At 50.2% G+C, this 67,168-nt stretch overlaps 1 protein-coding gene across 1 annotated transcript; it reads right to left on the bottom strand.

Annotated features, from left to right (window-relative positions):
- Window positions 1-7,048: 7,048 nt before the first annotated feature.
- On the bottom strand, window positions 7,049-51,331 carry ANGPT4 (angiopoietin 4). The gene is made up of 9 exons (XM_068987491.1): window positions 51,023-51,331; window positions 26,097-26,252; window positions 24,456-24,577; window positions 21,141-21,373; window positions 17,007-17,122; window positions 15,353-15,454; window positions 13,710-13,876; window positions 8,299-8,429; window positions 7,049-7,349 (listed from the first exon to the last, which is right to left on the bottom strand). The coding sequence occupies exons 1-9, from the start codon at window positions 51,329-51,331 to the stop codon at window positions 7,189-7,191; spliced, it is 1,497 nt and encodes a 498-aa protein (XP_068843592.1). The 3' UTR covers window positions 7,049-7,188.
- Window positions 51,332-67,168: the final 15,837 nt, after the last annotated feature.

Genomic DNA, 67,168 nt, shown 5'->3' with positions numbered 1-67,168 from the left:
GTACTGTGATCCCTCTTTCACGGGGAGTGAAAACCCAAGCTCTGAGTGGGGAAGTAACTTGGTCAAGGTTCCTTGCTCACACTGAAGGATGGGAGAGGCTGGAGGCTCTGGGCTTCCTTTGATTTAGACCGCATCTTCCTGTCTTCTCTGTCTGGCACCCACGGCTCTACCTACCTCTGCCTCTGTCAGAGTTCCAGCCTCTTCCTTCCCTTCCTGAATATTCTGAAGCTTTCCCCTGAACCAGCCCCTGGGCCTTTGCATGTGCTGCCCCCTCTCCCTGGAACCCTCTTTCTCCTCTTTCACCTAACTTCTCCTTGTCCTCAAGGATGCCTTCCCTAAGTTGCCTCGCTTGCCCCGTGAGCACCGTGCAGCTCACCTGTCACGGTCACTGAGCTGCTTTTGCTGTTTGGCTATTGTGTTTCTGTCTCCTCCCGCCCACCCTAGACTGTAGACACTTTAGAGCAGGGGTGTCTGGTACTTGTTCGTGGCTGTGTCGGCATTGCCTAGTTGTTGGCACACGGCTGGTATTCCAGTAACCATTTGTTGAGGGAAGGAACCATCTTACTTGAGTCTCACAACTCCGTGAATCTAGCAGGGCTGGGCTGTTCACTCTCATTCTTATGGATGAGCAGAGTGAAGCCCAGCGAGGGAAAGGGTCCAGACCTGTGACCAGCCAGGCCTGGGTGACCGTGGTCCTGACACCTCTCCCAGAAAGAGAGGAAGGCTTCAGCCAGCCAGGGGGCTTCCCAGCCTCTCATGGCCCTCCCCTGCTCTCCAGATTAGAATGGGCAAGTGTGACCTGTCTCTGCCTCCCCCCTGCCCAGGACGTGGTGGGCAGGGGGAAGTCGGGGAGGGGGCGAGGGGATGGGGAGAAGGCCAAGGAAATTGCCAAGGAAAAAAGCTAAGTCCTACTCACAGAAGAGCTGGGGGTGGCAGGGCTGTGGTCGTGTGTTCTGAAGCCAGGGCAGGGGAGTCAGGAAGTCAGAAGCAGGAAGGAAGCTCACATCCCTGCCCCAGGGGGATCCAGCGGAGACAGTGGGCCTTTGTCTTCCTGTGTGTTTCAAGCACTGGCCAGCTTGAACTCAGCAATTGCTTATGTATATATTTATTTTCCTTTAACCTTGGTCATAGGGTGAACATGCTCTGGAGCAGGTCATCTGGGTCCAAAACTGTCTCCTCACTGTGTGACTTTGGCCAAATGTCTTGGCTTCTCTGGGCCTCAGTTCCCCCATCTGTAAAAGGGGAAGATGATAATAGTACCTATCTTCCATGGTCATTACAGGGCTTCCTCAGATATTCTAAGGAAAATTCTCCATGGTGTGCCTGGCATAGAGAAATAATTGGAGACAGCATCACAGAGAGCTTACTATGTACAGGCCCAGTTATAGGGGTCTGCAATTTACTAAGACTTAATGGGGATTTTGGAGGCTCCAGCATGATAACTTGAAAGCGGCAGAAGTGGGATGGGGACCCAGCTCTCTGCAGATATCAGAGGGTTGAACCAGTGAACCGTGTTACTTAGAGAGAGCAGCCGCTACATGTTGGGCCCTGCCTTCCATGCAATAGGGACATAAAGATCAAGTGGAAATGGACAATTTTTCCAGGATACCTGGTGGCCATCTGGGACCCTTTCTTCAGCAGGAATGCTTCCTCCCGGAAACCTCTGAACTCCAGTGTTAAGAACCCCTGGAGCAGGGGTGGAGCTGGGGAAGGGCTGAGCTGAGTGATGAAGTCCTGCTTATAGGCTGAGCTCAGGGTACTTGGGAGCCACTGAAGGTTCTAGACAGGGGGAGTGACATGACTGTAGGCCAGGAGGGAGCACCCCCGGAGATGGGGCCCTATGAGGAGGCTGCTGGGATCTTCCAGGCAAAACATGAGGCTGGGGTGAGAGGGCAGGTGCCGGAGGGGAAGTGGTGCCGGATGTCCTGCCTCCCTTCCTGCCAGCTGAGAAGTGTCACCTTTGAGTACAGCTGCCCCGGTCCCAGAGAAGGCAGCTGTGGTCGAGGATGGCAGAGCCACCCGCTAGACACAGACTACTCAACTCCAGACTCGCACAAAAGAGAAATATTTAACTCACTGAGTTTTAGAGTCTTTCTGCTACAGCCACTTAGCCCGAGCCAGAACTCACTGTGTGACCTCAAGCAAGGAACTTTACTCCTCTGAGCCTCAATTTCCACATTTGTAAATTGGGGGCAACAAGAGAACCTGCTAAGATTCAGAAATGACATGTGTAGAGCTAACAAGGAAGAGACACGTGGTTAAAGTCCCTCCTTCCCACACAAGCCCCCCTGGCTGACCCCCTAACTCCCATGTAGCCCAAGGGCAAGCCTTTTATTTTCTCTGCCTCCTTCTGATTCCCTTGGTGGCTCAGGGCAGTGGACACCGGGCCCTCCAGGGCCCTTGACCCAGGATCTGAAAGACTTTGAGACAGAGGTGATCCCTCTCCTGCATTTTACAGATCGGGAAACTGAGGTCCAGAGAGGGGCAGGGATTTGCCTCAGCTCCACAGGTCCATTCAGAGAGATGCTGAATCCAGTTTTTGGTGGGCACTGGGCAAGGAGTTGATCTCTGATAAAGGTGCTGGGGGAACCTTCTCGACCCTCTCCCCAGCTCACTGGGGAGTGGCAGCACTGGCTCAGTGGCATCACTCCTCCGCACTAACTTCTTTACAGCTCCTCAGGACCACCCCAGGGCCTTGGCACGTGCTGTTCCCTCTAGTGGGAGAGCCCACAGCTCCTCACCTGGCAGCCTGTTTCTCACGTTTCATCCTTAAGTGACTTTCTTCAGAGTCTTTCCCTGATCATCCTGCCCAGTTGGACCATCTGAAATCTTTTACCTGTAACTCCTATTTATTTTCTTCACTTATAATATATTAACTAATCAGTTAACTTCAAAGAATTTTGATTTTGGTGAGTCTTTCCCTTTAGTCTCTTAAGCACCATGATGTCTGGACTGTGGCTGTCTGTCTGTCTGTCTTGTTTGCTGCTCTCTCCCCCTCACTGAGGCAGGCTCTGGCCCAGGCAGGTCCTCAGTACATCCTTGCTATATGAATGAATGGATACGTGCATGAATGAATAAATACTCAAGTGAACGTGCCAAGCCTGGACATTCACCACTGCCCTGAACCTGCACGACTTCCCTGTGACTAGATCGCAGTCTCCACATTGTACAGATGAAGAAAGTGAGGCTCAGAGAGGTCTTACAGGGGAGGGTAGGAAAGTGTGGGATGCTAAAGGCCATTGGACTTCCCTGCCCTCTGGACACATCCAACGGCAGCTCATAGGATACGTTACACATTAATCTAACACGAGAAGTAACACATTTATGCTGGTTTTGGCCTGAATCAGACTCCATTCTCAGAAGGGGCTGCTCCATCAAAGGATGCTGATGCTGCTTTTGCCGAGGCAACACTGTTAGCTTTCCAAAGCATCTTTCATGAGAGAGGTGAAGGCCCACATGGACACTGTGGTGGGGGGACAGTCCAGAAAAAGGGGACAAATACCCTTTTCTACTGAGACAAACCATCCTGATGCTGGCTGCTCCCCTGCCCCCTGCAAAGGGCCACCTTGTACCCCACCCATGGTTGCTGTCTCTGGGCTGTGCACAGTGAACTCTCTTCCCCAGTGTGGAAACTGCCTTTGCTGGAAACATGCAGAGATCTCAGGAACAATGTATTCTCCCTGCCTGGTTCCACCAGGATTTACCAGATGCCAGTGGGAAAGACAGAATAGTCTTGGAAAACTTTCCAGAAGGTTCGTTCAGCCCTTGATATAGGTGGAGAGGACACCACTCCAGCCTTTTTGTGGTTGATGCCAAGATGCCTCCAGAGAGCTCTGGACCAGGGAGGCAACTGAAAGATGCAAGTGCACTGGAGGTGGTGTTGGCTGAGCTACTTGGATGAAACTCTTTCCCCTCTCTGAGCTCTAATTTCTTCATTGCTAAGATGGGGAGAATGCTGGTCTGATGCAGAGAGACGTGACAAGGCTTCTATGTAGGCACCTGCAGATGTAGGTATCCTTGCAGTTTCTGCAAGCAGTGGCTTCAGGAGACCCAGCCAAGGCCAAGGCCTTGCCAGCTAGGCCCTAGGACCCTGTGCACCCAGAGTCCTTTAGCTGTTCATGTCTGCAGCCGTGGTGAGTCAGTGTTGCTGTCTTTTAGGCATCCGCAGGTGCTCTGTCCTTATAGCACAGATGGGAACTATAAACGCTCAGAGAAGGCCAGCAGTGCTGCTCCAGGGCAGAGCCAGGACTGTGAACTAAGGTCTGACACCTCTGGGCAGGACACAGCAGTGTCCTTGATAGTCTGGGGCAAACCGGGGATTAGCTGGAGCCCGAGGGACAGGCCTTGGGGGCACGGAGGCTAGGAGAAGGGGTAGGTATAGAGATGAGAGCCGGGAATCTGCAAGAGGGAAGGAGAAAAAGTGAACCCCTGTTCTCGACTGCCCAGCATCCCTGCTTCCTGAAGCGGCTCCTCATTTTCTCCAAGGCCAATCCAACGCCTTGGAGGGGACCGACCTCAGTCCCTGGTTCCAGGCATGATCGTGTGACCCAGGTCCGGTCAACCAGAATCACAGTGGTAATTGCAAGGATGAACACAGGACGAGTCCTGGCTAGAAAGAATCCTGCTCTTGTTGGAATCACTGGGACAGGGGAGCTTTCTGGCTGAGGGACGTGAAGCAGGCAGAACACGAGCCTGCGGTTGCTGGAGCCACTGTCAGGAGAGAACCTGATGGAGAATGAGGTCAGTGTGATGGATGGCAGGCCTGAGAGGTGAGGAGCGACATCGTTTGAGTACCCAGATCTAACCACACCCGAATCTAACCACTTCCTGTGAGTCAATCCACTCCTCAGGATAAGTTTTCTGTCCCTTGCACTTGAGAGTCCTGGCACAGAGAAAGAAGGAAAGTTAAAAAGGAAGGATGAACATTAAAAAAAAACAGATATGTGAGGGTTACCCCAATTGGGTTCTTGGCGTTTTTAGACAACTGGGATGCAGGTAGGGATTGGAGCCTTCACCCCACCCAGAGAAGCTCTGTTCCTGGGGCTCCCAGCAGTGCCTATACACTTGCAGTGAAAAAAAAAAAGAAAATGCTGTAGCTACAAAAATAAAGCACTTACCTTCCCTAGGTCCAGGAGAAGGGATGGCATATACTACTAGGGCTGATTTCTCCACCCCATTCACTTCTTTGGGAACTAACATAATTAGGCACCTGCTTCCTGCTGGGCTCTGCTAAGAGGCTGAAAGACACGGTCTCATTTCCTCCTGCCCCGGCACAGACCATCTCCATCTCACAGACCAGACGATCGAGACCTTGAGAGGCCGGACCACTGGTTTCAAGTTCAGAGCTGCAGGTCTGTCTGACTCCAAAGTCCTGCCCACGGCACCACGCTGCATACAATAGATGCTAAATAAAGGCTCGCCTAGCAAATGCTGGATAAGGTGGTGTCAGCCTTCTGGGCAGCAACCTGCCCCTACGTACTTTTCCCTCCTGCCTGAAATGTCACCATTAGCAACCACACCCTTTGGTTTCCCAGAAGGAGATCAGCACTAATCTGTGCTGGACTGACTCAGGGGATTGGCAGAGGTGGGACTCAGGAGGTGGGGCAGAGCCAGGCGGGACAAAGGTGCCCTGTTTCCATCGCACAGCCTCATGCAGGAGAAAACCTTCTGAAGATAGAGGGGTGTCCAAGCGGGAGGGCAGGTCGGTCCTGAATGGGCCCAGGTGTTGGCTGAGGACAACAGGGCTTCAGTGGCCTCATCAGGATTGACGCCGGTGGCACAGTAATGGGAGTGGGTGGCAGAGTGGCCGTGGCCCCTCTCTGCTCCTGTCCCCTGAAAGAAGCTCATGAGCCCCTGGTTGCCCAGACTCAGCAAAGCCATCTCCATGGATAACTGCAGCATCGCTCTTGGATGAGGGAGGGAGAGACTAGGAGTTCTGGTTTGGAGGCAGGAAGGATCTGGACCCAGCGATTGGTGTCCTGCTCAAGACAGAGTGGACAGTCCCCAAGAGTCCCTAAACTTGAGAGCTGGTGTGAGTTGGGGACACAAGAAGGGTGGAGGGCAGCCCCAGCCAGAAAACTGGCTTCCTAGGGTCGGAGAAGTGTTGGAGTGCTTAGTTCTAAGACCAAAGACTTAGTTCTAGACACTTCTTCAGTGACAGCATGTCTGTTTCAACCCAAAGCCTCCTTCCAGTTGTTTTTAGAAGCTGTCTGAAAATGTCATGGTGGCCCTCATTGCTGAAAATGGTGAAAACAGCTGGGGGTGGGGATGGGGCCTGGGGTTTAAATCATGACTCAGGAGAACCAGTTTTCTCCAAGAGCATCCACAGCCCCGGGAGATGCTCTGAGATAATCAGGCCCCATTTTCAAGTAAGTGAATTTGGGGAAAGTGGCCCACTCTAGCCCTTTCATGGGCAGTCACAAAGCACACGACCACACTGATGGCTCTGACAAGGCCTGCAGCTAAAATGCCTGTCTACATTGATTTAACCTGGTGTTTCCCTCCCTCATTAGACCACAGGTACCTTTATTCTCTCTGGAACATATTCTAGAACATTCTAGGGGTAAAGGAGTACCTCTTAGATCTCCTGGAGCCCCTGAGAAACCATGTCTGAGCTTTAGATGCTGGGGCCTAGGAGTGATGGACAGTGTGGGTGCAAATGGCGATTCCCATTATAGGGGGACACAGCTCCTTCAGTCTTGAACAGAAAGTTCAAGGATGTTCAAGGACGTGAGAAAGCTTAGAACAAGAGATGGCCTTTCCAACAACCTGGGGACAGCATCTGGGCCTCCACCTGGGTGGTTTCCTCCTGTAAATACCTTCCCACTTGCCTGAAATTCCACCACTAGCTGCATATTCCTTTGCAGAGCCCAGTTAAATCTGCTCTCCACTCATTCAGGATACTGCAGCCCTCAGGTGGGCAGGAGGGCCCTGCAGGAGGCAGGAGGGGAGAGGGAAAAGGGACACCGAAGAGGCAGGAACCCCCAAACGTCCACCATTTCACAACTTGAGGGGAAAAGGGCCGGAGGCGACTCTTCTGGACTCCTGGGGCAAGGAGGGCTGGCTCAGGGGACCCCCAGGGTGTCCGGGACAAGGTCCTGGCATTGTGTCCTGTGTTAGAGTCCAGCTTGTCCAGGGGATACCACGGCCAAGTCCTCCCATGGGACCAGCCTCCAGGCATGCTGTCCCTTAGATGCCCGAGGGGCGCATCATCATGCGAGTGGCGCGTAGCGAGTAGCTGGGGCCTTGGAAGTAGTGCCAGCGGATGCCGTTGAGCTTGCGCACGTGGTGACGGGCCGGGTAGTAGATGCCGTTGAGGTTTGAGAGGCCACAGGCATCAAACCACCACCCTGGTGGAGGCGAGAGGAAGAGGCTTTAGGGAGGTGGGGATGCAGTCAATAGGGTGAGGGCAGCCCCCTACCCCAAAGGTGAATCAGGGCTGTTGGCTCCTGAGAGAAGCCAGCCTGCTGAGGATGGGGTTCGGTGGGAATGGGCGGGAGATACCCAGACCCTCTCCTCAGCCTGGGGCCTCCAGAGGCTGGGAGCTTGGGTGTGTCTCTCTGATGTCTCTGTCTCTCTTTGCTCCCTGTGACCCTGCCTTTCTGGGTCTCTCTGCCTCTCACCCAGTTTCCATCCGTCTTTTGTGGATGAAACGTGATCTGTGTTTTTCTCTCCACGTTTCCCTCTGTACCTGCCCCTGTCCCCATGCAGCTCTGTGTCCACCTCTCTGTCTGTTCATCCTGGTGTCTCTCTCATTTCCATCTGTCCCTGTCTCTGTGTCTCCGGAGGTCCCCTCCAATCTCTGTCCCTCTCATTCCATCTCTCACATACCATCTCCCACTCTCTGACGTCGCCCTCTGCAGAAAACACTGCCTGAGTCAGAGTTGGTGGGCAGCTGCCCCTCTGCCCCCGACCCAGGTCTCCCTCCTCCTGATCCTGCTTGGCCTGGAGGAGGGGTGGGGGTGAGTCTCAGATCTGGTGTTGGAGCAGATTAGGCATTTTACCCGCCTAGGGTGCACCCTGGTCCCTACCATCAGTGCTGCTCTGAGGTCTCAGGGGAGAACTGGAGGTGCCAGCTTTAGGGGGCAGTGAGACCCTGGAAGGGACCTTAAGGACTCAGTGGAAGCAGGGGAATTTGGATGAGGTACAGCCAGGCCAGCTCGCAAGTGAGTGAGACCCTGACCTGTACCCATTTCTTGATGGCACCTGGCTGCACAAAGACCCAAGTGGGGAGGCAATGAGGGTGTTCAGCCAGGTGAGCCTGTGCAGAGGCATGGGTTCACCCCATCTTGCACCCACCTCCGGACAGCATCTGGGCGCACTTGCAGAGGCAGTTGTCATTGTCTGCGTCACGTGTGCTGAAGTTGGTGCCCTGGAGGACCAGGCTGCTCTGGCGCCCTGCTGAGCCACTGTACCCACTCAGAGAAAGCCTGGAGGCCACCCGGAGGTGGTGATGGGAGAGAGGCACAGAGTCAGGATGGGGCTGGTTGAGGAAAGGGCTCCCCTCTGGTTGTCCTGGGAAGGGAGCCCCATCCTGGGATGCTGGGCCATGTTCCCTCCTGGACTTCCCTCCCTGCTTGCTGCCTCCAGGGACAGAGTCCCCACGTGTGCCAGGCCCCTCTCAGCTGGACCTGAGTCTTGGACAGTTGTGACAGTGATCATGATAATAATAATAATATTAATGAGGACCATGACTAGCACTTTTTGAACATGGACTATGTGCCAGGCATTGTTTAAAGCACTTTACATGAGTTGACTCATTCTTCTTTAATCCTCACCATACCCTAAAACTCCTGTTTTACAGAAGAGGAAACAGAGCTCCTTAGAGCCAAAGGAGCCTGCCCCAAGTGGCCTGACTTGAGAGCTGTGTGCCTTCCCTCGCCAGCTGACCATCCTGCAACCCCAGCCCTGTCACACCTCCTCACACTCATCTCCCCGCCCCCACTTCCAGGAAGACTTCCTTGACCACACCAGCCCACATGGCACCCCAACACCTGTGACTTCTACCCTTGCAGCCAGCTGGGGAGGGTTTCTATTTATCAGGCTACAAGACCCTGGCAGACACCCTGAGGCCTGTGTGGTGATTACAACCACGATCTTTGGGGACAAAATGCCTGGATTCAAATCCCAGCTCTGCTGCTCGCCAGCTGCGTGCCCTTGGGCAGATTCCTTCATCTCTCAGCTTCACTTTTTTCATTTTTGAAAAACGGTAATGATAGCATATTAACCGTCATTGTGAGGGGGTGACCTCAGCATGTGACGAGTGTGGAGCAGTGCTGGCACGCGCTAAGTGCCCAGCACGTTCAGGGCCTGTTGTTATCTGTCCTGTCCTGCCCATGTGTTCCCAGCCCAGGGTGCGCGGCTGGCACAGGCTTCCACTGAGCCTGGCTGAAGAGAGTGCTGGGGGCTCGTAGCGGGGGAGGGGCTCCACTGACAGCTGCAGCGGGAGCCACTTTGGGAGTAATCGAGGTCTTCCGGGTGGAGGCAAGTGGACACCAGGTGCAGCCAGGGCGGTTCAGGGGACCTCTGGTTCCCCAGGGCAGGGCCTGTGAGATGCCCCCAGAGGGATCCAGAGGGAAGGTGGTGCCTGGGCATGTGGCCTAGCTCAGTCCCGGTACCTCCCATCCATGGACTCTGCCTGCAGAGAGGGCAGGGCCAGCTCAGGGCAGACAGCCATGAAGCCTCAACTATGCCCTTATATATATCACCCTGGGCTCGCATGACTGGTGCTGCAAACTCCCTTCCAAGAGGCCCACCTAGCCAGGGCCTCCCTGGGGTGGGAATAGGCTGGCCGGCCCACTTGCTCATATGGTCCCAGCTTCTTGTGGCTGTTGAGGGCTCCCCTTAAGGGCTCAGACATGTCACTTCAAGCCCAGGCTTGGGGCTCAGGCTGAGGTTGGGGGTCATGTTTAGTCTGGGGCCGCATGAAGTCACTGTCGGACAAAGCCAAATGATCTCATGAGGTCATTCAGCAGCATCAGCCCCTTATTGGGCCCAAGTCCTCAGCCTCCCTTCCCTGCTCCTCTGGGAGCCAGAATGGGGATCTGCGATCTCTAGGGGACCCTCAAGTCATGGGCCAGGAAACCCCACTTGACCCATTTTTCAGATACGCTTTGAACATATTCATGGCCGAGGCCTGGGGAACCCAAACAAACACATGAGTCCTTGCACGTCCCCAAGTGAGATACAGAAAGGGAGTGAGTCTGTGTGTCTGAGGTCGTGAGCATTTGGATACGCGTCTTTGTGCCTGCTTGTGTGTGTGCGTGTGTTTTGAGTTTGTGCAGCATCATCTATGGTGGGTCTGGTGTGTGCTCTGCAGTCTGCCTTTGTGGCTGGGATTGTGCACGTGTTTATCTGCAAGGGCTTCTCTGAGGCATGTTTGCACACGTGGCTGTTTGTGTGCCTGTGCTTGTTTGGGTAGCTATGGCACTTGTATGAGTCTCTGTGCTCTGAAGGTCCACGTATGTCCCCCAGGGGTGTGGTGAGCCCCTCCGTACGAACGTGTGTGTCTGTGCGTGTCCCCATGTGCCTCTGCGTGTGTCTTGCGCTTGTGCTGTCTGGGAGGGTGGGCACCTCGGGGAGGCCTGTGCCTGCTGCCAGTGCGCGCTGTGCCTCGTCTGTGCCTCCCTCGCCCCGCTCCATGGCTACTTGTCTGCAGGCTTCTGCATGCACCCCAGCTGGGCCCGGAGGGTCCCCATCATTGTATCTGACATATAAGGGTGCCCCTCCTGCCCGTGCCCCAGCTGCTGACTGCCAGGCTTCCCCGCCTCTGGGCTTCCCTGAGAGGATCCTCCTCATCTTATCAGGCAGCTGACTCTGGACAGTGGGGGCCCAGGGACCAGCGTCTGTTTCTGCCACTTTCCCCTAGCCCTTCTCTGGCAGTTTCCAAGCCCCTCTGTGTTTTCCAGGATCTTCCAAGCTGTTCCTGAATGAGCAGGGCCTAATCTTTAGGATCCCAGCAGCCTTTGAAAGAGTGTTGCTTAAGTTTAGGGTTTCTGTGGCCAGCTAGATGGCAACTCTTCTGTCTGCCCCCTGCCGCCGCCCCTCCCACCCCCCCCTCCCCGCCCCGCAGAATATCCCTGCTACCTGGGGTGTCCTCTCTATCCTCTCTTTGTCTGGAGAATGCCTACTCTTCATAGGCACCATCTCCTCCAGGGAGCCCTCCTTGATAGCACAAGTGTCTTTGTGCCCCTGTGCTGTCCCCAGCTCCTGTACTCCTGGGGGTGTGGGATGACACACTGGACTGTGAACAACTTTGAGGGGTAGAGCGCAGGTCTGATTCTTCTCCAAATGACCAAGGCCAGCTCACACTTAGCACAGGGCAAATATTCAATATATTGTTATTATTATTTTGGGGTCGCTAAGGGTCAAATAGCTGTGGGCCCTTTGAGACCTGAGAGTAATGGGCAGGGAGCTTCTCCAGGTCTCAGATAAAAAGTCAGAGGCAGCACATCAAATTTACATAGGAGAGCACAGCAAGTGGTTCCAAATTTAACATAAATGCATATGTTTGTATAAATGGACATAAATAACTGAGATATACATAGATGTAGAGATATTGAATTTCTGTCTTTGGATATACTGTTTATATATCTCTAACATTTACTTAACACTTACCATATGCTAGGCATTTTCCCACAGGTTGTCTCAATTATGACATAGATAGTGTGTTTTACTGAGGCACAGAGAGGTAAGTAACTTGTTTAAGGTCATGAATCCAACAAGTGAAAGAGTCAGGCTTCATACCCTGGGCAATCTGGCTCTAGGGCCATGTTCTTTAGCACAATGAGATATAATACTTTCCTGATATTTCTTCCCTAAGAAAAATGGCAGATCATGGACTTGGGGCCACAGAAGCTGCTGCCCCAGGACTGGGTCATGGAGATGGAATGAAGTTTAACTGTTACATGTGTAGGAAAGGGAGGCACCCCCCGCTTCCTGTTATGCACTGCTATGTCCCAGGCACTGGGGATGGGGACAGCAGTGAACTCGCACAGAGCAGGCCAGCCAAGTGTGTGAAGGGATGGCTTGGGAACAGGAATTGTAATATAATAGTATAATATTATTTGTTGGAAATTTACTAAGTGCCAGTGTTAATGCTCTATGTGTAGTATCTCATTCAAGCTTCACAGCACTTTGAGGTGGGTACACTTTGGGCACCCATTTCACAGATAAGACAGTGCAGGGAGCGACTTGCTCAGGGTCCCTCAAGGAGGATAAAGCCAGGATTTAAGCCTTGGGTTTGGTGGTCAGTGGCTTAAAGAGAGGTCAGCCAGGTGTTGTGGCTACTCACCGGTCAGCTCAAGGAGTCAGGGGGCATTCAGATCAGCCAGCCTAGCCCAGACCTGGGGATGTTTCATTTAGCTCTAGACCTCACACTTTACGAAAGAGCATTATCAGATTGGGTTGAGTCCCATAAAGAGGGATGTCAGAAGCAGCCAACTGGAGGAACCAGGAACATTCCACCGAGAGAGGAGTTGGGGGCACATCACCGAGAGGCCGTCAGAGGGGGCACTAGGCATACAGTGCAAGGAGTCGGAGAGTCACCAGCGATTCTTTGGAAGGAAGTGGCTTCCCATTAATGGAAGCATTCCAGCATGGTTGGATGATGGCTATGGCTGTGGAGAAGGTTCTAGCATCATGTGAAAAACCAGATGACATGTGAGGTCCCTTGTGACTCTTTAGCATGAATCTATGAATTCAATTCTGTCCTGGTTCCAAGATAGCTTATCCTCATATCCTCGAGTTTCTCAGAGACATAACATGATGGAGGAGAAACACAACGAGTTTTGGGAGCAAAAATGAGTTCAAAACCATGCCTCCCCTACCTTGTAACTCTGGGCAGTTCCTACATCACTAAAGCAGGTATAGCAACACTTACCTCAGAAGGTTATGTGTGTGTGTGTGTGTGCTTAGTCACTCAGTCGTGTCCGGCTCTTTGTGACCCCATGGACTGTAGCCTGCCAGGCTCCTCTGCCCACGGGGAGTCTCTAGGCAAGAATACTAGAGTGGGTTGCCATGCCCTCCTCCAGGGACCTTCCTGACCCCAGGGATTGAACCCATGTCTCCTGTATTACAGGCAGATTCTTTACTGTCTGAGTCACGAGGGAAGCCCTCAAAACATTATGGGGAGGATTAAATGGAGCTATGCGCCTGGAACATAGTAGGTGCTCAAGAAATGCTCATTTCTTTTTCTGAATGGGACCAAGAACCGAGACTGAGGGGGATGGTGGGAGACTTTGATGATTTTATAAGTTGCTCATATTTAAGCCCATCCTGTGGTACAGAGGTACAGAGAAGCTGACTTGACTCGCCTGAGTTCACACAGCAAGCTGGAGAGAGTGAGAATGAGCCTAGATCTCTCACTTCCCAGCCCGGAGAACTTTCCATTTCCCCTCATAGCATAGGACAGGCTGGGAACATCACCTCCCCGATTCCAGGCCTCTGCAAAATGATCGACTCAGGGTGACTGACCTTGGAAGGCCCCTTCCCGCTCCCAGCACGGCAGCGTCAGTGGCATTCTTTCCACCCCACCCAGTGGCCGGGCTGTGCTGAGTGCTAACCAGCCGCCTCCAGAGCCCATGACGCGCGCCCAGATGGGGGACAGATGGCAGCAACAGGAGACGCCCAGGGACTGACCCCTGGTGCAGACTCTGTAGCCACTAGCCCAGGGTCCCCCGTCCACCCACCAGCCTGGGCCCCAAGCCCACCTGTACAGCTGCCCCTCGCTGCCCAGCTGGAAGTGCTCATACTGGGCATAGGCCTCGTTGCCTTCCCAATCTTGCAGCTCCACTCGCAGAGAGTAGGTTGCCCTGCTGGTGAGCTGGTGCACCACTTCATTGCCTAACCAGTGCTCTCCAGCTGGGTTGCCAAAGCCCTGGGAAGAGGAGAATGGGGGTGGGTTGCATGTGGAGGACAGAGGCTATGCCTCTGGTTAAGGATCTGGGCTGGGCTGGGCTCTGGGGACATTCACCCAAAGCCACTTTGCTAAATGACCAAGTTCATAAAGAATAGTGTGGGCAGGTCTAAGGGTGGAGCTCCCCAACTTCTAGAGTAAAATGACTAAGACTTTTGTAAATGTAAAAACCTGTTAAAAGCAATTGAAATCACATTTCTATGAAGTTCAAGAACAGGTCAAAAAGAGTCTGTGGTGGTAGAAGTCAGAATAACCACTACTTTGGGGGTGTCTTGACTTGGAGGAGACACAAGGAGGTTTTCTGGGGTGCTGGGAATGTTGCATATCTATCTTTGAATGGTGGTCACATGGATGAATACATATTCACTGAAAAGTCACTGAGTCTTACTTACACTTAGGATTTGTGCACAGAAATAAATGCATGAATATTAAATCTCAATTGAAAACTAACTAAAAACTTAAATCAGCTTCATACATGGTAGAGCAAACTTTGTTCAGTGACATGGCAGCCACTGCAAAATTTCAGTAACAGAAATGTAAAATGAAGAGCATTGAGGTGGAAAGTGTCCCAGGGTGACAAGTAGCCAACACCCTTAGCCAGGACAGTAATTCAGCACTAAGGACAGGGCACACCTAAGCCCCACTCCCCATTTTAGCACCACCGATCAGCCTAATGGTTTATAGCCAGCACTCTTTTGTGTATTTCTGCTTTTGAGCACCCTCTTTCTTTTTGCCATTTGAATGATTCTTTAAAACCCAATTGGTTTAAGAACAGTCATAGCTTAATTTGGTATTTATTTTCAAATATTTATCAAGTGGACAGCAAGCAGCCACACAAAAAATAGTATTGTTATATTTCCGTTTGAGTATCTTTCCTATTTCTTTTGCTCTTAAAAACTTTAAGAGCTTTTAAGTCAGCTTGCCAAAAATCCTTTACTCAAAATTTAATTAAAAAATTGGAAGACAATCAGGCATTATCCCTCATCTTGTAAAATGCATGGGGTCTTTGAGCCAGCAATTCTGCATTAAAAAATCTCTCCTTCAGATGTAGTCATGTATGTGTGTTAAGACAAAGACATTCATTTAAACAGTGGATCCAGGGGTGGGCAGCAGAGGTTACTTTTTTCTGTTTCATTTTTTGGTATTTAAATTTTTCCAGCAATGTGTATCTTTTCCAAAAAATAAAATAAAATGAAAACTAAACTTTCGTTTTTAGGATATACGTCAGGACTTGCAAAAAGAAGGTTCAATTTTGGGTGTTGGAGTCCTTGACAGTGAATGTGTGCTGGCCAAACCTGTTTGAAGGGAGTTGGTTTAGGCAGGCTGATTTTTTTTTTTTCTGAGAAGGGTTGAGGGCAAACCAGATGCCTGCCCACACCCCACATCCTGCCCCAGGTTTCAGGACTGACAAGATCCTCCCCAGGGCAGCAATGTTACCTGTTTGTAATCCTTCCAGTTCCGTTGGAAATTCACACTGCCATTCTCACGGCGCTGAATGAGGGTCCACCCACCTCCGCTGGCCTCCATGTCACAGAACACCTGGAGAGAATGGAGAAGGTGGGGAGTCGGAAGCCCCTGGAGGCAGCCAGAAGCCAGGTCTAGGCCAGCCTGAGGGTCATCTGACTGACAGAACAGCACAAAACAACCAGGGAGCTTGGTGGTCAAGGGCATCACACAGATCCAGGCCCAAACCCTTCCTTTCTTCATTTGTCAAACGAGGATGCTGATACCTTCATCTTTTTGTGCCTTAGGTTCTCATCTGCGCACTGGAATGGTCGTGAGAATTAGATGAGTCATCCAGCTAAAGAACAGAACTCAGTAAACGGAGGCTTTTCATTCACTGTTATTGCAGGGTTCCTTTAAGAATGAAATGCCAAGAGGTGTAAAGTGCTTGATATATGGCATAGACTCAGAAAATGTTATTACAGGGGCTCCCTGGTGGCCTAGCAGTTAGGATTCAGTGCTTTTATTATGGAGGCCCGGGTTAAATCCCTGGTTGGGGAACCATTCTGCATGCCACACGGTTGGGACAAGATACCAAAAAAAAAAAAAAAGTTATTACACTTGGTGAACAAATGTTTTCTGACCACTTAGTAGGTAGCAGGCTCCATTCAAGGCATGGAGAATGCCAATATGGATGAGACAAAGAGTTCATTCTTTTGAAGATCTTACCATCCATTGCAATCACATCTTTCAGTTTAACTTTTGTTTACATATTAATTTTTCAGCCAGTTCAGAAGATTTCAATGTTTGATGAGGAAATACTTGGCGTCTAGTCCCATACTATTAATAGACAAATCAGAGACAAATGATAGATAAATCAACCCCCAGGGCTGGTTTGATCTAGGAAGCTAGCAGATTGATACGGCTAGCAGGTCTGATACAGCTGGAAGACTACTGAATGTGAACATCTGGGCAGCTTCAAGATGAGTTCCCAAGAAAGAGTCAGGGGCAGCCCTGGAAGGCTTCCAGGGTATGTGTTGTGAGGGTAGCAGAGGTTGGAGGAAGGGAAACTGAGGTCCAGAAAGGGGAAAGTATTTGCTCAAGGTGAATGAGTCAAAGTAACGCTGAAGTTTGAGCCCAGATCTCTTACCTCCCAGGCCAGCTCTTCCCTCTCTATCAGTGTTCCCAAATTTTAGCTATTCACACTTCCCAAATCCCACCATAGCTGAATTCACTTAATTTCGTATAAAATATTTACTTTAAAAGTGGTGTCTTTTTTCACTTAATACTCAGACTGAATGCATCTTAAAAAGGATATCTCAAACTCTTCCACTTTTGGGTCTGGCCCCCAAACCCTCCCTCCTGACATCCACATTTTGCCTCGACTGCCCTCCCTTCACACATTTGATAACTGGTCCTCAAAGTTCAGGGTCTCCATCAGCCCCAGTCCCTAATATCCCACATGGAGCAAGCTAGAAAATATCTGCTTTAACCGCATGATCTGACCCCTAATTGGGTCACCCCTACCTTCTCTGGATCTCAGATGTTGGACAAGGCCTGAAGTGAATGTGGGGAGCAGGTCAGGGTGAGCAGGGGTCCTTTGGCTCAGCACCCTCTGATAGCCTCAGTCCCCAAGGAGCCCCCTAACCTTTCTAGGCTCCGTCACATTGGCCACATGGATGGTGTAGATGCCACTGGCATTGGCCCCAAAGCGCTGGATCTCTGCACAGTCCTGGAACACCTGTTCAGCTGCCCTCATGGAGGCTGCAATGGGACAAGGTGAAAACAATTAGCAGAGAGCAAAACACTTCCTAGGTGGCTCAGTAGTAAAGAATCTACCTGCCAATGCAGGGACACAGGAGATTCAGTTTCGACCCCTGGGTTGGGAAGATTCCCTGGAGGATGGCAACCCGCTCCAGTATTCTTGCCTGGAAAACCCCATGGGCAGAGGAGCCTACAGACTAGTCCATGATGTCACGAAGAGTCAGACACGACTGAGCATGAATGTACATTGATGAAGGTGGGTGTGCCTTAGTGATAAATAATTCACCTGCCAATGCAGGAGATGCGGGTTCGATCCTTGGGTCAGAAAGATCCCTTTAGAAAACTTATGAAATTTTGCCTAGCTAAAAATTTATGACAAATTTTGATTCTACTTGACTTAGTATGAATAGAACAGCATATTTCTAATTTAAAAGAAAATAGACAAACAACAAGCAACGAAGGTTTACTGTATAGCACAGGGAACTATAAATAATATCTTAATAATCTATAATGGAAAATAATCTGAAAAATTATATATGTGTATATGTATAACTGAATCATCTTGCTGTATACCTAAAACACTGTAAGTCAACTATATGTCAATAAAATATATATGTTAAAATTAAAAAAAAAAATAGTAACCCACTCCAGTATTCTTGCCTGGAAAATCCCATACAGAAGAGCCTGGCGGGCTACAGTCCATGGGGTTGCAAAGAGTCAGACGTGACTGATCAACTAAATAACAAGGTGAGAGGGAAAGGGCCAGGTGGGCCCTCCTGCCTGCTCTGTGCCAGGTTCTGGGCTGGCAGATGTTGGGGACACAGAATGTATCAGGCCCGGGAAGGTTTCCTAGAGGAGCTGACAGTTAGTTGGGACCTGGACGAGGAGCAGGGATGGCCCAGGTGTAGAAGAGAGGATTGTCTCAGGCTGAGGGAGCAGCACAGACACAGGCTCCGACGTGGGGACAGGACTGCTGTGTGCTGGGGTTGGGGTGTGGTGAGGGGCATTTGGGGCTTCCCAGGTGGTGCTAGTGGTAAAGAACCTGCCCGCCAATGCAGGAGATCCCCGCCAATGCAGGAGACGTACGAGAAGTGAGCTCAATCTCTGAGTGGGAAGATCTCCAGTATTCTTGCCTGGAGAATCCCATGGACAGAGAAGCCTGGCAGGCTACAGTCCATGGGGTTACAAAGAGTTGGACAGGACTGAACTGACTTTGCACGCATGCACGTGCGTGCGCACACACACAAGGGAAATTTGCCTGAGGCCACGGAGAGGAGATGACTCACACCCTGATCTCAGCCCTGAGGTCAGAGGGAGCTCTAGCTGTTTGATGAACTAGAAAGTGTCATCAAGGAAGGAGAGACGGGTCTTGAGATTTCAGTCTTGAACATGGGGCTGAGGAGCGCAGACTGTGGCAAGGAAGAGTGCTCTGGCCAGAGATTAGGACAGAGACTGGGAGGGATGAGATTCAAAGCAGGAAGGGCAGAGATGAGGCTGTTACAGTCTTTCAGGACAGGTAACTGGGGCTCCAACTCCACTGAGGTACATCTCCATTTCATAGATTAGAAAACTGAGGCCCAAGAGTGAGGTAACTGGAACAAGGACACACAGCTGGATCGGGTGGGAAGGGATGAGCAGGGCTTGCCTTCTCTCTGGGTCTCACTGGGGAGCTGTCTTTAGAGCTCCCTCGGGGTAGGTGGCTCAGGGTCCCCTCCACAGTCCACTCTACCAGCATCTCCTAGGTGAGCCCCTCCCCTACATTCTGCTTGCCCTGGGAGCTGACCATTGGCCTTAAGGGAGGATATTAATATAATTGTCAAATTCCACCAGAGCTCTGGGGGCCTCCAGGCTTAGCAAGAAAAAAGTGACTATTGGTAAATAAACTACTCAAATCCCCTCTCTGGCTCCTTTCGTGGAATCCATTAGAGCTTTAGGCTATGAATCCACCAGAATCCAATCTTTGGGTAGGCGGGTATCCAATAACCAATAATGTTAGTCACTCAGTCTTGTCTGACTCTTTGGGACCCCAAGGACGTAGTCTGCCAGGCTCCTCTGTCCATGGAATTCTCCAGGCAAGAACACTGGAGTGGGTAGCCATTCCCTTCTCCAGGGAATCTTCCCAACCCAGGGATCTAACTCAGGTCTCCCACATTGCGGGGAGATTCTTTAATGTCTGAGTCACTAAGTTTAAGGTGGGTATCCATGGACAGGGCTAAAATTCCAGATGGATAGGTATCCTGACCAGGGACAAACCAGAAAGCTACCAAGTGTGTGACTTCCTGTTTTTGGCTTCATACTTGAACCTGGATCCTGGATCTTGGAGCTGAGGCCCTGCTGAAAGGAGGCTATTATTCCCAGATCGCAAATGAAGAGACAAAAGCCCCCAAATCCATCCCAGTCTGTGCAAAAACATTCCCTGGACAGGATCTCCGTGGTCTCACTGGCCAGGCCCCTGGTCCCTGGGGAAGGGAAGCAGACATTGGGCCACAACTGGAGACTGGGTTGGCAGTGAGCCTGTGGGGTGAGGTGTTGGCCCCAGGCCCCATGCCTTTGGCTGAGCTACAGGACGAATTTAGGCAGCCTCATTGCCACAGCTCTATGCACAAGCCAGTGATGGGTTCGGGTCACTGTTAATCATGGACAGTATCCACCTCTCTTGCCTGTGGCTACCTCAGACCTTTTCAAACCTCCACCTCGTGTGGGTGCCCAGCTTAGATGGCGCTATGGTGCTGTCCTCTGTCTCCACACTGCTGCCAGCCACAGCGTCTGGAATCCATCACTATTGTTTGACTCCTGTGCCTTAACGGCTATCCAGCTCCCCTCTATGGTGACCCAGCAGCAGTAGGAACCCTTTCCCTGTCTTTCTCTCACCAAGCCATTCTCCCCTCCCTGGTTCCAATCACGCTTCCTAAAAGTTAGTCCCTAGAAAATGAGTTAGTCCCACCCTGTTCAAAACCCTCCTGTGACTCCCTGCAGCCCTCAGATTAAAGTCTCCTCTCCTGCACACGGCCTTTTAGACCTTCCATTGTCTGGAAAAGACCATGAAGCTGGGAAAGATTGAAGGCAGGAGGAGAAGGGATGACCGAGGATGAGATGGTTGGATGGCATCAGCGACCCAACGGATACACGCTTGAGCAAACTCCAAGGGATGGTGAAGGACAGGGAAGCCTGGTATGCTGCAATCCATGGGGTGGCAAAGAGTCAGACACAGCTGAGCGACTAAACAAGTCTGGAAACTTCAGGAACACTGCTAGCAGGGCACCTAGCACATACCAGGCACTTAACAAATATGTGATTCCTCCTCCTTCCCTCAGAGACCCCCAGAGGGGGCTAGCCATTGTTTTTGGCCAGAGACAGTCGTGGAACTATGCTGTTCACTGGTGCACCCCCAGCACCCAGCACTGGGTTGGCTCAGTAAGTGCTTGTTGACTGAGTGACTAACTCTGGAACTGAGTGATTGAAGTTGGCCCCATTAGAAGTGGGGGCTGGGGAGCAGGCCCACCCATTGTCCTTTCTTAGGAAACTGATCCAGAGGTGCCTCTCCGCTTCTGTTTGGCCCTCTTGGGTTAGGGGGTGAGAGAAGTCCTTGCAGGGTGGGGTGGGCACCTCTCCATTCTGTAGACAGGGAAACTGAGGCCTGCGGATGAGGGGGCAAGCCCAAGCAAGTGGGGATGGAGGGTGGATCCTGGAATCCCCAACTTGTCAGTCTGGGCTGGTGGTGTCCTTCTTATCACCACCCCAATTGAACAGATGGGAAAAGGGAGACCAAGAGAGGGATGGGGCATGCTCAAGGTCACTCATGGAGTCGGGAGGAGTCTGGATTGGTTCCTCTCAGGACTGTGGTTGTTGTCACCATGATGACTACTCTTGGTTGTTTCTGTTTCATGGGGGGGGAGGGGGCGGGGATGGTCCTTCCTGCAATGGCTGCCAGAACAAGCATGAAAGGGCAGGAGGGTAAGCAGGGTCTCCCTCCCCTCTGCTGCCCTCCTCCCATACCCAGGGCGCCCCGGTCGCTCACCCGGGCCCTGGGCCATGACGCGCACCAGGCGCTGCACCGACTGGAGCAGCTGGTGCTGCTGGCGCTGCAGGAGGCTGGAGTTGCTGCTAGCGGCGCGCAGGGTGCGCTCGAGGCCGGCGAGGGCGCCGCTCTGGCGGCCCAGCAGGCGCCGCAGCCGCTCCTTCTCGCCGCGGAGGCTGGCCAGCTCCGCCTGCTGCTGCGTCTCCAGGGCTTGCACCCGCGTTTCCAGCGCGCTGCAGGGAGGGGAGGGAGCGCACAGGGGTGAACCCGCCGCCCCCACCGTGCAGTCACAGTCAAGGGCTTTTCCCTGGGTCCTCGGGTGAGGCGCAGACCGCACCGAGGCTCGGAGAGGTAGCATCCTGCCTAGGGTTCCACAGCCGGGAGGTCCATCCCCACGGATAGCAGAGTGAGGAAGGGAGGAAAGAGAGAGCTGGCCCTGCAGTAAAATGCCTTAGGGTCCAGTAGAGGAAACAGGTGGGGTGGAAGGGACACACCAGCAACCAGGTAGCCGTGATCAAATCCCAAATATGTGTATCCTTTGACCTAGCAGTCCACTCACCAGACAACTTCCAGGGGGCATGGACAAGAATGTCCTTTGGGGGAGTTGGTTGTAATAGGGAAAAACAAAACAGCCAAAATGCACAACACCCAGGAGTGGCTGAGGCTGTTCTGTTCTGGTTTCCCTGGAAATGATCTGGAGCAGTTCTGAAGAGCAAGGAGGCTGAGCTCGGTTGTGCAGAAGGGAAAAGAGGCCAGGGACCTGGAGGGGCACATCACTGCCTCTAGTCTAACTCCGCATGTGAGAAATTAAAAGAGAAAACAAAAGCTATTAATGTAAATTGTTGAGGGATACTCGGGAGCTTATAGGAAGAGGCGTGGATAGACATATGGAAGGACATGGTGGTACTTGTGTTTATAGAGAATGAAAGAAAATCCACTAAGTGCTGGTACTTCTGCGGAGCAGGTTTGAGCAGATGGAAATGAAAGGGAAGGGGTGGGTGGAGGGGGCCAACTTTCCTTTCCATTTTGTACAAGTGTCTATTGTCTGAGGATATAATAAGCAGGAGGCATTTTTGTAATGAGTTTTTTTAAAAAAGAAAGGAATTTTTTGACTCAGCTTTTGCACTTCTGGCATTTTGTCCTACAGATTTGTTCACATGTGTGTTCAATAAGGTATGGGAACAATATTCATAGCACCACGTGTTGGAATCATGAGAGACTAGAACAACCTCAGTACCCGTTAATTGGGCGCTGGGGAATATATCTGGGGACAGGCGTCCAGTGGAACATTATGCAGCTGGAGAGAAGAATGCACAAGTGTGTCACACAGTTATGGAACCATCTCCAGGATAATTGAAAAAAAAAACAAAAATGAAAATACCATCATGCCAAAGAATAGTATGTTCCACTTGGGTTTAAAAAGGTTAAAAAGGAGACTGCAAGGAGATTCAACCAGTCCATTCTGAAGGAGATCAGTCCTGGGTGTTCTTTGGAAGGAATGATGCTAAAGCTGAAACTCCAGTACTTTGGCCACCTCATGAGAAGAGTTGACTCATTGGAAAAGACCCTGATGCTAGGAGGGATTGGGGGCAGGAGGAGAAGGGGACGACAGAGGATGAGATGGCTGGATGGCATCACCGACTCGATGGATGTGAGTTTGAGTGAACTCTGGGAGTTGGTGATGGACAGGGAGGCCTGACGTGCAGCAATTCATGGGGTCGCAGAGTCGGACACGACTGAGCAACTGAACTGAACTAAACTGAAAAAGGGGACTATGCATACATATTTGCCTCTGCTGCCAGTGGGTGGGTAGCTGAGAGATGAAGCAGAAGGGAGATATTTTCTTATGCACGAAACTATGCCAGCCATTTTCCAGTCTAAGAAAATGAGTCCAGCCAGGGCTGGAGGAATTTCCCTGGACCCCAGACTATGCCTCAGGAAGAGAGAGGATTTGGGCACACCTGGATTCTAGAATTTTAGCTGTCTCCATGGGCCAAGCACGTATTGATGACACCCTCCATCTTCACTGGTTTCTGAGTGTGGTGGTCGTTCAGTTGTGTCCAACTCTTTGCATCGCTATGGACTGTAACCTGTCAGGCTTCTCCATCCATGGGATTTTCCAGGCAAGAATACTGGAGTGGGTTGCCATTTCCTTCTCCAGGGAATCTTCCCAACCCAGGGATTGAACCCAGGTCTCCCCCATTGTGGGCAAACTCTTTACCATTTGAGCCACCAGGGAAGCCCACTGGTGACTCACTGGTTTCTAGGCACTTTAATTCAGTTCAGAGTCATTGGTAGTGTCCCAGTGCTTCCCCCTTCCCTTGGGGTGGGGAGTAAGAATAAGGAGGTACACAAACTATCATTAATGGTCCCCAGATCACAGGGAGCTTGAGGATCCTTGTGTCCTTATCTTGACTCAGCATATAAGCTACAATAACATCTCATTCTGTACATAGGCCTGTGACTGCTTACCTGTGTGGGTTTTGCTTTCTCCACCAGCCTGAGCTTGGCAGTTTTTTCTCCACTCAGCTCGAAACTGAGATGAAATCAGCTTCAGAGGTCCATGTCTCTGGCTTATCTGTACCCCAAGACTCTTTCTTTGTAATTTAAAGGGTGTTCCCTTTGTGTTTATTTGCTTATAAATGCTGAGACTCTCTGCTAATACAGACAAGAAACATATCACTGTGGTTGTTTCTGGGAAGGAGAGGAGTTAGTAGGGGAGATTATATTTATTCACAGATATGTAGATCAAATTAAGATGTACAGGGTGAATTGTATGGTATGTAAATGGTGGTTCAGAAAAGCTGTTAAAATCTATAAAATAAATAAAGGAAGAGAGAAAAGAAGTAAAGAAAGAGAAAGAGAGAGAAGGAAGAGAGGAAGAATCAGGGTGTCCCAAGTCCCAGGAAAATGCCTGTCTCCTGTCCCCTCTCAGGACAGGGTGGTCCGGCCCCATGCCTGCCTAGCCCCTAGCCTCAGCCTCAGCCAAGCCCCAGTGTCCACCTTCACTCTCAACTTTAGTCTGATCTCCTACCCTGGTTTCAGGCCTTGCCCTAGCCTGGCCGCGTCCCAGCTCTAGCTCCAGCCCCGTGCCCCCTCACTCCCGTCTTCAGGCCTCTACCTCTGGCCCTAGCCCCCATCCTGGGCACTAGCTCAAGTCCACCTTTTCATTTCGCCCCCTCCCCCCCTGACGGAGCCCAGCTCAGGCTGGTTCTGGGGCTCACCCCGGATCCCCAGCCCACTTGGGTCCCCGCCCAGTCCTGCAGCTCAGCCCTGGTCCCTGCCCCTGCCCCGTGTCAGGGTGCCAGTGCCCACCTGTTGTGGCCCTGCAGCCGGTGGAGCTCATGGCCCTGCAGCAGCAGCTGCTTCTCCAGCTTGTTGGTGGACAGTGAGGTCTCCAGCAGCTGGATCTCCATTCGGGATGTCTGGTTCAGGACCTGCCCCGACAAGGGAGGTGGGGAGAGGGGGCTTTGTAAGCCCTTCAGGAGCCCTGCCCAGCAGCCACGCACTTGACCTCAGGCCCTGCCATTCCAGAAACTTGCTGACCTATTTACACCCTCTCACTCATAGACCCTAATATCGTGGTCCTTTCTTTCATTCTGCCTTGTTTCTGGAAATTCTTTCCCAACCCGTGCACAGACCATGACACCTCACTAGGCTTGTGATTATCTCAGATTTGCTCTTCCCCATCCCTGTACATGGCAGTTCCATTCCTCCTGCCATGTATGTGGGAGGAACCACCCTTGACCTCCCCCCCCAATATCTAATCCGTCAGCAATTAGATATTTGCTCCACCTTCCCAGTGGCTAAGTGACCACTCTCCTGCCCCTCCATGACCCGCTTGGCCCTGACCTCCATCTCTCACCCTGTGTCCTGTACTGGCCTCTTCACAGGGCTCCCTGTCCCTGACCTTGTCCTCTACAGGCCGCTGTCTGCCTGGTAGTCTAGGGTAGACTTAAAATGTGGACCCTCTGCTCAAAATCCTCCTGTGGCTCCCACCTCACATGGTGGTGGCTGGCAAAACCCTGTAATGCCCCCATCACCTCTGACGTTGGCCCACCAGTCTCCCTGGGTCAATCCAGCCATACTGGCCTCCTTGATGTTCCTGGAGCTTGCCAGCTCTGTTCCACCTCGAGGCCTTTGCACATACTGCTCTCCCTGTTGGGAAGGCTGTTCTAGTAAGCCTGACCCCAACCCTACCTTCCCAGCAGTGCCTTCCTGGCTGTATTGTCTAAGCTTGCAACTTGTCCCTCTCGCCACTCCGGGCACACACTCTCCACCGGTCATCTCGTCCTTGCTATTTTCTCTCTGGCACTATCACTGTCTCATACACATGTTATTGATCCTGTTTGTTTTCTTGGCGCTCATTAGAAGGAAGCTCCAGTGGGGTACGGATGCATACCTATTTTCTTTACTGCTGTAAACTAGAATCAGGCATCTCCAACAGTGCTTGGCACATAGTAAGGTTTAAGAAACACGTGGCCTTTTGTCCGCTGTCTTTTCAGCCATTCATTTACTCACCCTCTCGCTTATATTCCTGTCCCTTTCCTTCCTCCCTCTCTGCTGTTCCCTGTGGCCTCCTCTTTCAGAGTTGTTGTCCCCCTGAGGTCTAATAAATAGGTCTAATTTGTTATCCACATTTTCCTGAAGCACTGTGAGCCCCCTGAGAGCAGGTGTGTGTGTGCTGCTGAATCCCAGCTCGGACCGGACATGGGAATCACAGAGGCAGAAGAGCCAAACCCAGTGTTTACCGTCCGCCCTCTTCCTGCTCTGGGCTCATGACCTGGTGGGAGACAGTTCTGTGATGGGGTCATCAGGGAGGGATCACAGGGGGCTGCAAGGTCAGAGGAGGCTCTGACCTTCCCCAGGGACAAGAGTCAAAGCAAGATGACTAGGGTTATGAGCCAGCCTGGCCAGCCATGGTGCCCCCAGTACCACCCCCTCACCCTCTAGTACCTGAGCCTCCACGTCAGTCAGCTTGCGGGTCTGGGCGGTGGTCTGGGTCAGGAGACTGGTGCCCAGCTCCAGCATGGTGGCTGTCTGGTTCTGGACCATGTGCTGCTGGGCCTGTGCCAGCTCCAGCCTCAGGTTCATCTGGATGTACCTTTCCAGCTGTGAGGAGATAGACGGTGCACTGGGGTCATGGGTAAGGGTTAGGGGAAGCTTCCTGTCCCTTCCTTATGTCCCCTGGAAGGACATAGAACAACTGGGGGAGGCCTTGATGCCAAGTCAGGCTGCCATCACCTCTTGCTTACTTTATTTGTTGCTTTCTCCTCAACCTCTCTGCCTCCATCCTTGTCCCATACACAGCCCATTCTCCACTCAGCAGCTGGAGGGATCCTGTTAAACTGAAGTCAGATCACACTTCTCCGCTCAGAACTCTCCCAGGGTTCCTATCTCACCAAAGTCTTCCTTGGAAAAGTCAGGGAGGAAAAGCCAAAGTCCTCCCTGACTGCAGGTGCCTTTATGACCTGGTCTCCGGCTACCACTCTGGTTTCCTCTCCTAGTCTCCCTCACTCCACTCCAGACACCTTGCCTCTGTGACATCCTTCCAACACAGCAAGTATGACCCTACCTCAGGGCCTTTGAACATGCTATTTCCTCTCATCTGGATCCTACCACCCCACACCATCTACAAGGCTCACTCCCTCATGTCATTTCAGTTCTCTTCCAACCCCTTATCATGTCCCAGCTTTGTATTACGTATTTATTTGTTTATTGCCTTTTAAAACTTGCCCTTGACATGTTAATGCCATGAAGCCAGGAGCTTGGTCTTGCTCTTCACTTTATCTCCATATCTAGCACAGTGCTTAACATACAGTGGGTGTTCAAAAAAAAAAAATGTGTTCAATGAGTCACTAAGAGGGGAAGCAGCAATTGTCATCATAGTCCCCAGTCATGCCCATGACTTAGCTTCGTAGGACTGAGCCAACAGCCGGAAAAGGGGATGCATCTTTCCCTATACCGGAGTTTGCAAGTCCATCCATCAAACCGGACTTTTATTTTCTGGCCCCCTCCATCTGTGAAATGGAGTTGAACTGGCCAGTCTCCAAGGGTCCTCCCAGCTCAGATATCTTGGGATCTGACAAGCTAATGTTCATTTCTTTGACAGGGCTGCTTTTTCCCAAGAGCAGGAGAAGCTGGCATGAGACCAGGATCAAATTGCAAAGGTGAACGGCCTGTTCTCAGGGCTCAGTGCCTGAGGACAGAGAGCCGGTGCCCCTCCTCCACTCGCTCTCCATTGGGCATATTTGCTGGCCTCTCGCCACTATCTCGGTCCCCCAGCTCTGGCTCCTTCCCACCCTCTGTCACTCAGCCCTCCAGGAGGTCCAACAGGGCAGCTCCCAAGGTCCCTGGGAAGACTGGTGCTTCCCAGGGAGATGGGGTGACCTTGGCTGGGAGTCAGGCTTCAGCTGCTTCTTCCTTAGTCTCTTCACCTCTCTTTCATCTCAACTGTCTGCTCCCATACCTCCTTCACCTCTGCGCTTTCTAAGGGGGCATGGCTCGTTGTAGTGCAATGTCAAGTCCTGAAGGGGGCGCAAGTGGTGTCGATCAGAGCCTTGCTTCTTAAAGTGCGTCCTTGGGGCAAGCATCACCAGGGAGCTTGTGAGAAATGCAAGTTTCCAGATCCAGACCTACAGAATCAGAAATTCTGGGGAGAGACTCAGCCAACTGATGCTTGCTCAAGTGGAGAGGTCACAAAGAGGGCTTGAGGACCAGGGAGATAAGTGTGTCTGAACTTCTCAAGCCTTTGTCCCTTTGACCCCTTCTTTCCTCACCTGCCCCAGCCTCTGCAACAGGCAAATGTGTCCAAGGGTCCGTCGTTAAAAATTAAAGACAAAAAATATCCTTGACTCCACAGATTCCCTCTATCTGTGTCTCCAATTTCTCTGCTCACCCCCAAACAACATAACTTCTTGAACAAATTATCTCCATTTTCCCCTCCCTCTCCATGCTTACCTTTAAAAAATAGTATTATTATGGTGTTCTTCACACACACACATTCACACAGCATAAATAATAGTATAATAAAATCTGTGTATTTACTACACTCAAGAAAAAAAATACAACCCATATGGTTGAATCCTGTGCACCACTGACCTGTCCCCAGCCCTGGAGAGACTCTTTAACACACCTCGTTGTAACTGTCTTTGATGAGGGTGGTCAGCGGACACTTCTGTGTCCTCAGCTTACTCTCCATCTCAGCAGCAGTCACACATGTGGCCACTCTCTTTTTCTGGAAGTACTCCCCAGGTATACCCTCCCCTAGTTTTCCTTCTCCCCTCCCTATTCCTTCCCCCTCCCCTCCCATACCCCCTATCTGATTCCTTTTTCAGGCTTCTTGGGGGGCTCTCATGCCCTAGTCCCCCTGGGTATTCTCTCTGTAGGTCACAGGTGCCTAATCGGGGACCACCGGGCCTATGAAGAGAATTCAGGGGGTCCATGTACTTGGGTGAAAGAGTAATTACATTTTTCTTTTTTGTTCACTGCTGCTGCTAAGTCACTTCAGTCGTGTCCGACTCGGTGCGACCCCATAGACAGCAGCCCACCAGGCTCCCCCATCCCTGGGATTCTCCAGGCAAGAACACCGGAGTGGGTTGCCATTTCCTTCTCCACTAACCTGTAATAAAAATTTGGCATTTCCTTCAATTACGAGCCAAGGTCCCAAATCATAACACTGTTAGCCGATCCTACAACTGGGCTTCCCCATAGCTCAGTTGGTAAAGAATCCGCCTACAATGCAGGAGACCCCAGTTCAATTCCTAGGTTGAGAAGATCTGCTGGAGAAGGAATAGGCTACTCACTTCAGTATTCTTGGGTTCCCTGGTAGCTCAGATGGTAAGAGTCCACCTGCAATATGGGAGACCTGGGTTCGATCCCTGGGTAGGGAAGATTCCCCGGAGAAAGGAAAGGCTACCCACTCCAGTATTCTGGCCTAGAGAATTCCAAGGACTGTATAGTCCATGAGGTTGCAAAGAGTTGGACACAACTGAGTGGCTTTCACTTTTAATTATGAGCAGAGATTCCAAATCATAACACTGTTAGCTGATCCTGCAACTTCATTACCAACAGAAATCACAAATATTTCCTATCACATAGATATTACAGTGTCATAAAATACCGATCATGACTTCAGAATAATGGACATTCTCAAACCCACCACTGGGTAATGTTACAACTACAGCACATTATAATCACAATGTCACTAGGTGTTCTTATTTTATGCATTTGAAAGCAATATTCTGGACTTCTCTTGTGGTAGAGTGGATAAGAATCCGCCTGCCAATAAAGGGGACACGGGTTCGATCCCTGGCCCAGGAAGACTCCTGGGAGCTACTAAGCCTGTGTTCCCCAACTACTGAGCCTTCAAGCTCTAGGGTCCACAAGCCACAAGTACTGAGCCCTCGTGCTACAAGTACTGAAGCCTGTGTGCCTACAGTCCATGCTCAGCAACAAGAAAAACTACCACAATGAGAAGCCCACATACTGCAAATAGAAAGTAGCTCCTGCTCTTCACAACTAGAGAAGAAAGCCTGCAGGCAGCCACGAAGACACAGTGCAACCAAAAAAATATGTAAATTAGAAAAAAAATTTTTTTTAAGTAATATTCTGAAAAAGTATCCATAAGCTCCACCCAGGACCAGCAGCCCAACTCCCCAAACTGAGACCCAGAAAACTTGCCTAAGATCACCAGCTGATGGCCTGGGTTTCAAGACTCCCTGCCCCGGGGGCTCCTCAGGTCTGCACAGCAGGGCTGGGGCCTCAGGGTAGCTTGGGGTCCTGTCTAGTAATGGGAACCCTCTAAGCACTCTGATTAGTCCCCTATTTGTTCTGTGGCTGCAAATGACTGGGTGGGCGAAGGCCACCCACAGCTGGGACCCATCACCCAACTTGCCATGTCCACTCGTGGGCTCTAGGATGGTAATCTGGGCAAGAAGGACCCCAGTTCAGCCAGCCTGCAGCTCTGATGAGTAAATGTCAGCCTGTGTGTGGGGGTTGGGTCCAGCCCAGGGCTCAGGCACCAGCTGGAAGGGTGGGAAGGGAAAAGTCCTCATGGAGGGGCAAACCCCAGATGCGATCTGCCCCAGCCCTCCAGCCCCCCAGTCCCACTCAGGATTGGACCTGCCCATTCTCTGTCACCCTCCTGCTGGTAAACTCTCAGGGCTGAGATGGGAAAGAGGGGGCCTGCATCTCCACCACACCCCTCCCCCCGCCTGCCGCCCCCGGCCTGCAAAGAGGTTGATCTTTGGCCCTTGAGCTGCCCCCTTCTCGCCTTGGCCCTGAGTTTGGTTCTGGCTCTGCTACCCCCAAGCGTGGGCCTCTAGCAGTTGAAGGCTGCCTTTCCCTGAGCTTCACTTTACCAACCTGTGACACAGGGACAGTAAACCCTGCTTCTTTTGTGGGAGGAAGCATTTGAAAAGGGCCTTGAAGGAAAGGAAATAGTTTTGATAGACAGAGCCTGGGGGAGGAAGGAAGGAACTCTGGATAGAATACAGCTGAGCACATAGGCAGGAGAGTCTCAGTGGCCAAGGAGATCTGCTGAAGTCTGCTTTTTCCCTGCATTATCTAAATGAAAAAGACTTCATCTGGTAAATGGAGAAGCAATTGTGGCCCACTCATCCAATAAACTCTACTCAGCAATAAACAGGAATGAATTACTGATGCATTCAACAGTAAGGAGTCACCTCCAATTAGACTGCATTGAAAAAAGCCAGACTTAAAAGGCTACAGACTGTGGGATTCCATTCATACGACTTTCTGGAACAGTCGGAATCACTTGTCGCTAGAGGCTGAGGCTCAGGGGTGGGGATTCACAGCAAAGGGACACAGGGGAACTTTTGGGGGATGTTGGTAATATTTTTTATTGTGTGATGGCGGTTACATGACGATATACATTTGTCAAACTCATAGAGTTGTACATTAAAACGGTGAATTTCACTGTATGTGGACTATATCTCAATATAAAACAAATCCACCAACACAAGGTTCTATAAAATGTCCCATATAAAACATGTGTTATATAATATGTGTTATATATAAATATGGGCTTCCCTGGTGGATCAGATGGTAAAGAATCTGCCTGCAATGCAGGAGACCTGGGTTCAATCCTTAGGTTGGAAAGATTCCCTGAAGAAGGGCAGGGCAACCCACTCCAGTATGCTTGCCTGGAGAATCTCATGGACAGAGGAGCCTGGGAAGATACATTCTGTGGGAAACGTATGTTATAAATGTGTTTCCTCAAACTAATCCCTCACCTTCTGAATTTCATTTATGTAGTCAAAAAATTATTTCTTGAGTACCTATTAAATGCTAGATCCTGTTTTAGGTACTCAAGAATAAGGAATGAACAAAACTGGCAAGCTTTCTGATTCCAGGACACTTCCATTGACTATATCAGTTAAATTCCAATAGTGACGAGTGCTACAAAGAAAATAAGACAGGGTAGTGAGCGGGGTCAGGGGCATGTTTAGCCACAATGGCAGGGAAATGCTCAGCAGAGAGGGCCATCTGAGCTGAGCCGACGTGAAGAAGCCAGCTGTGGGAAAGTCGGGAGGAAGGGAATTCCAGGAGGGAAAGGCAGTGCAAAGGCCTTAAGGTGGGAATGTGTCTGGTGTGTCAAGAGAATCAGTAAGATCAATAACAACGATATGCCCTTCCTGTCTCTTTCGTGGAACTGGTTCACATTTGGGAAAAGCATTTTGTCAACTACAGATAAAAGCCAAGGCAGAAAGAAAGAGTAGTGCCTTATGTATGATGAACCTGGGCTTGAATCACAGCTCTTTAGCTAAATGGCTCTGTGACCTTGGGCTATGTGACCTCTACCTCTTTGGGCCACTTCTCTAGAATGCAGATAATCGTAGCTCCTATCTCCAGATGGTAGGCAAGATTCCAGGCATGATCCATTTAAAAGGCCTAGAGCATGAATACATAATTGACACAGGAACAATTCTGGTATGTCTGTATAAGTCTGTATCAAGGGTTACCAAGCAGCTATTGAAAAGAATGAGGTCGACCTTCATCAAGATTAAACGTGAAAAGATGTCCCAGATACACTCTTGAGAGAAAAAAGCAAGATACAGAACACTACCTACAGTGTGGACCCATTTGTGTATAAGAAATCCCAGATGATGTGTTTTCATGTGTACTCAGATAAAGGTCTGCCTCCCTGGTGGCTCAGAGGTTAAAGCGTCTGCCTCCAATGTGGAGACCTGGGTTCGATCCCTGGGTCGGGAAGATCCCCTGGAGAAGGAAATGGTAACCCACTCCAGTATTCTTGCCTGGAGAATCCCATGGACGGAGAAGCCTGGTAGGCTACAGTCCATGGGGTCGCAAAGAGTCGGACACGACTGAGCGACTTAACCCTTCACCCTTCACCCTTCACCCGGATAAGGTCTAGGAGACACAAACTAGTAACCGTGGTGCTTTGCTTCAGGGAAGGTGATTACAATGGTGGTGATGGTAATGTTTTGTTTTTGTTTCTTATATTCTGTATCTCTAAATTGTTTCTATTCTAAAAAAACAGAATGAGATTGTATACAGGTATTAGGTAGGTAGAACAGGGAAAAGAAGTCCGAAATGGTGGTGGCTACAAGACAAGGAAGGGAAAAGCCCGTGAAAGAGGACCTCAGGTAAAACAAACGACACTCCTGGCTGGCCCAATTTACATAGGACAGGCCCAGGGAGAGAGAAACATGTAAATAGAGGAGCCAAAGCCAGGTCTCTCTCCCCCCCCCCCCGCCCCCCCGCACGCTGGGGTGCGCTCTTCTCCCCGTGTCTTTGGATCGACATGCCCTCACGTCTCGAAGATGGATTTTCCTGCTACCTTCTAAATAAAATAGAGCTGTAACACTGATTTATCTAAGAGCTATAACACGGTCCATTCGAGACCTGAGAGCTATAACACGGTCTATCCAAGACTTGAGAGCTGTGACTCGCCGAGGGGGCTTTAATGTCCGTCACTCCAAATCTTTGTTGTGACGAGACAAAGAATCGAGGAACACACACTCGCGTGACACAGGCGTGCTTCATTTTATCATGCTTTGCAGATATTTCCTTTTTTCTTTTTCTTTTTTTTTTTAACAAATTAAAGGTTTGTGGCAATTCTGTGCCAAGCAAGCTTGTTGGTTCCATTTTGCCAACAGCATTAACTAACTTCATGCCCCTGTGTCATATGTTGGTAATTCTCACAGTATTTCTTTTTCATTATATTATATTTTTATAGTGATCTGTGATCAGGCATCTTTGATGTAATTACTATGAAAGATTATGACTTGCTGAAGGCTCAGATGATGGTTAGCATTTTTTAGCAATGAAGTATATTTTAATTAAGGCCTGTACTGTAAAAAGAAAAAAAGACATAATGCTATTGTACACTTAATGGACTACAATATACTGTAAAAATAACTTTGCAATGCACTGGGAAACTAAAAAATTCATGATTCTCTTTATTGCAATATTCACTTTATTTTCAGCAGTTTGGAACCAAACTCTCAATATTTTCAAGGTCTGCCTGTACAGATATAATTACTATAATACTGAAAAGCCAGTATGTCAGCCAGGCATTCTTAACAGCTATTCCTGGATCCCTGAGGGATCTGTGAATAGAATTCAGGGAATCTGTGGACTTGGATGGGAAATAGTTTTGTTCAGTTTGGTTTTTTATTTTGCTAATCTCTAACTGAAAGGAGCTTCTCCTACAGTGATGAATGTAGGCCACAAATTACTGCAGCGGTGGTAGTACGCGTGACGGTCACCAGCAGACATCACAGATAATCCCGTGTCTCTCTCCAGTGGACAGTTATGACATACTGTTTATACTTATTACAACTTCAAAATGATGGAAGGGGGACTTCCTGGCAGTCCAGTGGTTAAGAATCCATCTTCCAAGACAGGAGTTGTGGATTCATTCAATCCCTGGTCAGGGAACTAAGATCCCACATGTCATGGGGGCAACTAAGCCCGCACAGTGTAACTTCTGAGCTCACGTGCTCTGGAACCACAACTAGAGAAGCCCAAACGCTGCAGTGAAGATCCTGCATGCAGCAAGACACAACACAGCCAAAAAAAAAAAAAATGACAGCAAGTACTAGATCCACCAGAGGTCTTGTTATTCAACAGACTAGTACAGAAGTACTATATGACTGTATCACACATCTGCTCTTTTTTCTTTTAATTTAGTTGTTAATCGGAGTATAATTGCTTTAGAATGTTGTGTTAGTTTCTGCTGTACAACAATGTCGATCAGCTCTATGTATATATCCCTTCCGCCCCTGCATCCCACCCCTTTAGGTTGTCACAGAGCTCCGAGCTGAGCTCCCTGCGCTGTGTAGCAGCTTCTCACTAGCTATCTATTTTACACATGGTGTGTGCGACTCTCTCATCACACATCTGCTCTGAAAAATATTTGATATCTGTATCTCAAGGCAATATATTTCCTTTGTAAATCTATGCGTACACAATTTTTTTTTTTTTTTTGACTGCACTATCTTCATTATTGCTTGCGGGCTACACAGGCTCTAGCCGCACAGGCTTCAGTAGTTATGGCACAAGGGCTTAGCTGCTCCAAGGCATGTGGAATCTTCCTGAACCAGGGCTCAAACCCAAGTCCCCTGCATTGGCAGGCAGATTCTTAATACCTGGACAACCAGGGAAATCCTGAAGCATGTAATTATATATGTTTAAAGACATTCTTCTGAGAGAGTCTGTAGATCTTTATCAGATGCCAGAGGGACCCAGGGCACAGGAAAGGCTGAGACTCTGAAAACCCCTCCCACACACATCTCTGCACGAGTGGACACTCAGTGGGCCACTAACTCTGGGTGCAGGGCCTTTGCTAGCAGTTCTTCTGGTGCTTGGAAGGATGTCTGGAAGTTTCTAGGTGTTCCATGAATATTTGTTAAGCTGAATGAATGGATAGATTGGACATCTCCCCTCCTGGAAGAATTAGCTCTGAAATAAACTACCCCATGTAGATCTGTGGTATAGCCACTGGCAAACAGAACAACAGGAAAGCAGAGAAGTGCTTTTATAAAACCATGGAACCCCAGCCTGAGCTGCCTCGTGGCTTGCCACTTTTCACCTTTGTGCTTCCATTTCGCCATCAGTAGATGGGGTGGTAACAGTACCACTGTATGGGGTTGGAGTGAAGAGGGAAGATGTGGACCTCGTAGAAAAGGGCCCAAGCAAATGGAGGCTCAGACATGCAGAGTCACTTCCCTGAGGTCACCCAACAAGTTGGCGGTTGCTGGATTCATATCCAGGTCTGCTGATTTGAGAGGCCGGGAGGTCAGGTCCAGTGAGCAAGAAAGAAACTCTAAGCATATACCAGCAATGAATAGGCTCCTATCCGCCTGCTTCTAGTCTATACCAATATCAGTGCACCATTCCATACCCTGCATCTTTTTCCTTAATGTGATTTGGAGATTGCTCTATGTTCATCCAGAGGAACTTGCCTTGCTGTTTGAAGTGCCCCACCGTTTGCTCCTCTGGTCCCCTATCACTGGGTCTGCAGGTCATTTCCAGGCTTTTGCCATCACATCAGGGCTGCTGGGAACATCCTGCCCACTTGTCACTAATCCCTCTGCAAGGCTGCTTGGCGATAAATCCCTCAAACCATAGCAGCCGCTTTAAAGGATAAGGACACTTGAGATTTGGACTAACTGCTCTGGGCAGAGGGTTGTGTCTGTGGTTCTCACACTGCGTTTGAAAGTGGGTTGCTGGGGTCTGTCCACAGAGCCAGGGTGTTATCTACTCAAATCCTTCAACACACATCCACATGCCCCAATCTCAGGGGCTTCCAGAGCTTCTCCTGTCAGCTCTCTTCGGACTTTCAGTCTGCCCACAAGTGTCACCTCCTCTGATGGCCACCCCATCAAAGGTAAGTGCACCCCCAGCCCTACTGCACCTGCCATGACTGGTTTTGTCACAGCATGTCACGTGTCTGAAATCACTGCAGTTGTTTCCTATTCGCCTGTCTCCCACCATGGGAATGTCAGCTGCAGGAGTACAGGGGTGCCCTGTTCATGGCTCTACCCTCTGTGCCTCAAGGAGTGCCAGTAGCTATACCAACTCAGTAACAAATAAGAGGGGCTCAGTAACCATTTGTTAGAAAAACCCAAATAGGTCCGTTCTATGTAAAGGGCACCAGATTTCCATGGACTATTAGTTTGGGTGCTAGAAATAAGTTTGGAGACTCTGACTCAGCCCCAGCTGCCCCCTGGATCCCTGTGAGAGGCATGGCCAGAGGGGTCAGAGAGTTTGGAGAGACCACTAGTTCAAGGGCAGGAAGAAAAGGGGAAGCTGGAGGGAGGGGAGAGGAGCAGAGGGAGGCTCACAGCAAGGGAGGGAGCCAGTTTGAGGCATCTGAAGGAGAAATTTCCAGAAACCTGACACAGTCTTGGGGCTCATTTGTCTGTTGAGCAAACTCATTCAGAAGCACTGGACCCATGCGGAGCACTGGGAGGAGAGCAGTGACTACAGGAGGCTCATTCCTGCTTCAGAGGTGGTGCCAGGCATTGCCCCGAGGGCCTTATTTGGTCTGTTTAGATCTTGACTTGTCTCATTGCCCCCATTTCACGGCCAAGGAAAAGGAGCACAGAGAAGACGAGCCCATTGCCCAAGTCTCACAGCTTGTGAATGGCAGAGGCTGGCTTAGGACCAGGCCTTCGGGCTCCTGAGACCACGGCTGTCACCACTTGGCTTGCGCTTTCTCCCTCCTGAATCTCTTGCTCTGGAGAAAGTTGACCACCATGTCCTGAGGACCCTCAAGCAGCCTGAGAACCCATCTGGAGAGGAACAGAGGCCTCCCACCACGGGCCTGAACTGCCCTCCCAGCCGTATTCTGGGGCCACCTTAGAGGCTGATCCAGTCCCAGTCAAGCCTTCAGGGGACCACAGCCCCAGCTGACACTCGAGTATAACTGCATAGAGAAAAGACCCAAGTCAGAACTACCTTATCAAGCTTCTCCTGATTCCTGACTCCCAGAAACTGTGAGAGATAATAAATGTTTGTGGGTTCAATTAACTTGCTGAATGAAAGTGTTAGTTATTTGGTTTGTGTCCGACTCTTTGCGACCCCATGGACTGTAGCCCGCCAGGCTCCTCTGTCCATGGGGTTCTCCAGGCAAGAATACTGGAGTGGGTTGCCATTTCCTTCTCCAGGAGATCTTCCCAACCCAGGGATTGAACCTGGATCTCATGCATTGCAGGCAGATTCTTTACCGAGCCACCAGGGAAGCCCAGCTTACTGAATGCCTTCAGTTCAGTCAGTCAGTTCAGTTGCTCAGTCGTGTCCGACTCTCTGCGACCCCATGAATTGCAGCACACCAGGCCTCCCTGTCCATCACCAACTCCCGGAGTTCACTCAGACTCACGTCCATCGAGTCAGTGATGCCATCCAGCCATCTCATCCTCTGTCGTCCCCTTCTTCTCCTGTTCCCAATCTCTCCCACCATCAAAGTCTTTTCCAAGAGTCAACTCTTCGCATGAGGTGGCCAAAGTACTGGAGCTTCAGCTTTAGCATCATTCCTTCCAAAGAACACCCAGGACTGATCTCCTTCAGAATGGACTGGTTGGATCTCCTTGAAGTCCAAGGGACTCTCAAGAGTCTTCTCCAACACCACAGTTCAAAAGCATCAATTCTTCAGTGCTCAGCCTTCTTCACAGTCCAACTCTCACATCTATACATGACTACTGGAAAAACCATAGCCTTGACTAGACGGATCTTAGTTGGCAAAGTAATGTCTCTGCTTTTGAATATGCTATCTAGGTTGGTCATAACTTTTCTTCCAAGGAGTAAGCATCTTTTAATTTCATGGCTGGAATCACCGTCTGCAGTGATTTTGGAGCCCCCCAAAATAAAGTCTGACACTGTTTCCACTGTTTCTCCATCTATTTCCCATGGAGTGATGGGACCGGATGCCATGATCTTCGTTTTCTGAATGTTGAGCTTTAAGCCAACTTTTTCACTCTCTTCTTTCACTTTCATCAAGAGGCTTTTTAGTTGCTCTTCACTTTCTGCCATAAGGGTGGTGTCCTCTGCATATTTGAGGTTATTGATATTTCTCCCGGCAATCTTGATTCCAGCTTGTGCTTAATCCAGCCCAGCGTTTCTCATGATGTACTCTGCATAGAAGTTAAATAAGCAGGGTGACAATATACAGCCTTGACGTACTCCTTTTCCTATTTGGAACCAGTCTGTTGTTCCATGTCCAGTTCTAACCGTTGCTTCCTGGCCTGCGTACAGATTTCTCAAGAGGCATGTTAGGTGGTCTGGTATTCCCATCTCTTGAAGAATTTTCCACAGTTTATTGTGATCCACACAGTCAAAGGCTTTGGCATAGTCAATAAAGCAGAAATAGATGTTTTTCTGGAACTCTCTTGCTTTTTCCATGATCCAGAGGATGTTGGCAATTTGATCTCTGGTTCCTCTGCCTTTTCTAAAACCATCTTGAACATCAGGGAGTTCACGGTTCATGTATTGCTGAAGCCTGGCTTGGAGAATTTTGAGCATTACTTTACTAGCGTGTGAGATGAGTGCAATTGTGTGGTAGTTTGAGCATTCTTCGGCATTGCCTTTCTTTGGGATTGGAATGAAAACGGACCTTTTCCAGTCCTGTGGCCACTGCTGAGTTTTCCAAATTTGCTGGCATATTGAGTGCAGCACTTTCACAGCATCATCTTTCAGGATTTGAAATAGCTCTACTGGAATTCCATCACCTCCACTAGCTTGTTCGTAGTGATGCTTTCTAAGGCCCACTTGACTTCACATTCCAAGATGTCTGGTTCTAGATGAGTGATCACACCATCGTGATTATCCGGGTCGTGAAGATCCTTTTTGTACAGTTGTTTTGTGTATTCCTGCCACCTCTTCTTAATATCTTCTGCTTCTGTTAGGTCCATACCATTTCTGTCCTTTATTGAGCCCATCTTTGCATGAAATGTTCCCTTGATATCTCTGATTTTTTTGAAGACATCTCTAGTCTTTGCCATTCTGTTGTTTTTCTCTATTTCTTTGCATTGAATGCCTTAGGGTGACTTGTTCTAGATAAGTACTGTCCTGCTTTCGCAGAGGTCACAGAGGTCAGACACTCTTGCTCACAGGTGGCCCACCCCTCTTGCCTGGCAGATGGAATCCCATCCTGTCACCTTCAGGCTACAGTTTCCCAATGGAACTAACTAGTTTTATTTTCCCAGTGGAAATAACATTGTATCTGTGGACTTGACGGCCAAGGTTGGCCCCTCCTCTGCCCATCTCCAGCCCCTCCCATCCCCTTGGGCCCACACAGGCCCTGACCCCTGGGCTCAAGGCAGAGGGGATTTGTCTTGTTTTTTTCAAGCAGCCAGGCCCAGCCCTCCTCAGCTGTTTTCCTCCCTGCAGAAGATTCTGTTGATTTCCTTCTGGGTCAGGGCTCAGCGGAGTGAGTGGGCAGGGAGCCAGGGCTGGAGAATGTCTTGCACCAACAGCCTGTAGAGGAGGATGCGCTTTTCAGCTCTTAGCTTAAGTTGCAATTCCCGATTCCCGGCACAGGCCTGGCTCCGCCCAGCTTCCAGCTGCAGCGTTGTCTAGCGGGCCTGGCACACGGCACTGAGAGTCAGGCGCTGGTTCCATCACTGCTTTGCTGTGTGCTTTCTGGACCAGTGACCGAGCTTCTCTGAGCCTCAGTGGCCTCATCAGAAAATGGGGCTGATTTCTCCTCGCAGAGGGGCTGGTGTGGGCCAGCCTGGATGTGAGTGCTTCTCGTTAGCTGGGGCAGGGCAGCCAGGGCCTTGGCCTCAGCTGTCCCTTTATGGTTGTCTGTGTCCAAACCTTGATCTTGGGAGGACTGTCAACAGTGAGGCCCAGCAGATGAGTCCTTCTTACTCTCCCAAGTGTAGGAGCTGGGAGTTTAAACAACAGGGTGATGTTTCCTGCTGTTGCTCACCTCCCCGCCACTTGGGCATCAGCCCTTACCTGGAGTGGGATGGTGTGTCCATTTTGCTTGGCAAATGTCTACTTAGTGCTTATTATGTGCTGGACACTGTTCTAGCCACTATGTGTGTGAAATCCCTGTTGCCACCCTCTGTGGTAGGTGATCCTATCAACCTATTTTACAGATGAGGCACAGAGAGGTTAAGCCACTTGTTTAAGGACAAACAGCTCACCAGGGGCAAGTCCAGGCTCTCTGGGAATGATTCTCTTAGGCTACACTTCAAAGCTGGCGTGGCTGAAGTGACCAAGTGACAGCACTTCCCCTCCTCCACCGCCCCAGCTCCCCCTGGGGGAAGGGAGTCAAGTGCCCTCTAGATGCAGGGAAGCCTTGCTGGAGTATCTCCCCCAGGTAGCACCAGGCTTTCCTGTCTGAGGAACTCTGGTGGGTAACTCTGCCCTTGTCTGGTCTTCCTCCTCTGCAGGCTGGAGGGAAAGAGCGATTGCTCCCCACTTGAAAAATGAGTTTAATCCAAGACCCAGAGAGGCCAAGCGTTACCCACAGCTGGTAAGTAAGGAACTGAATCCAATGGCTAAGCTCTTTCTGCTCACCCGTCACTGGTGGGAGAGGCTGACCCTGAAGACAGGGTGACAGGGATAGGACCAAGGTCAGGCAGGGAGGAGAGGAGCAGGTCCAGATGTCCACAGCCACTGCCCATCACTGGGGGCGGGACAGAAAAGTGGCCACGTCAGTTTCCAGCACCCCAGAGCCTCAAGAGCAGGGTAAGATCTGGGGAGGCTGGTCTCATCTGGGCCACATTCTCCTAACTCTCTGCATTCCAGCCACTGTGAACATTTTTCACTTCCTCGAAATCTCTTTGCTCTGTTATCTCTCAGGGCCTTTGCACTTGCTGGTCCCTGTGCTTGAAAAGTTTTCCCCTTCTTTTCCTTGCCTAAGAACTCCTAATCTACTCTTTAGATCTCAGCTCTGTTCTTCCTGGAGCCATTCCTCCATCGAGGTTGGGCCCCTTATTATTTACTCCTAGAACAGGTGAGCCCCTTCTTCACAGCATGTGTTAATATCGGGATTGATCAGTACACATAAGAAATAACCAGGTTAATGTCTTTGCTGCTGCTCCTGGAGGCAAAAGACCAAGTCTTCTTGCTTACTGTTGAATTTTCATCATCTGCACAGTGAGTAGCATGTAAGCTCACAGAAAACATCAATGGCTGCTGCTGATGCTTAGTCGCTCAGTCGTGTCCAACTCTTTGCGACCGCATGGACTGTAGCCCGTCAGGCTCCTCTGTTCATGGGATACTCTGGGCAAGAATACTGGAGTGGGTTGCCATGCCCTCCTCCAGGGGATCTTTCCAACCCAGGGCTAGAGATCCCAGGTCTCCCACACTGAACGCGGATTCTTTACTGTCTGAGCCACCAGGGAAGCCCTAACATCAGTGGAGGGGGTGATTAAGCACGTGGAGGAATGAACACTCCACCTGGCAAATTAAGTTCAGAACTGTGCACACATGTGTGTGCACACAATTCCAGAGTTTCCTAGCATAAGGACACATGGCTTTTTCATGAGTTTCCTGACGTGCTGTGTGTCCTCTCACCACTAGGGAGAAGAAGCAAAGTTGTCCCTGACATTGACCCTGGGATGAATGTAGTCAAGTCACTCCCCCCGCCCAGGGGAGTGTACCCATCTGTAAAATGGGCAGCAGAGAGAGGCCGTCTGTGATAGTGATTAAGAGTGTGAAATCTGGAACCAGTTTGCCTGGGTTCAAGCCCATCTCCCTCACCTCCCAGATGTATAAACTCTCTGGGCCTCAGTTTCCCCACAATAAGTGGGGATCATAACAATCCTCACCCTTCAGGATGTCATGAGGTTTAATGAGACATGCTTGTAAAACATGTGTACTAGTGCCTGGCACAGAGACAGTCCAGTATGTGGAGTCGCTACAACAGTGCAGTGGCTCCAGAAGACAGAAGAAGCCGTAGCAGAATTTCCGATTTCCCTACAAGCAGATGTGGTGCCAGACACGCTCCCAGGCCTCAGCAGGCACTGGTTATTTGGGCCTCACAGCAAACTCAGGCATGTGCTTACCACGTCCCCAGTTCACAGAGGGAAAAACTGAGACTCAGGCTTTTCCCATATTTGCAGAGCTATAAATCTCACAGACACAAGGTTGGGCGAACAAAGGCTAATTGTAGAAAGAGATGGACAGTGTGACCACTCTACAGGATGTGGGAGGGACCTGGAATCAGCAACATAGAATTCACAGTAGCTATCTCTGGTAGGGGAGGGAGGCAGGGGCGGGGCAGGGGCTTAAAGGGATTGGTAAAATTTTGTTGCTTAAGCTGGGTTTTAGGGACAAGAAATTTCATCTGATCTTTCTCTCTACCTTTTCATCCATCTGAAACATTTCAGTAACCATTTATAATGCACAGAATGAGCAGCAAGGAAATAACCAGGGGATAGTGATGACGATTTTTTTTTCCGTCTGTATCTTCACACAATTCCATATTTCTAAATTTTTGCACTCTGAAAATTAGTCAAAAGCTGAGGAAAACAACTAGGGCTGTTGGCAAGAGGTAGAGCTGGGATTGGACCCCAGGTCAGCATGACTCTGGAGGAAGAGGCCCCAGCCTCTCAGCTGCAGCCTCTCTCCAGCTCATCTCTTTGCCTGGGGGGCCCACTTACAGCTTTTGCAGAGCTTTCCTGTGGGGGTTCCCCTCGACTGCCTGGGAATCACCTTCCTTCCTTCAGCCTCATTTAGCAGACCGAGTGCTGGACTGGAGTCAGGAGCGAAGGGCCGCAAGTCTCCGCCATCCTAAGCTTCTGAAGCTCTGTTTCTCTGTCCAAGGGATGTAGTTTTACTTTCAGCCTCAAGCCCCAGTCATCTCCTCACCTGCCTGCTACCCCACCAGGTCTCTACATGCTTTACTTCATTTTGTCCTCACCTGAGGTGCTTGGCTTCATGCCCCACTACTTCGAAGAAGAGGAAACCGAGGCCCAGGGAAAAGAAAAAGGGACTTTCCCAAGATCAACAGGCAGGATGCAGAAAAGTTGGCATTCCTATGCTGATTCCAAGATGGATTCTTTTCCTGGGCCGAGCATCCTCAGTATGTTTTCCTTTCTTTCTTCCTTCTTTTCTTTTTTTAAAGATTAAAGAAAAATGTGGACCATTTTTAAAGTCTTTATTGAATTTGTTGCAATATAGTTTCTGTTTTATGTCGTGGTGTTTTGGCAGCAAGGCACGTGGGATCTTAGCTGAAAGGTAAAGTCTTAACCGCTGGACTGCCGGGGAAGTTTCCCCAGTGTGTTTACAACAGCTGGCTTTCCTGGGCTCTGTCAGACACTGTCTTCAGCCCTGCATGTATATTAATTCATTTAATCTCCATGACAACCTGCAAAGTGGCTTCTACTATTGTCCCTGTTTCACAGACAAGAAAATTGAGGCACAAACTGGCAAAGTGAGAACACACAGCAGCAGCAGAGATGGGATTCAGATTGAGTCAGTGGGACCCCAAGACTCACACTCGGTTTCTGTCGGATTTACCCTAGTACAAGGAGGGAGGTTGTAACAGTGAGGAAGCCTAGATGGAGGTTTGGAGTCCGCTCAGTTCTCAAGGGCTGTCCTTGAAGACTGAGGTGCTATGTGAATCTTCTCTGGCAGAAGTTCTCCTTGGCCGAGGGCCTCCTGGGCGAAGGGGAACATCGAGCCCCTGTGAGTTTCCCCTCTGGTGGCCAGGGGCCTCTGCTCCCCAGGGCCCAGCTGGGTACCCAGGGACCAGGACACAATGGATGGGTCTTGTCGATTAGCCAGGAACTGGTCTAAGTGCTGAGAGTGTGGTTTCTGGCATTAGACAGTCTAAGTGTGAATGTGACCCACCTTTCCTGGTCATGGGACCTTGGGCAAGTCACCTCACCTCTTGGTGCCTCAGTTTTTTCATCTGTGAATGGGCAAGCAATCTTCCTTTATAGACTCATTGTGAGAATTCAATGCAATCATTGTCCCAAGGCACAAAGGACAGTGTCTGGCACACAGGAAGGGCTTCATAAATGCCAGCCATAGCTCCTGGTCTGTTTCTTGATCCTACCCTCTCGCTGGGAGGCAGTATTTTAAATTCCACTTTGCAGAGGTACTACTTGAGACAGGTGGCTTCCCCAGGGCCCACAGCTGGTCGGCGAGCCCCCTGGGACATGGCCCCTGATTCAGGCTCCATTCCAGGCATTTCAGAGCCAACTCCAGGGCTAAGCAAACACTCAGAGGCCAGAGTCTAGGCAGAGGTGCAGGCTTAAGGGCAGACCTGGGGCCTGTTTTCTCACATTTCCCCTTCAAAGAGCAAAGGGGAGAGAGGATCTGTGTATCTTCCAGCCCAGACTGAGCTCTGGGGACCGGGAGGAGAGAGCCAGGAGTATAGGGCTGGCCGATTCCTCTAGGGAATCCCGCATGAGGGGCCACACTGCCACTGCTCCGTGGTCATCCCTAGGCCCAGGGCATCTGTGCCAGCTGTTTCTAGGCTCCTTTCTTGGAAAAGGGAGAAGCATTCTTCCAAGAAGCAAATGCTGTTCTCCCCACCCCCTTCCCCAGCCCCAAACTGTCTAGAGGAGCCAGCAGCGAGGTTAGGAAATCAAACCCCAAGACATTTTGTTCGGCAACCGAGATCCATTTCTTGTTTGGATAACCAAAGGCCGAAAATGCCAAGAATTTACGGGCAGTCTGGGGAGGCCAGGGCAGTTAGGAGTCCTGGCCAGTTTGGGAGGATCTTGGGCTGGGCCAGGACCCCACGCTGGGCTCCCGCTGGATGCTCTTCTGACCCACATCCAGCCAGGCAAGGCCTTACGACCACTGGGCCGAGGGGCCGAGTTATTCTGAGGTTTGACGTCAGGGTCCTGGAGAGAACAGCAGAGGCTGGGGGGCTCCTGTCCAGCCCTTGACCCTTCCCTGCTTGGCTTTGGGCACAGAAGGGGAAGAGAAGGAGGCCCCAGCTTAGCCTCGCTGGGAGTGGGGTGCTGGCCATAGTGCCGGTAAGTCCTCCAGTGTGGATGGAGCATGCAGACACCCTGGGAGGTAAAGGCAGGAGAGATGGATGGCATAGGAGTGGGCGGACCAGGGCGAGCCTGAGTGCGAGGCAGGGAGAAAGCTAGGGAGACGCCAGCCAGACAGGAGAGAGAATGAGAGCGACAGACACCCGCAGACTTAGAGAAGGTGAGTCAAGCCACCGTGAGAGCCACAGGACAAGAGACAGAGAGACACAGAGATAGAGAGAGAGAGGCGGAGATGCACAGGAAGACAGGCAGCCAGGGCTAGCTGTCCTTGGTACAGACGAGAAAGTAGCGGGCTCCCAGGTTTGGGGCTCAGAGTCTGCCCCGCTCCTGGGACCCTGGAGACCCAGCGGAAGCTCTGCTGCCCTCAGATGCTGAAGGTGGGACAGGAGCCTGGAGACTTGTGTTTCCTCACGCTTCTCATGCGACCAGGGCTAAGACTGGCACTTCCTGATTGAGAGGCCCGGGGCGCTGGGGGATGACAGGACAAGAGTGGGTCTTTATTAAGCACCTGCTCTGGGCGGATGCTTTCTGGGCTCTGCCTCTCTTAAACCCACATCAAATGTCAGGAGTAGGTGCTTTCACTCTCTTGTCTCAGACACACAGCAAGTATTCCTGAGTGTGTGGTGGACTCAGGAGCCAGGCACTAACCACTGGAATGCACAGCCCAGCAAGGGATGCCTGCTCTCCAGCTGGCTCTGCCCCCCCGCCCATTCCCCTCAACATTCCTGCTGCAGCTCTTCACCCAGATGAAGGAGTGGAGCAGAGCCAAGAGCTGATGTGCAGCCCACCGAACTGATGGCTCCAGACATGAGTCACTGGGACAGAGGCTTCCAGGAGGAGGGGGAGGGGGAGGAAAAGGAGACCAGTGGGAAGAAGGGAAGAGGAGGGGTGTGTGGAGGGGAGTGAGGGAGGAGAGAGGGAGCAGGGATGGGGCACCCCCATGCACCTTGAGCACAGGCGGACTATCTGGAGGAAGACAGTGGGTATTAGGGAATTTGGGATTCTGGAAGGGAGCACCCCACTGTCTCAGATCTGGCCTCCCCGACCTCCTTCACACCCTCCAGAGTTGTAGGAAGAACCCAGACTTTGGAGAAGTGGACTTTGGGTCTCCCTGCTGTGCCATTCTGGCAAGTTCCTTCCCCTCCCTGGCCTCTCAGTTTGCTCATCTGTACACTGGACTGGGAACAGGGAGAGGGGCTGGGGGCATGAGGGAGGGAGGCTCTTCTCTGCAGCTTCCCAGCTGAATGAAACTTGCTGAGAGCTCGGTCTGGGAGGCCAGTCTTCCCCAGTCATTCCCGATGGCAATGGTGATGAGACTATTTTAAAACTCATTTTTTTTTTTTTCCTCTTCTGAGAGATTGTAGCAGAAGCCAAAAAGAGGCCCTCAAGTTTCAAAGATTCTGAGATAAGCCCAGACCAAGAGAATGCATGAGAGAAGAGCCAGAGGAAGGCCATGGTTACAGAAGGTAGCAAGTATGCCTGACTGGAGGGAGAGAGATGACTGTCCAGGTGCCTTGTACCCCTGAGCCAGGGGCCCCGTGTCTTATTTGGGGAAGGAAGGACTCAAGAATTTCAGGATTTGTGTTTCTTTCTGGGGAGAGTTCCTCATGGAAACAGCCGACATTGATTGAGAATTTACTGTATGACAGGCGCTGGGCCAAGGACTTCCTATGCGTTATCTCATTAAACCTTCTTAGAGGTAGGTAATGTTGTCACTGTATTTTATCGGTGAGGAAACGGAGATTCAGAGAGGTGAAGCAACTTGCCATAGGTTACACAGTCAGAAAAGGGCAGAATGAGTCTCGAATTCAAAAAGTTGGGCTCCAGAGTTGGGGCCCTCACCTTCCAGGCCGTGCTGCTGCCTAAAGAGGTGATGGGACCCAGAGAAAAGTGATTGCTGTTGGGGTCTGACCTTGGGGCAGGCTCTACTGGTACAGGGTGACCTGGCAGTAACCCAAAGACCAAAGGGCCTGAAGGGAATACTCAACCCAAGGATACTCAGGAGATGGCAGGACAAACCTTTGCTTGGACCGCAATAGAGACTGGGTAAGACTGGGAACTGCAGAGAACACCAGCATGGACAAGTGACACTCCCTGCCCCAAGTTACCTGCCACCCTTGGATTGACTTGACCAGGACCGCGGTGCAGGGCTCCTATAGAGATGATGCTGAATTAAGTAATAGCCAGTTGAGCTACTGTATCCTTGCCCAGGTGAGTTACCCATGCAGCCGAGAGGGGTGAGTGAGCGGTCTCCCTGATCCTCGCAGCCAACCCCCTACTATACTGTTGTTGTCTCCACTTTGAGGAAGGGAAAACTGAGCCTTGCTCATCCACAGCCACGTGGCAAGTAAGTTCTGGGGCTGGGATGTAAACTAAGATCCACCTGATTCCCACATGGGAACTCTTTAGCCCCACAGGGCTCCATGGTGAGCCCTGCCCAGGATTATCAGGCTATGTGGACGGATATCTGGAGAGGACACTCCACTGCCAGATGAAGAGGTGAGCTAGGTGACCTCCTAACCTGAAACTCACTGGTTTAAATCCATCATCTGGCTCAACCAATGTTATCCAAGCACCAGGCACCCAGGGGAGTTGAAGATGGATGAGAGGGTGAGGCTTGGGGTAGAGAAAGCAGGTGCAAGGTGAGAGCAGGGTCCAGGAGAGAGGTGACAAGAGCCAGGGCAGGGAGGAAGTCAGGAGGATGAGCTGAGAAGCTGAGGGGACAGGATGGATAGGACCTGCTGCCTGGGAGTGGGGTGGGCTTAAGGACACCCCAGGGCCACAGACCACCTGCTGGCTGGGTGGTACTACCTTCAGCAGAATAGGTGGGGGCTGGGGAGGGAAGATCTCAGTTTCAGGCAGCTTTGGAGTTGAGAAACTGTGAGCCCTCAGAGGGGAGGTCGGGAGCCCCTCAGACGTTGGTTTGGTGTCATCATGGGGGTAGGGGGAGATGGTGCTGCGGGAGTGCTGAGAGGGCAGCCCTGAGGGTTGTGCCACAAAGTGTGAGAGGAAACAACAAACAGAGACTCTGCCCTGGGAAACAGCAACATTTCAGGAGGAGGGGAGGAGCAGGAGTGGCCTGAGAGATGGGAGGATCATTGTGCATCCATCCATTCAACAGACATGTATTGAGTGCCTACTACGTGCTGGGCACTGTTCTAGGCCCTGAGAACCCAGTAGTAAACAAAACAGACTTGGCCACTATCTTCTTGAAGCTCACAGACCAAAAGAAATGTTTTTAAGAAAAGGTGGTAGTAGGTGCTAAGGGAGAAAACCAAAGCTGGGTAAATAGACCATAAGGAGGGTGGCTATTTTAAATGTGGTGGACAGGAAGGGCCTTTCCGAGGAGGTGACATTTAAGTAGCAGACCTGAGGTGCTTCAGGAGTGAGCCCCATACATGTCTGGGTGAGGGGTGTGGCAGCTAGCAATGATTTTCGCTCAGTAAGAGAATAACTAAAGAGAATGGAAGCCCCAGGAGGGTTTTGAGGAGAAACTAACCTAGCTTAGGTTTTAACAGGACCCCTCCTCTGTCTGCTGAATACAGAATGGACTACTGGGGTCTGGGTAGAAATGGAGCCTGGGACAGCCGTTGTGATGACCATCCAATAGGAGCTGGAGGTGGCTGGTCCAGGATGGAGGTAGGGACAGCAGTCAGAGTGGTAGATGAGGACTGGCTGATGGAGACCGTTTCTGGAAGGATGATATTGGTTAGTGATACTAAATGTGCCAAGAGGTCAAGTGAGATGAAGGCTGAGCCATGGCCTCTGGATTAGGAAATGGGGAGTGGGAGGCTGCTTCGGGAAAGGATGGGGTGAAGGAGGAAGTGGAGGCAGAGCGAGTAGACTTCTGAGAGCCAGGCCAGAGTCAGAAGGTGTGGGCCGGAGAAGGGTCTCGTTCTCTCTCCTCCTCCTTCTCCGCTTCCTCTTTCTTTCTTTCTTTAACATGGGAAATGCAATTAAAGACTGAGGGGAAGGAACAGCCTAAAGAGAGGAGTTGGTAGAGACACAAGAGGCATGGTTGGTTAGAGGAGGTTCAGGGATTGCAGGGGATGCGAGCCACAGGTGTGAAAGAGTGACTCTGGTCCATGGAGGAACCCTTCCTCTGAGCCAGAGAAAGGCCCTGGGGACTGGTGGGTGCATGGGTGCATAGGTAGGCCCCACGTCTCTTTGAAGTAGGAGATCCGTGGTCTGGTGAGAGGATGGGCACAAAGTGAAAATGGAGGCTGAGGAGGAGACGAGGCTTGGCATGACCCTTACAGGACTGGAAACAGCTGCCTGTAGACACACAGATTTCAAGGCAGCATGGAGCCCTCTGGGATCCAGTGTATGAGGCCAAGAGCTCCCTTGAGGGGGGACCTAAGCGTGGGATGGTGGCAGCTGTAAGTGTTGCAAGGTAAGAGGGGCAAGTAGGCAGCGACTATGAGAAGATGGTGAATAGGAGGCTGAGGGGATAGGTGGTCAGGGCAGGAACGAAACAGGAGTTTAAGTGTGTATTCGAGTATGTGCACAAATCAGCTTGGTTAGATAAGTGTAACTCTCTACCTGGGAGATGGTCAACCCAGGGTATGCAGAAGGCCATCCTTTAGAAAACAGGAGGAAGCCACCAGAACTCTAATTTACGTGATTTCATGTTATCTTCTTAAAGTTTTCATTTGTGTCATACCTAGTAAATATTATATTAATAAGGTGCACAAATACTAAATAAATATGCATGTACCGGGGGAGCGACACATTGTTTGCTGACCAGGCAAACAGTTTGAACAATTTGAACCATGGGACAAAGAGGGACTGCTCCCCATCTTGGACATCATAGGATGCTTTCCTCACCCCACCCAGGGCTGAACCTGCTTTGTTCACCTCGGTTTCTTGCCTAGAGCCTGGCACACAGTAGATGCTCAGAATATCTGCTGAAAGAATGAGGACAGGGGATCCTAGAGTAGCCCCAGCATTGGGCCAAAATGACAATGGGGCCCTCAGCCCCCTCATCTCTGCCACCCCATATCCAGTTCATCAGCAGAGCCCATTAACTTCCCCTTCAGAATATACCAGAATCTGACTGGCCACACCCCCTCCTGCTGTCCTGTATCGGGTCACGCCTCCATCACTTCTTGCCTGGTCTCTTCCTTGGGCTCCCAGCATTAAATCTGTCCCTTATAGTCCCTATTCTGTTAAAACCAACTCAGGTGTGTCTCGCCTGCTCAAAACCCTGCAATGGCTCCTGTGAAACTCAGAGGAAGAGCCAAAGTCCTTCCGGTGGCCCTCAAGGCCCAACATGGTCTGCCCTCCCCTCACCTCTTGGATTTTGTCCCTCAACCCTCTATTGCCCTCCTCTGCTCCAGCCATGCTGCTGTTCCCCAGGTACCCCAACTACATTCCCACCACACAGCCTCTGCACTTGCTGGTCCCTTGGCTGGAAATAGCCTCCCCCTAGAAACCTTCCCAGGTTGCTCCATCACTTCGCTCATTCTCTGGTCTCAAATGTCACCTCCTCTGAAAAATCCTCTCTGATTATCTGACTTCAAATCGCCACCTCTGGTCACTCCTTGCCTTTTTCTTTCTCACTTTGCTTTACCTCCGACAGAGTACATCTTGTTCATCCCTTTACTGTCCCTTTCCTATACTGGTCCAGAAGGGAATGTACTCTTCTGCTTACTGTTGTATTTGCTGCTCCTAGGACGGGACTGGTCCACACTGGATGAATGAATGGCAGTTGGGGAGTTAGTTTCCAGTTCTGTCTTCTCCCAGTCTTGTTGTGTGGCCTCAGACTCATCTCTGCCCCTCTCTGGGCCTCATCATTCCAATATGTACAATTCAGAGGCAAGGGACCTATTAGCCTGGCCATCTGTGTCCAGGGCCGGGCTCTGGGGTAGATGCTCCACCTGCTGTTCACTGCCCTCACCCCGCTGCAGACCCAGCCCTTACCTTCTGCAGCCACTGCGTGTTGTTCTCCAGCATTTTTTCCAGCTGTCGCATCCGCTGGCTCGGCCAGTCTCCTAGGTTCAGTGCGGCCGCCGGGGAGTCCCTCTGGAGACTGTTAGAGGCCCCGAAGGCCTCAGGCTCGGGTGGGCAGGGCTCAGGCTCTGGCAGCACGAAGGTGTAGCTGCATTGGCCGTGCTGGACTCGGTGGGCCCGGCGGCGCCCGGTGGCCTCCTGCCCTCTCCGCTGGGCCACGGTTGTAGAGGCCACAATGAGAAGGAGGCCACCCAGCAGCATGGCTGGTGGGGAGGGCATCCAGAGATGTGGTGATGGTGAGGGGTGTCGAGTCAGAGCCCTGGGGCTGGGCCTGTCCACCACCTATCTCCGTGCCCTGTTTGCACCCGCCGCTGGCCAACAGTGGCCAGGCTTGCCTGCACAGACGCCGCAGCTGCAAAGCCCTGTTTGGCCAAGCTCTGTCCAGGCGGCTATTTATAATTGTTCCAAATACCACAGCTGCTCTGCTTCCTCCCACCGCCTCACGTTCCCGCCCCCAGACACGCCCTCACCTCTGCTTTTCCCTCTTTCCCTTCCTGCCTCCTCGCGCGTGTCCACACACTGCTGCTATGTCCCTCCACTGGCTTGCTCTGCCTGCCTCGCCTCTGGGTCCTTTTATGATCCAGTGGAGGCCTGGCCCCCCTGCCAGAGGGGAGGAAAGAAAACAAGACACACACACACTCACACACACACACACATACCCCAAACCCGCAAGCTGCCCGCTTCGGAAAACCAAAGGCAACTGAATTCTCTCGTTCTGTCTCTGTCTCTCTCTCTCCAACCTCTCCTCGAAAGGCTGAGATCTCAAATTTCAGCCCCCAGCGCCTTCTTCTTCTCCCCCTCCACCTACCCCTTCTGATTTCGTGTTAGCCTTGGAACACAGCAGAGTGACCTTAGACAGAGCAACGGGGAGGGGGGCAGAAGGGTGAGGCTGGAGAGGAGGCAGCCAGTTCAATCTGTTTCTAGAGACAGAGAAAATCCTTGCAAGGCCAGGGAAGTGGGCGCCCCAGCCAGGCTCCCATCCTCTTCTCCCTTGGGGCCTGGAGGGGCTCCGGTGCTGTGATAGTAATGAGAGCATGTTCTTGTCTTGAGGCAGATAGTGCTGGAGCTGCCTTTGGCTGGAATGGGCAAGTAGATTTCGGGGAGGAGAGCCTGAGGTACAGCAGTGTCTTGACCAACCCCCAAGTTAGAGGCTGCTGCTGCTGCTGCTGCTAAGGCGCTGTGGGCTCTAAATCCTACTCCCCAACCACTGACCCTGAGACCTCGTGCGGGCAGCTTCACCTCTCTCAACCTCCATACCCTGAGGTGGAAACCTCATCTCGTGCATGAGGAATGTATATGAGTTCTCAGCATGGGGACAGAGGAATTTTTGATTTACTTGTTCACCTGTTTACTGATTCAAATCCAGGCTCCACCACTCATCAGCTATGTGAGTTTGGGCAAGTCACTTAACCTTTCTGTGCCTCTGTTTCCTCTTGGTGAACTGAGAAATAGTATTAAAACTATCCACTTCACAGGGTGTGAAAATTATAAGTCAAAGCAGTGCTGGCACAAGGTGAGCACACAGTAGGTGTTTTGGTTGTTGTCAGTGTCATAGTTACTAGGCATCGCCCCTTCTCCAACCTACTGGAATATAAAGCCCAAAAGGGCAAAGATTTGCGCTTGGGAGACCTGGTCGCCGGGCAGAAGATGCCCAGGAGTTGGTTGGGCCCCTCCTCTGTGGGCTGCCTTTCTTTGCTGTTTTCCCAGAGTGGGGGCCTATCCGGCTGTTTGGTATTGTTTTTTTTTTTCCCTTTGTTTTCCCAAATCCTGACGAAATTTTGAACTGGACTAGCTTGGGATGGCAGCAAACTAGGGGCTCATCCGGGACTAAGAACATGAAACCAGGTGTGTGATTTCCTTTGGCAGGAAAAGGCAAGGCAGCTGGTCCTCAGCCACCAGCATTCATGGAGCCCTGCTCGCCCACCTCTGCCTCCACTGCCTCCACTGTCTCCACTGTAAATGGGGTCACACCACCGCCAACCTTGCAAGGAAGAAGTGTGTTAATTCAAGTCTCATGAGTTTATCACAGGGCCCTGTACAGATGAGCCCAGAGTAAAGGCAACTGCTATTAGGATTGTGCCAGCTGAGACTCAAGATAATCTCAGTAAGGCCAGCAGTATTATCCTCCCCATTTTACAGAGGAGAAAACTGAAACCCAGAGAAGCAAGTGATTTGCCCAAAGTCACACAAGACAAGGAATCGAGAAAAATGGTGCAGATGAACCTATTTGCAGGGTAGGAATAGAGACACAGATGTAAAGAGGGGACTTACTTATAGACACAACAGCAGGAGACGGTAGTAGCAATTGAGAGAGTACGGCTGACATATACACATTACCCTGTGTAAAGCAGATAGCTAGTGGAAGCTGCTGTATGGCCCAGGGAGCTCAGCTCAGGGCTCTGTGTCGACCTAGAGGAGTGGGATGGGGGGTTAGAGGGGAGATTCAAGAGGGAGGGAAGGTATGTATACATATAGCTGATTCACTTCATTGGACAGAAGCAACTAACATAATATTATAAAGCAATTATACCCCAGTTCAAAAAACAAAACAACAAAACCCTAAAACAAATGAAAAAACTCTGGAGGGACTTGACCGGGAACTAGGAACTGGCCAGCCACCCTGGCCCCAGGACCTATTCCACTTCCTTCCACTTACCTGTCAAGGCAGTGCGTGAGGACACCGCTTCTCAGCCTTGGCCTCCTCATCTGAACACTGGAGCGAGCATTAACACTGGAAGATGGGCTCCCCAGGAGGCGCTAGTGGTAAAGGCCATTGCAGGGGACCCAAGAGATGCGGGTTTGATCCCTGGTTGTGAAGATCCCCTGGAGGAGGGCATGGCAACCCACTCCAGTATTCTCACCTGGAGAATCACATGGACAGAGGAGCCTGGCGGGCTACAGTCCATAGGGTCGCAAAGAGCTGGACACGACTGAAATGACTTAGCACACATGCATCAAGGTGACAAGGGAAGCTCCTGGCACAGGTAACGCATTTAATCTTATTGGTTAAAAGAATGAATGAATGTTAACTGCCCCCTCTCCCCACTTAATTAAGTAGACATGGGCCCCGTAATTGCATGAACACGGAATGGCGCTCTGCACAGAGAGGAAATAGGATTACCTACTCACAGGAGAAATGTAGGTAGAATCAAAAGAAAAGTTTTGGAAAGCTTGCCAGCCTTCACACCTTCATTTCAGCACCTCCTTCTCACTTCAGGACTTTTGCACATGCCGCTTTCTCTGTCCAGAAATTACTGTCCACTTGTCCTCACCTCCTCCACCTTTCATCAGCATTCCAGTTACTGTGGCTGCCAGAAAAGGACCTCAACACTTAGCGGTTTAAATTAAAAATAACCATGTATTACCTTGGGGTTTCTGCGTGTCAGAATTTAGGAGCAGCTCAGCTGGGCAGTCTGCTCCAGTCTCTGCTGAGGTTGAAGTCAGATGGTGGCTATTGTTGTCGCTCAGCCGTGTCCAGGTTTTTGCAATCCCATGAACTGAGGCACACCAGGCTTCCCTGTCCTTCACTATCTCCTGGAGCTTGCTCAGGCTCATGTCCATTGAGTTGATAATGCCATCCAACCATCTCATCTTCTGTCGCCCCCTTCTGCTCTTGCCTTCTATCTTTCCTGGCATCAGGGTCTTTTCCAATGAGTCGGTTCTTCACTGGTGGCTGAATCAGGGCCATCTTGAAGGCTTCTCTCACTTGTCAGTGCCTGAGTGAGCACCTCCCTCACTCCCTGCAATGATGTCTCCAGCATGGTGACTCCAGGCAGCTGGCCTTTCTTCCTAGTCCCTCAGGGCTACAAAGGTACGTGTTCCCAGAAAGCCAGGTGGAAGTTACATCACTTTTTTTTTTTTGGCCACAACACAGCATGTGGAATCTAGTTCGCTGACCAGAGATTGAACCTGTGCCCCCTGCATTGGGAGCCCGGAGTCTTAACCACTGAACCACCAGGGAAGTCCCTACATTGCCTTTTATGACCTAGCCTGGGAAGTCATTCAGTGGAAGCTCTACCATTTGATCAGGGTGTGCCCAGGTTTAGGGCAAGACTTCATCCCTCAATGGAGGAGTTTCACTGTCATACAATGAGCTTGCAGGACAGGAAAGTGCATTGAAGTAGCCACCTCTGGGAAAAGCTACAGGTCAGAGAACTGACACTTAGGCAGCTCAGCCCTGTCCAAACCAGAATCGCTCCTTTTGGAGCCCCACCCCTTTATCTTTAGCCTTCTCAAGGTGCTCAGAGGTTAATTACTTGTGTAATCACTCATCTCCCTCTGTTCCCAGCATTTGACATACAGTATGTTCTCAGTAAATAAATATCTCTCGAATGAATGAATGAATGTTTGAACCGGGCGCTTTGTGTCGGACTGACGGGGGGCAGGAGTCTGTGGGGCTCCCATGGGGCTGTGGCACCAGGGCAAGTCCCAGCTGGCATGATGCTGGGAGGCCTCGGGCAGATCAGCATTTGGGGCTGAAGCTTCCTCCTCCTTTGCCAGAGGACATGAACAGGCTTCACCACATCTTCTGAGATCTTGCAGAGAAGAGCTCTGGGGGGAAGTTTGCACAGTCAGGCCACAGGATCTTTGAACGCAGGGCCTCGGGGCCAGTGTTGGAGATGGTTTGGGCATAGGTCTGGCTGGGAGGTGGAGGGTTTACACAGTGACCTCTTGAACTTCAGGGAAATAGGAGCCAGCCATTCCCACGAGAAGCAGCAGGTACCTAGGTGGCAGCAGGCAGGAGGAGCTAGTGGCTGAATCCAGAGATGAAACTGGAAAGATGCCACCTGGGGTCGGTTAATAAGCTCAGCAGTGAACTTTGAACCTGGAACGGGCTTTGGTGACCTGCGTGCTCTGTGCTGTGGACTCCCAGTCCTGAATTTCCTTCTGAGCACCAGACCCAGAGCCATTTGCCTTCTGGAGGTAAACCCCTGAGGTCTCAAACAGAACTCCCCATTTTCTCCTCCTCTGACTCCACCCCAAATGAGTTTCTTCTGGATTCTTCCATCTCTGGGAATTGCCCAACCTCACCAGGCACCTGGGCCAGAAACCTGGAAGCAGGCTCGGCTTCATGGGTGTGTGACCTCTGTAGTCACACGGGGCTCCACTCTTAAGAAGGCTCCCACGGCTCAGTTTAATGCTCTGCTGTAACCATCTCAAGATTCTTAATAAGTTCTGAACACAGAGTCTGGCCCTTTTCTTTCTGCACTGGGCCTCTCAAATTACGTAGCCAGTCTTGCCAGGGAGACTTGAGGCCCCACCATCCACTTCACCCCACCTGTCATCCAATCAGACTTGTTCTGCCAACATGACCCTTTAAATAGTTCTCCCCCCTGTGCCCCTCTTCACTCTTCTGGGCTTACCAGAGCCAGCCTGTCTGAGCTGGAATTCTGACGTTCCCATCTCCCAAATGTATGGTCTAGGCTTCATCTGTTTGTACCTCAGTTTTATCTTCTGTCAAGTGGGGTTGATGTTAGCCATTACCTGGTAGGGTTGTTAAAGAGATTAAAAAACTGATGCCTGGCACATACTAAGCGCTCAATAAATGGCAGCTAACATTGTCATCATTCCCCCGCTTGTCACTCTTTGAGCCCAGCGTCTTCATCCCTTGCCAAGGGGAGAGTAACGGCCTTGGAACGAAACTCTTCTTGTTAATCCATCTTTGATGCTGCAGTCAGTGATTTTTCTAAGACACAAATGCAGCTCCCAACTCCTTTGCTTAAAACCCTTCAGTTTGAAACTCCAGATTATTTATATGATTTATAAATCCCCACAGGATCTGGCCTTCAGCCTCATTGCTCTTATCCTAGGACTTGGTACTTTATAATGAGGAATTGCTTTTACTTTCCAACATGCTCTCTGCTCTCTCCGGTTCAGTACCTTTGTTTGTAGTAACCTCTGCTTGGACAATCCTCTTCACCTTTATTCACTGACTTTCTTCTACCTGCCTTCTGGGTCTTAACCTCAGGTATCACCACCTCTGGGAAGCCTTCTCCATCAACCTCCCTCCTTTGGTGCACACAGGTCCTCTTTCTCTAGGAGCCCGAGGCCCCCTGCCTGTGCTTCTCACAGCTTTCTCCCTTGTTTGCAGGCTTTTATCCCCCTCTAGTTTGAAAACCTTTTCAGAGTATCAACCACACTTTCCATTTCTGTGTTGCCTATTCAAAGGTCAGCTTCATAGTAGGTTCTCAAGAGTGTTTGTTGAGTGGTCTCCACTTGGGGATGCGGATTGGAGCTGCAGTCCCCAGGTGGAGACTCAGGAAATCACCCTTTCCAGAGCAAGGGCCACAGGAACTTTGTTTGGGATATTTCAAGTATCTTGCCTCCAAACACTTAAAACAACCCCTCTACCCCTACTTTATTTTCCCTTTGCTGGCCTGTTGTTGCCATGGAGCCAGAACTTGGAGAAAATACTCATATCCATCTGGAGAATTTGGCTTTTGCTCAAATGTCTTGGAGCAAAAGAGAACTTATTGGCTGATGAAACTGAAAAGTGTAGGGATATTTAGCTTCAGGCATAGCTGGATCCAGGTACTCAAATGATATTAGGAATTCTTCCTGACTCCCCACCCCCCAACCCTGCCCACTTTTCCTCCAACTCTAGGCTGTTTTGTTTTTCTCTGTTAGCTTATCCTCTGACAGTTCCCACCACCATTACCTCCACAGTTTATGACAGCAGCTCCAATCTATCAACTCAACAACCCCCCACCCCCGCAGAAATGGAGTCCCTCTTTCCTGATAGCTCTTGGGAAAGTTCTGGCTTGTCACATGGCCATTCCTGAACCAACTACTGTAGCCAGAGGGACGAAATACTCTGGTTGGTCAGGCTGGGCTACGTGCCTCTCGTGGGTCAACCTCATGGCATCCAAAGGGATAGAGGGAAGGGTAGGTGGTTCTCAAGGAGACCTGGGGAAGAGGGACCAGGAGGGGGACGCATACTGATGGGTGCAGACCGCCTGCCCACTGCCTCCCCATCCTAGTTACTCATCAGCTGGTTTCTTGGTCCCCCTGCCCCCAAGCCAGTGGAGCCTTAGCATAACTGGGGATTCCGTGAGTTCCTACCTCACATTTATTTCATGAGGCAGCTTGCCCCAAGCACACACTGGAATTGATTTTCTTAGAAGCATGGCCCTTCCTGCTCCTGGGAACAAAGGCAGAGAAAACGGGATCATTCGTGGAGTCACTTGCTGATTTTGGATCCAAAGAAGAGGATTAAGTCACAGGTCTGAGTCTCCCACTCCTGGCCTCATCTCTACAATCCAGCACTTCCCCCTCCCCTTCCCTTTCAAGCTCCCTACATTTCAACACCCAGGGTGATAACTGAGGGTTGCAAGTGGGCAGCTTGCAGCTTCCCAAGACTCTTGTTCTCTACTCTTCACTTCCCTGAGAACTTGACCTGGCATCTCCTAGTGCCTCTGGTGGCAATGGGGTGAGTCCTGGCAGGAAGCTCAGAGATGCTGACCACACTGGAGATGGTCTGCCAGTGTCCTCAGGAGGCCAAGAGGGATCTTGTGGAGCAGAAGTCATGGTGTCCCCATGATACTTTCCACTCAAGACATCAGTCTGTCAACTGTTTCCTGCCCCTGCTTTCTGCCACCCAAACCTGGAGTCACAATACAATCAACGGACCAGAAGGGACCCAGGTTGGATATTGAGGTCACTCCTGTGACCCACACCTATTGATTAAGAGCTCTCCACTCATGACACTGAATCTTGATTCTGCTTTAGGAGGTGAGACTTGGTTTCTTCATCTGTATAATGGGAGAACGGTCCCTCATTAGCAAGGTGTTGCACTGGGGCTTCTGGTTACCAGGGCTATGTAATAAAGTACCCAATGCTTGGTGGTTTAAAGCAATGGCAACACCTATTTTACTTATAAACATGCAATTTAAGCCAGATTTAGCTGAGATGGCTTGATGTGACTCCATTCGACATCAGCTGGGGCAGCTGAGGGTTTAGAGCCTGGAATCATCTGAAAGCTCATCTGTTGATATAATTGAGACCTCAACTGGGGCTGTCGGCTCTAGTGGCTATGTATGGCCTTCCTATGTTAGAGGGGTGGGGGTGGTTCACGACTGGCCTGGGTATCAGGGGGATCATTTCAAGAGAATCCGGCAGAAGGAACACGATCTTTGCGACCTAGCCTCATGAATCATGCAAGGCCAGCTCTTCTCCGCTCTATTCCTAGAGGCAGTCACGAAGTCCCATCCGAGTTCAAGGAGCAGGGCAACAGACTACCTCTTAATGGAGAGTGGCCAGGTTTTGGAAGAGCATGTGGGATGGGAGATGTGGCCTTTTTTGGAAAAATATAATCTGCCACAGAAGGGCAGGATGAGAAAATGCCATTTAAGTGTTTAGTGCAGAAGTGCTTAATCGTTGGTAGCTGTTATTACTACCCCTGCTATTATGGGAAAGATCCAGCATCTCTTTGCACAAAAGTGTCCTCCAGACTTTCTGATGGCTAAAGGTATAGGAGGAAGTGAGATTATTTCCATCGGGACTGCCAGAGAAATTGGCCCAGAAATACTCTGGGATTTGTCCAAAGTCACCCACCATATCAGCACCCAGTGCAGTGCCCACCAGACGAGCTTCAGACGGCTGCCTCTGCTGTTAGCAACAGTTGCCTCTCCCCAGAATCTCCATCTGGGCCTTGGTTTCCCCTCTGAACGATGGCAGCATGCGGGCTCTGCCACCCCAGAGGGGACCAGGATGGAATATAGGCACCTCGTGGCTGTGCCACTCAGGCTGGGCCACCATCCACATCCGTCCTTTCTCAGGCCTGGGGAGCCCCACTGCCTCTGAGCCCACGCCTGGCACTCACTGCAGGACATGAAGAGTGAGGCTGCCAGGTCGGAGGGCAGATCTATTTTGGAACCTGGCATCCCCGGGAGGCCCAGGGGAGCCTGTGACCCAGAGAACCAACAGGCCCCTCTGTATTTTGTTTGTTTTTATTAAACAAGCACAGCTTGTCCCTCGCAGAAGAATCAGAAGATACATACTAGCCAGAAGGGAAAAAATACATGGTGCCTGAGCTCTCCCAAGCCAGGGGCAAAAACCATAGCGAACATTTTGGAGTATCTTTCCCCCAACCATTCTACAAATAGATGCATATAATTTGGGGTGGTTTTGTAGGAAAAAAAAAAAAATGAAACCCTAAACAAACCTCCCTCAAACCTCAATGCAACATTTTCTAAGTCATTTTTAATTTCATTTTACTTACACTGGATTTATTTTTTTGACACAGGAACTTAAAAAATGCACAAGGTAATATAATACCACCCCCTATACCCATCACTCCAAATGGGCACCTGTCAACATTTTGCAAGTTTTCCCAGATTTTTTAAAGACATGAAATACCGTTACAGGTTAAGTTGGCCTCCCCGACATCCTCCTCCCCCAGTCTCGTTTTCTCTTCTCCAGGCCCACAGGTCCATATGTACATATCCGTATTTAGTGGTACTATTTTTGTGTTTTCAGAACTCAAAGGTATGCTATTAAACTGTCAGCAATGTCCTGTGGGCACACTGTGTTTTCCAGATCTACACAAATATCACATATAGATCCTGTGACGGGGGTCCTCGTCTTTCCACGGCTGTGCAGCTGTGCAGCATGTAATCACACTACTTTCTATTTATTCAGCCTCCGTGGATGGACCTGGGGTGAATGCAATTCTTCAGTAGTTCCTAACCAGGCTTCTGTGGCTCCTACACACTAGCCCTCGTGCCATGAACAAGTGCTTATGTAGGGTATTGATGGAGGGGTGCTCCTTCTGGGACGTGGGGAACATGTGTGGCCAGTCTGGGTAGATTTCCAGTCTGTGCTTCCAAGTGGAGTGGCTGTACCGAGTTTCCATTCTCTACACTCCTGCCATCCCTTGGTAACGTCACACTTTACTTCTGTAGCAATCTGCTGGCTATGAAATGGTATATGTAATTCCATAGCCCGCACTTCCTATGTGTTTAATGCTCTAGGCGTGCTGCAGTCCATGGGGTCGCAGAGAGTCAGAGACGACTGAGTGACTGAACTGAATTGATGTATTACGAAGTACTTTCTACAGCAGAAGATACTTCCCTAAGCACATGTTTAATGGTGGCATAAGCCTACACTTGTACAGCCAAGGTTTTCTTAATTCTTTCCCTATTGTTGGATACTGGGTTTTGTTTTGGGGTAGACTGCAATACTGACCACAGATCCACACCCCTGTAAGCATGTTTCTTTGCAATGTGCCTTTCCAGCTCCTCCCTTTAAGAGATGGAGACTATGTCTCCACCCCTTGAAGCTGGCCTTGGCCATGTGACTTGCTTTGGCCAGCTGAACACTTTCAAATGTGAGGTTTGAAAGAGGTTGTGCCCTGGGGCCGTCTCTCTAGCTCACCTGGGACCCTGGAACCGTGGTGTGAGCAAGCCCCAGCTAGCCTACTGGATGATGAGAGACATGTGGTCAGGTCATCCTGTCAGCCCAGCTGACATTAAACTGAACTCCAAATGACTGAAGACATCCCTGACCACCCAGGCCTAGCTAAAGACATTCTAGACCACACAGTCCAGACCAGAAAAATTGTCCAGGTGACTCACAGAAAAGATGACGATAGTAGATATTTGTTTTGTTAAGCCACCAAATTTGGGAGAGTCAGACACGACTGAAGCAATTTAGCACACATTAGCACAAGAGCTGATGTGGCTCCAGTCAGCTCTTCCTTTTGTTCAGCCCACTGAGGCTGTGTATCATAGGCAAGTTGCTGAGTCTCAGTACCTCCTCAGTAGAATGGGGGATAATACCTACCCCTCAAGTCACTATGAGGATAAATAAGATGGCACATGTGTCACCCAGCGAGGCATCGGTACCCGGCAGGTCCTCTTTCAGCTTCCGGTCATCTTAGACTTGCATATTTTCTCATGTTCCCTTGGTTCTCCCTGCTTCCCCTCTTTATCCAAAGCTTCTGCATCTTCCAGGTTTTCTGGAGGGTATCACCATTTAAATGTAAAAGCAAACATGAGAATTTAAGTATTTAATGTTCACTTAAGTTAACATCCCATCCCTACCACTACATCTTCAGGTCTCTCCTCCCCCCAAGACACTCCTCTTGAAGTTAGGCATGGCCATGTGACTTGCTTTGACCACTGGACACTTTAAAGAACCTTTGTGTGATTCTCTGCTTCCTTTCCTTACTGCAGAGAACCTGAAACTCTGTGTTGAGACAGCAATAGCATCAAATGGTCAAAATTTTTGGTTCCAATGAGGTTCCCATGAACTCACCTGATGATTCCCACTGGGGACAGGAAGGATGAGAAAGAAGAAAGAAACCATTGTTGCATTGTGCTGTTTGTTATGTCAGCATAACAAATGCTATTTTGGTCTGACCTGAGTCCCTCAAAATATATGTTGAAGTCTTAACCCCCCAAATGTGAGCTTATTTGGAAAAAGGGATCATTGTGGATGTAATTAGTTATGATAAGATCATAGTGGAGTAGAACGGGTCCTTAGTCCAATATGCCTGGTGTCTTCTTAAGAAGATGATGTGAAGATACTGTTACCAAATGGAATTCAGGTCCGCTCACTCCCCAGGCAGCAAAGTCAGTCTACTGACTAGGAAAGTATGGTGTTTATTGCAGGGCACAAAGCAAGGAGAATGGGCAGTGCATGCTCCAAAGACCCAAAATCCCTACTGGCTCTCAGGGAAGGTTTTTAAAGGTAGCATTTGGGGTGAGGGTTGCAGCTCATGTATTTTCTTCTGATTGGTTGGTGGTGAAGTAACAGGGTGATGTTTCAGGAATCTTAACCATCAATCTTCTGGTTCCAACCAGTCTGGGGTCTCCCTGCTTGTGGTCAGCATATAGTTACCATCTTCCACTTGTTATTATATATCCCTTGGGGAATATGTAATTGTTATGTAGATCCCTTGGGGAGGAACTAGGACTTTGCTTTATCATTGAACCATTGTTTACATGATCAGTTTTCCTGCTTGCCTACTTTTCCTTTGTTTCTATGTTCCCTCACTTCCCTAATTAGTAACTGTATGAGTCTGCTGTTTGGAACTCAGGGGAGGCCTAGGAGACTAAAACTTTTTCTCTACAAGTAAGAAATGGGGAACCCCGAGAGGCTTTTGTACCTGGGAAGGCCCCACAGGGTCCTACTCCGTTGCTATACCAGGGCAGGATAGCTGTGGAGTAAGGCAGCTGCAAGCCAAGGAACTCTAAGGATTGGTGGCCATCCCTGGAAGCCAGAGGCTGGGAAGGACCTACACATTTCTCTGAGGAAATGGCCCTGCTGACACCTTGATTTCTAGCTTCCAGAGCTGTGAGAGAATGCATTTCTGTTGTTTAAAACCTCGTGGTTTGCTGTACTTTGTTATGGCAGCCCCTGGAAATGAATCCAACATACCCCGGCTAATGCAACAGTCAATGAAGGTTCCCTCTGGTAATCATCAGTGTCTGTTCAGTGAGATTTGCTGTGTACCAGGCACAGGGCTCAGCGTTCCACATACAGTATTCATTCATTCACTTGTATTATTTTTATTTTTATTTACTTACTGTGTGCCTACTGTGCCCAGCACTTCTCTCTAGGCAGTGGGGAAGCACTGTGAACAAAATGGCCCCTCCTCAAGAGCTGGCTGACTAGATGGGTCGATACTGAATAGGGTAACTAGGTGGATGTGTGTGTGGATTTTCTGAGGAAGCGGCATTTGTAGAGATGGGAAGAGGCCCCACTGGTCCAGTTTTTGGGATTTAGTGGCCCCCTGCCTGAACTCTTCTTCCACAAGGGGAATAGGAAGCCTTAGCAAGTTCATGGGCTGAAAACCAAGGAGCTATTAAAAGTGAGGTTGCTGGAAAGATCCATGATATATTAAATTACAAAAGCAACCTAAGCCAAGATTTCTAAGGACGCTAAAAGCATGACTCATAAGAGAAAAGTTTGATAAATTGATAAAACTGTGGTATTGGCACAAAAAATAGAGGTATACCGCAAAGACTGATAAACTGAAAGCCATCAAAGTTAATTGTTTTTGTTCTTCTAAAACACAATGAAAATAATGAGAACTCAAGTCACAGACTAGGCAAAAATATCTGCAAAATACATATGTGAGAAATATCCAAGTATAGAAAAAAATCTCAGAACTTAAGAACAAGAAAACAAACAACCCCTCACAAACATGGCCAAAGTTTTGAACAAACTCTCAATGAAAGAAAAGATACAAATGGTAAATACTCACATGAAAAGGTCTTCAGAAGCATTAGTCATTAAGCAAGTGTTAGTCGCTCAGGCGTGTCCAACTCTCTGTGATCCCATGGATTCTAATCGCGCCCCCCCCTCCCCCCCGCCGCCCCCACTCCCCCAGGCTCCTCTGTCCATGGAATTATCCAGGCAAGAATCCTGGATCAGGTTGCCATTTCCTTCTCCAGGGGATCTTCCCCACCCAGGGATCGAATTCAGGTCTCCTGTATTGCAGGCAGATTCTTTACTGTCTGAGCCACGGGGAGGAACCCCATTCGTCCTTAAGGAAATGCAAATTAAAGCCACAGTGAGAGGCTACCACACATTTCACCTAATGACTCTGGTCAAAAAGACTGAACATGTGGAGCAAATGGCGCTCACGTTCATTTCTGCTGGGAAGGCAAAATGGGACGGCCACTTTGGGAAACAATTTGGCATTTTTTTTTTAAGTTAAATATATACTTACCATAAAATTTAGCAATTCTCCTATTAGGTATTTATCCAAAGGAAATGAAAACATATGCCCACAAATATGTATACATATGTTCCTATAAATAGCATTATCCGTAATTAAAAATTGCCCTCAAGTGAAAATTACCCCCAAATGAAAACAACCAAATGTCCCATTTTGTGACTGGACAAACAAATCGTGGTACATGCACACCATGGAGTACTACTTAGCCACGAAAAGGAATGAACCACGTAGAACAACAAAGATGAATCTCCAAAGCATTATCCTAAGTAAAAGAAGCCGCAACCACAAAAGAATTCATACCGAGTGATTCTATTCCTACAGAACCCTAACAAAGACAGAGCTAATCTATAGTGACAGGAAGCAGATGAGGGGGTGCATGGGCTGGGGACTGAAAGGGAGAGATTGACTGGGAAAGAAGATAACAAAGGAACATTTGAGGGTTATGGGGGTGCTCCGTTCTGAATCGGAGTGGTAGGCACACAGATGTTCGAATTTTTAAAATATAAAGAACTATAACATAAATGCGTGACTTTTCTGGTATGTAAATTATTCCTTAATGAAGCTGATTAAAACAGTAACAGGTAGTGTCAGGAAGAAGAAGCATGACTCTTGGCGATCATTAAGGTGTTGGACCACCAAGAAGGCACTGCACCTCATCAGCAAGTGAGAATCACTATCCACCTCATTGTGCGATCGCTTGTAAGGACAGGAAATGAGGCAGAAAACAATACTGAAAGCTCATAGTAAGTGATGGTGATGATTGTTACTTCTAATAAACATAAGGGTGGGCTTCCCTAGTGGATCAGATGGTAAAGAATCTGCCTGCAATGCAAGAGACCCCGGTTTGATCCCTGGGTCGGGAAGATCCCCTGGAGAAGTAAATGGCTACCCACTCCAGTATCCTTGCCTGGAGAATTCCATGGAAGTGGAGCCTGGTGAGTTACAGTCTCTGGGCTCACAAAGAGTCAGACATGACTGAGCAACTAACACTTTCACTTTACTTTCAACATGAGGAAGAATGAAGGTACGCTCCGCATCTACTAAGAATTCATTCATCCATGCCTCCATTCATTTACGCATCCATCTGATACATGTCTATTGAGCAATTGCTACACGTGCAGAGCTGTGCTTGGCCCTGTGGATTCAAGAGCAAACGAGAAGAAATGCGATCCTTGTTGGTTCATATTTTAGTGCAAGAAAGTGATGTCAAGCAAGAAATAGAGAATTAATCCATTTGTGACAAATGCTGGAAAGAAGTCGGCTCCAGGGAACCCTGAATCCGTGTAACAGGGTCTCAACCTAGTCAGGGTTAGGAAATGCTGCTTTGGTAAAGGAGCATTTGAGCTGGCTTGGAGGGTGGTCGGGGTGGTTGGGCACCTTCCAGCAGAAGGCAGAGTAGGGGCTAAAGCCTAACACAAGAAAGAAAGTGTGAAGAAGGAAGGCCTGCCTCGTATGTGTATCAGGAAGACCTGGGCTTCAAATGGGAATGGAATGGTCCCTCCGTCACTTCATTTTCCCGCAGGGCTGGGATCTGGACAGGCAGGGAGGCTGCCTCCGGCTTTCTGTCCAATAACTTCCCCATCTATCCCCACCTACTGCAAGAGCAGGGAGAATCAGATTCAGGAAGGTATTCGGGGTGCTAGGGACCTCAGGAAGGCCTGACAGGGTATGGGATGGGTTCAGATCTGGACCAGGAGCATAGACTGGTGTGACCTCCCGGTCCCAGGCATGACCTCCCCTGGGATGCTTCAGGTAGGGAAGAAGTTTATCTGCTGGAGAGAAGAGAGTGTGGCACAAAGCCATGGTTTTGAGCTCAGCTTTATAGACAGGCCTTCCTTGGGCACCCTATCAAACAAACTCTTTATCCCTTTCCCCACTGGAGTTTCTTCATGGTACTCAAACCATCTGAGAACATGTTTTAAATGTATTTGCATGTTGTCTGTCTCCTCCATTATAATGTGGGCTCCCAATGGCATAGACTGTGTCTAAGGCATTCACCTCTGTCTCCCCACCGTAGAAGCTCAGTAAACATTCATTGAGTGGATAAGTGAAATATTGCAGTCTCTAGGCATTTCCTGAGTATCATCGATAGCCTCTGGGCTGTGGATATGAAAATAAATCAGACACAGTCCTTGGCCTCAAGGGGCACTTGGTCTAAAGGAAAAGGAAAAAGTTGGACAAATGCCACTGCAAAACACGGCTAGAAAATTCATCTTCAGTTTCTGCAAACTGAATGAAAGGAGGGAGGAAGGCAGTTACTATGGGCTGAGGCCCACCTGTGACAGAACCTCTCGCATACCATATTTGGCTTAATTCACACAGTAGCCTGTTTCACAGTGTAAGCATTGGGAATCCGTAGCAGTGAAATG

This window comes from Capricornis sumatraensis, chromosome 15, assembly GCF_032405125.1.
Source record: "Capricornis sumatraensis isolate serow.1 chromosome 15, serow.2, whole genome shotgun sequence".
NCBI classification, from domain to species: domain Eukaryota; kingdom Metazoa; phylum Chordata; class Mammalia; order Artiodactyla; family Bovidae; genus Capricornis; species Capricornis sumatraensis.
Note: the sequence above shows the minus strand (reverse complement) of the source record. Positions and strands in the feature narration are given on the sequence as shown.

Bases quoted from the DNA above. Each gene is read 5' to 3' on its own strand.
- ANGPT4 (XM_068987491.1), bottom strand. From the start codon at position 51,331: ATGCCCTCCCCACCAGCCATGCTGCTGGGTGGCCTCCTTCTCATTGTG. The intron at 24,578-26,096 runs GTACTAGAGGGT...TTGTCGGGGCAG, and splicing joins TGACTGACGTGGAGGCTCAG to GTCCTGAACCAGACATCCCG. The intron at 17,123-21,140 runs GTGAGCGACCGG...GTCCCATTGCAG, and splicing joins CGTCATGGCCCAGGGCCCGG to CCTCCATGAGGGCAGCTGAA.